We start from the raw sequence: 72,089 nt of genomic DNA on the forward strand, positions 1-72,089 counted from the left end.
GGAAGGGGAGTGGAAATGGAACGGGAGTGGAAATGGAACGGGAGTGGAAATGGAACGGGAGTGGAAATGGAAGGGGAGTGGAAATGGAACGGGAGTGGAAATGGAACGGGAGTGGAAATGGAACGGGAGTGGAAATGGAACGGGAATGGAAATGGAAGGGGAGTGGAAATGGAACGGGAGTGGAAATGGAACGGGATTGGAAATGGAACGGGAGTGGAAATGGAACGGGAGTGGAAATGGAACGGGAGTGGAAATGGAACGGGAGTGGAAATGGAACGGGAGTGGAAATGGAACGGGAGAGGAAATGGAACGGGAGTGGAAATGGAACGGGAGTGGAAATGGAACGGGAGAGGAAATGGAACGGGAGTGGAAATGGAACGGGAGTGGAAATGGAACGGGAGTGGAAATGGAACGGGAGTGGAAATGGAAGGGGAGTGGAAATGGAACGGGAGTGGAAATGGAACGGGAGTGGAAATGGAACGGGAGTGGAAATGGAAGGGGAGTGGAAATGGAACGGGAGTGGAAATGGAACGGGAGTGGAAATGGAACGGGAGTGGAAATGGAACGGGAGAGGAAATGGAACGGGAGTGGAAATGGAACGGGAGTGGAAATGGAACGGGAGAGGAAATGGAACGGGAGTGGAAATGGAACGGGAGTGGAAATGGAACGGGAGTGGAAATGGAACGGGAGTGGAAATGGAACGGGAGAGGAAATGGAACGGGAGTGGAAATGGAACGGGAGTGGAAATGGAATGGGAGGGGAAATGGAACGGGAGTGGAAATGGAACGGGAGTGGAAATGGAACGGGAGTGGAAATGGAACGGGAGAGGAAATGGAACGGGAGTGGAAATGGAACGGGAGTGGAAATGGAACGGGAGTGGAAATGGAATGGCAGTGGAATGGGAATGGGAGTGGAAATGGAACGGGAGTGGAAATGGAACGGGAGTGGAAATGGAACGGGAGAGGAAATGGAACGGGAGTGGAAATGGAACGGGAGTGGAAATGGAACGGGAGTGGAAATGGAACGGGAGTGGAAATGGAACGGGAGAGGAAATGGAACGGGAGTGGAAATGGAACGGGAGTGGAAATGGAACGGGAGTGGAAATGGAACGGGAGTGGAAATGGAAGGGGAGTGGAAATGGAACGGGAGTGGAAATGGAACGGGAGTGGAAATGGAACGGGAGTGGAAATGGAATGGGAGGGGAAATGGAACGGGAGTGGAAATGGAAGGGGAGTGGAAATGGAACGGGAGTGGAAATGGAACGGGAGTGGAAATGGAACGGGAGGGGAAATGGAACGGGAGTGGAAATGGAACGGGAGAGGAAATGGAACGGGAGTGCAAATGGAACGGGAGTGGAAATGGAACGGGAGTGGAAATGGAACGGGAGAGGAAATGGAATGGCAGTGGAATGGGAATGGGAGTGGAAATGGAATGGGAGTGGAAATGGAACGGGAGTGGAAATGGAACGGGAGTGTAAATGGAACGGGAGTGGAAATGGAACGGGAGTGGAATGGGAATGGGAGTGGAAATGGAACGGGAGTGGAAATGGAACGGGAGTGGAAATGGAACGGGAGTGGAAATGGAATGGCAGTGGAATGGGAATGGGAGTGGAAATGGAACGGGAGTGGAAATGGAACGGGAGAGGAAATGGAACGGGAGTGGAAATGGAACGGGAGTGGAAATGGAACGGGAGTGGAAATGGAACGGGAGTGGAAATGGAACGGGAGTGCAAATGGAACGGGAGTGCAAATGGAACGGGAGTGCAAATGGAACGGGAGTGGAAATGGAACGGGAGTGGAAATGGAAGGGGAGTGGAAATGGAACGGGAGTGGAAATGGAACGGGAGTGGAAATGGAACGGGAGTGGAAATGGAACGGGAGTGGAAATGGAACGGGAGAGGAAATGGAACGGGAGTGGAAATGGAACGGGAGTGGAAATGGAACGGGAGAGGAAATGGAACGGGAGTGGAAATGGAACGGGAGTGGAAATGGAACGGGAGAGGAAATGGAACGGGAGAGGAAATGGAACGGGAGTGGAAATGGAACGGGAGTGGAAATGGAACGGGAGTGGAAATGGAACGGGAGTGGAAATGGAACGGGAGTGGAAATGGAACGGGAGTGGAAATGGAACGGGAGTGGAAATGGAACGGGAGAGGAAATGGAACGGGAGTGGAAATGGAACGGGAGGGGAAATGGAACGGGAGTGGAAATGGAACGGGAGTGGAAATGGAACGGGAGTGGAAATGGAACGGGAGGGGAAATGGAACGGGAGTGGAAATGGAACGGGAGAGGAAATGGAACGGGAGAGGAAATGGAACGGGAGTGGAAATGGAACGGGAGTGGAAATGGAACGGGAGTGGAAATGGAACGGGAGTGGAAATGGAACGGGAGTGGAAATGGAACGGGAGTGCAAATGGAACGGGAGTGGAAATGGAACGGGAGTGGAAATGGAACGGGAGTGGAAATGGAACGGGAGTGGAAATGGAACGGGAGTGGAAATGGAACGGGAGAGGAAATGGAACGGGAGTGCAAATGGAACGGGAGTGCAAATGGAACGGGAGTGGAAATGGAACGGGAGTGGAAATGGAACGGGAGTGGAAATGGAATGGCAGTGGAATGGGAATGGGAGTGGAAATGGAACGGGAGTGGAAATGGAACGGGAGAGGAAATGGAACGGGAGTGGAAATGGAACGGGAGTGGAAATGGAACGGGAGTGGAAATGGAACGGGAGTGGAAATGGAACGGGAGTGCAAATGGAACGGGAGTGCAAATGGAACGGGAGTGGAAATGGAACGGGAGTGGAAATGGAAGGGGAGTGGAAATGGAACGGGAGTGGAAATGGAACGGGAGTGGAAATGGAACGGGAGTGGAAATGGAACGGGAGTGGAAATGGAACGGGAGAGGAAATGGAACGGGAGTGGAAATGGAACGGGAGTGGAAATGGAACGGGAGAGGAAATGGAACGGGAGTGGAAATGGAACGGGAGTGGAAATGGAACGGGAGAGGAAATGGAACGGGAGAGGAAATGGAACGGGAGTGGAAATGGAACGGGAGTGGAAATGGAACGGGAGTGGAAATGGAACGGGAGTGGAAATGGAACGGGAGTGGAAATGGAACGGGAGTGGAAATGGAACGGGAGTGGAAATGGAACGGGAGAGGAAATGGAACGGGAGTGGAAATGGAACGGGAGGGGAAATGGAACGGGAGTGGAAATGGAACGGGAGTGGAAATGGAACGGGAGTGGAAATGGAACGGGAGGGGAAATGGAACGGGAGTGGAAATGGAACGGGAGAGGAAATGGAACGGGAGAGGAAATGGAACGGGAGTGGAAATGGAACGGGAGTGGAAATGGAACGGGAGTGGAAATGGAACGGGAGTGGAAATGGAACGGGAGTGCAAATGGAACGGGAGTGCAAATGGAACGGGAGTGGAAATGGAACGGGAGTGGAAATGGAACGGGAGTGGAAATGGAACGGGAGTGGAAATGGAACGGGAGTGGAAATGGAACGGGAGAGGAAATGGAACGGGAGTGCAAATGGAACGGGAGTGCAAATGGAACGGGAGTGGAAATGGAACGGGAGTGGAAATGGAACGGGAGTGGAAATGGAACGGGAGTGGAAATGGAACGGGAGTGGAAATGGAACGGGAGTGGAAATGGAACGGGAGAGGAAATGGAACGGGAGTGGAAATGGAACGGGAGAGGAAATGGAACGGGAGAGGAAATGGAACGGGAGTGGAAATGGAACGGGAGTGGAAATGGAACGGGAGTGGAAATGGAACGGGAGTGGAAATGGAACGGGAGTGGAAATGGAACGGGAGTGGAAATGGAACGGGAGTGGAAATGGAACGGGAGTGGAAATGGAACGGGAGAGGAAATGGAACGGGATTGGAAATGGAACGGGAGTGGAAATGGAACGGGAGTGGAAATGGAACGGGAGAGGAAATGGAACGGGAGTGGAAATGGAACGGGAGAGGAAATGGAACGGGAGAGGAAATGGAACGGGAGTGGAAATGGAACGGGAGTGGAAATGGAATGGGAGTGGAAATGGAACGGGAGTGGAAATGGAACGGGAGTGGAAATGGAACGGGAGTGGAAATGGAACGGGAGTGGAAATGGAACGGGAGTGGAAATGGAACGGGAGTGGAAATGGAACGGGAGTGGAAATGGAACGGGAGTGGAATGGGAACGGGAGTGGAAATGGAACGGGAGTGGAAATGGAACGGGAGTGGAAATGGAACGGGAGTGGAAATGGAACGGGAGTGGAAATGGAACGGGAGTGGAAATGGAACGGGAGTGGAAATGGAACGGGAGTGGAAATGGAACGGGAGTGGAAATGGAACGGGAGTGGAAATGGAACGGGAGTGGAAATGGAACGGGAGTGGAAATGGAACGGGAGTGGAAATGGAACGGGAGTGGAAATGGAACGGGAGTGGAAATGGAAGGGGAGTGGAAATGGAACGGGAGTGGAAATGGAACGGGAGTGGAAATGGAACGGGAGTGGAAATGGAACGGGAGTGGAAATGGAACGGGAGTGGAAATGGAACGGGAGTGGAAATGGAACGGGAGTGGAAATGGAACGGGAGTGGAAATGGAACGGGAGTGGAAATGGAACGGGAGTGGAAATGGAACGGGAGTGGAAATGGAACGGGAGTGGAAATGGAACGGGAGTGGAAATGGAACGGGAGTGGAAATGGAACGGGAGTGGAAATGGAACGGGAGTGGAAATGGAACGGGAGTGGAAATGGAACGGGAGTGGAAATGGAACGGGAGTGGAAATGGAACGGGAGTGGAAATGGAACGGGAGTGGAAATGGAACGGGAGTGGAAATGGAACGGGAGTGGAAATGGAACGGGAGTGGAAATGGAACGGGAGTGGAAATGGAACGGGAGTGGAAATGGAACGGGAGTGGAAATGGAACGGGAGTGGAAATGGAACGGGAGTGGAAATGGAACGGGAGTGGAAATGGAACGGGAGTGGAAAGGGAACGGGAGTGGAAATGGAACGGGAGTGGAAATGGAACGGGAGTGGAAATGGAACGGGAGTGGAAATGGAACGGGAGTGGAAATGGAACGGGAGTGGAAATGGAACGGGAGTGGAAATGGAACGGGAGTGGAAATGGAACGGGAGTGGAAATGGAATGGGAGTGGAAATGGAACGGGAGTGGAAATGGAACGGGAGTGGAAATGGAACGGGAGTGGAAATGGAACGGGAGTGGAAATGGAACGGGAGTGGAAAGGGAACGGGAGTGGAAATGGAACGGGAGTGGAAATGGAACGGGAGTGGAAATGGAACGGGAGTGGAAATGGAATGGGAGTGGAATGGGAATGGGAGTGGAAATGGAACGGGAGTGGAAATGGAACGGGAGTGGAAATGGAACGGGAGTGGAAATGGAACGGGAGTGGAAATGGAACGGGAGTGGAAATGGAACGGGAGTGGAAATGGAACGGGAGTGGAAATGGAACGGGAGTGGAAATGGAACGGGAGTGGAAATGGAACGGGAGTGGAAATGGAACGGGAGTGGAAATGGAACGGGAGTGGAAATGGAACGGGAGTGGAAATGGAACGGGAGTGGAAATGGAACGGGAGTGGAAATGGAACGGGAGTGGAAATGGAACGGGAGTGGAAATGGAACGGGAGTGGAAATGGAACGGGAGTGGAAATGGAACGGGAGTGGAAATGGAACGGGAGTGGAAATGGAACGGGAGTGGAAATGGAACGGGAGTGGAAATGGAACGGGAGTGGAAATGGAACGGGAGTGGAAATGGAACGGGAGTGGAAATGGAACGGGAGTGGAAATGGAACGGGAGTGGAAATGGAACGGGAGTGGAAATGGAACGGGAGTGGAAATGGAACGGGAGTGGAAATGGAACGGGAGTGGAAATGGAACGGGAGTGGAAATGGAACGGGAGTGGAAATGGAACGGGAGTGGAAATGGAACGGGAGTGGAAATGGAACGGGAGTGGAAATGGAACGGGAGTGGAAATGGAACGGGAGTGGAAATGGAACGGGAGTGGAAATGGAACGGGAGTGGAAATGGAACGGGAGTGGAAATGGAACGGGAGTGGAAATGGAACGGGAGTGGAAATGGAACGGGAGTGGAAATGGAACGGGAGTGGAAATGGAACGGGAGTGGAAATGGAACGGGAGTGGAAATGGAACGGGAGTGGAAATGGAACGGGAGTGGAAATGGAACGGGAGTGGAAATGGAACGGGAGTGGAAATGGAACGGGAGTGGAAATGGAACGGGAGTGGAAATGGAACGGGAGTGGAATTGGAACGGGAGTGGAAATGGAACGGGAGTGGAAATGGAACGGGAGTGGAAATGGAACGGGAGTGGAAATGGAACGGGAGTGGAAATGGAACGGGAGTGGAAATGGAACGGGAGTGGAAATGGAACGGGAGTGGAAATGGAACGGGAGTGGAAATGGAACGGGAGTGGAAATGGAACGGGAGTGGAAATGGAACGGGAGTGGAAATGGAACGGGAGTGGAAATGGAACGGGAGTGGAAATGGAACGGGAGTGGAAATGGAACGGGAGTGGAAATGGAACGGGAGTGGAAATGGAACGGGAGTGGAAATGGAACGGGAGTGGAAATGGAACGGGAGTGGAAATGGAACGGGAGTGGAAATGGAACGGGAGTGGAAATGGAACGGGAGTGGAAATGGAACGGGAGTGGAAATGGAACGGGAGTGGAAATGGAACGGGAGTGGAAATGGAACGGGAGTGGAAATGGAACGGGAGTGGAAATGGAACGGGAGTGGAAATGGAACGGGAGTGGAAATGGAACGGGAGTGGAAATGGAACGGGAGTGGAAATGGAACGGGAGTGGAAATGGAACGGGAGTGGAAATGGAACGGGAGTGGAAATGGAACGGGAGTGGAAATGGAACGGGAGTGGAAATGGAACGGGAGTGGAAATGGAACGGGAGTGGAAATGGAACGGGAGTGGAAATGGAACGGGAGTGGAAATGGAACGGGAGTGGAAATGGAACGGGAGTGGAAATGGAACGGGAGTGGAAATGGAACGGGAGTGGAAATGGAACGGGAGTGGAAATGGAACGGGAGTGGAAATGGAACGGGAGTGGAAATGGAACGGGAGTGGAAATGGAACGGGAGTGGAAATGGAACGGGAGTGGAAATGGAACGGGAGTGGAAATGGAACGGGAGTGGAAATGGAACGGGAGTGGAAATGGAACGGGAGTGGAAATGGAACGGGAGTGGAAATGGAACGGGAGTGGAAATGGAACGGGAGTGGAAATGGAACGGGAGTGGAAATGGAACGGGAGTGGAAATGGAACGGGAGTGGAAATGGAACGGGAGTGGAAATGGAACGGGAGTGGAAATGGAACGGGAGTGGAAATGGAACGGGAGTGGAAATGGAACGGGAGTGGAAATGGAACGGGAGTGGAAATGGAACGGGAGTGGAAATGGAACGGGAGTGGAAATGGAACGGGAGTGGAAATGGAACGGGAGTGGAAATGGAACGGGAGTGGAAATGGAACGGGAGTGGAAATGGAACGGGAGTGGAAATGGAACGGGAGTGGAAATGGAACGGGAGTGGAAATGGAACGGGAGTGGAAATGGAACGGGAGTGGAAATGGAACGGGAGTGGAAATGGAACGGGAGTGGAAATGGAACGGGAGTGGAAATGGAACGGGAGTGGAAATGGAACGGGAGTGGAAATGGAACGGGAGTGGAAATGGAACGGGAGTGGAAATGGAACGGGAGTGGAAATGGAACGGGAGTGGAAATGGAACGGGAGTGGAAATGGAACGGGAGTGGAAATGGAACGGGAGTGGAAATGGAACGGGAGTGGAAATGGAACGGGAGTGGAAATGGAACGGGAGTGGAAATGGAACGGGAGTGGAAATGGAACGGGAGTGGAAATGGAACGGGAGTGGAAATGGAACGGGAGTGGAAATGGAACGGGAGTGGAAATGGAACGGGAGTGGAAATGGAACGGGAGTGGAAATGGAACGGGAGGAAATGGAACGGGAGTGGAAATGGAACGGGAGTGGAAATGGAACGGGAGTGGAAATGGAACGGGAGTGGAAATGGAACGGGAGTGGAAATGGAACGGGAGTGGAAATGGAACGGGAGTGGAAATGGAACGGGAGTGGAAATGGAACGGGAGTGGAAATGGAAGGGGAGTGGAAATGGAACGGGAGTGGAAATGGAACGGGAGTGGAAATGGAACGGGAGTGGAAATGGAACGGGAGTGGAAATGGAACGGGAGTGGAAATGGAACGGGAGTGGAAATGGAACGGGAGTGGAAATGGAACGGGAGTGGAAATGGAACGGGAGTGGAAATGGAACGGGAGTGGAAATGGAACGGGAGTGGAAATGGAATGGGAGTGGAAATGGAACGGGAGTGGAAATGGAACGGGAGTGGAAATGGAACGGGAGTGGAAATGGAACGGGAGTGGAAATGGAAGGGGAGTGGAAATGGAACGGGAGTGGAAATGGAACGGGAGTGGAAATGGAACGGGAGTGGAAATGGAACGGGAGTGGAAATGGAACGGGAGTGGAAATGGAATGGCAGTGGAATGGGAATGGGAGTGGAAATGGAATGGGAGTGGAAATGGAACGGGAGTGGAAATGGAACGGGAGTGGAAATGGAACGGGAGTGGAAATGGAACGGGAGTGGAATTGGAACGGGAGTGGAAATGGAACGGGAGTGGAAATGGAACGGGAGTGGAAATGGAACGGGAGTGGAAATGGAACGGGAGTGGAAATGGAACGGGAGTGGAAATGGAACGGGAGTGGAAATGGAACGGGAGTGGAAATGGAACGGGAGTGGAAATGGAATGGGAGTGGAATGGGAACGGGAGTGGAAATGGAACGGGAGTGGAAATGGAACGGGAGTGGAAATGGAACGGGAGTGGAAATGGAACGGGAGTGGAAATGGAATGGGAGTGGAATTGGAACGGGAGTGGAAATGGAACGGGAGTGGAAATGGAACGGGAGTGGAAATGGAACGGGAGTGGAAATGGAACGGGAGTGGAAATGGAACGGGAGTGGAAATGGAACGGGAGTGGAAATGGAACGGGAGTGGAAATGGAACGGGAGTGGAAATGGAACGGGAGTGGAAATGGAACGGGAGTGGAAATGGAACGGGAGTGGAAATGGAACGGGAGTGGAAATGGAACGGGAGTGGAAATGGAACGGGAGTGGAAATGGAACGGGAGTGGAAATGGAACGGGAGTGGAAATGGAACGGGAGTGGAAATGGAACGGGAGTGGAAATGGAACGGGAGTGGAAATGGAACGGGAGTGGAAATGGAACGGGAGTGGAAATGGAACGGGAGTGGAAATGGAACGGGAGTGGAAATGGAACGGGAGTGGAAATGGAACGGGAGTGGAAATGGAACGGGAGTGGAAATGGAACGGGAGTGGAAATGGAACGGGAGTGGAAATGGAACGGGAGTGGAAATGGAACGGGAGTGGAAATGGAACGGGAGTGGAAATGGAACGGGAGTGGAATGGGAATGGGAGTGGAAATGGAACGGGAGTGGAAATGGAACGGGAGTGGAAATGGAACGGGAGTGGAAATGGAACGGGAGTGGAAATGGAACGGGAGTGGAATTGGAACGGGAGTGGAAATGGAACGGGAGTGGAAATGGAACGGGAGTGGAAATGGAACGGGAGTGGAAATGGAACGGGAGTGGAATTGGAACGGGAGTGGAAATGGAACGGGAGTGGAAATGGAACGGGAGTGGAAATGGAACGGGAGTGGAAATGGAACGGGAGTGGAAATGGAACGGGAGTGGAAATGGAACGGGAGTGGAAATGGAACGGGAGTGGAAATGGAACGGGAGTGGAAATGGAACGGGAGTGGAAATGGAACGGGAGTGGAAATGGAACGGGAGTGGAAATGGAACGGGAGTGGAAATGGAACGGGAGTGGAAATGGAACGGGAGTGGAAATGGAACGGGAGTGGAAATGGAACGGGAGTGGAAATGGAACGGGAGTGGAAATGGAACGGGAGTGGAAATGGAACGGGAGTGGAAATGGAACGGGAGTGGAAATGGAACGGGAGTGGAAATGGAACGGGAGTGGAAATGGAACGGGAGTGGAAATGGAACGGGAGTGGAAATGGAACGGGAGTGGAAATGGAACGGGAGTGGAAATGGAACGGGAGTGGAATGGGAACGGGAGTGGAAATGGAAGGGGAGTGGAAATGGAACGGGAGTGGAAATGGAACGGGAGTGGAAATGGAACGGGAGTGGAAATGGAACGGGAGTGGAAATGGAACGGGAGTGGAAATGGAACGGGAGTGGAAATGGAACGGGAGTGGAAATGGAACGGGAGTGGAAATGGAACGGGAGTGGAAATGGAACGGGAGTGGAAATGGAACGGGAGTGGAAATGGAACGGGAGTGGAAATGGAACGGGAGTGGAAATGGAACGGGAGTGGAAATGGAACGGGAGTGGAAATGGAACGGGAGTGGAAATGGAACGGGAGTGGAAATGGAACGGGAGTGGAAATGGAACGGGAGTGGAAATGGAACGGGAGTGGAAATGGAACGGGAGTGGAAATGGAACGGGAGTGGAAATGGAACGGGAGTGGAAATGGAACGGGAGTGGAAATGGAACGGGAGTGGAAATGGAACGGGAGTGGAAATGGAACGGGAGTGGAAATGGAACGGGAGTGGAAATGGAACGGGAGTGGAAATGGAACGGGAGTGGAAATGGAACGGGAGTGGAAATGGAACGGGAGTGGAAATGGAACGGGAGTGGAAATGGAACGGGAGTGGAAATGGAACGGGAGTGGAATGGGAACGGGAGTGGAAATGGAACGGGAGTGGAAATGGAACGGGAGTGGAAATGGAACGGGAGTGGAAATGGAACGGGAGTGGAAATGGAACGGGAGTGGAAATGGAACGGGAGTGGAAATGGAACGGGAGTGGAAATGGAACGGGAGTGGAAATGGAACGGGAGTGGAAATGGAACGGGAGTGGAAAGGGAACGGGAGTGGAAATGGAACGGGAGTGGAAATGGAACGGGAGTGGAAATGGAACGGGAGTGGAAATGGAACGGGAGTGGAAATGGAACGGGAGTGGAAATGGAACGGGAGTGGAAATGGAACGGGAGTGGAAATGGAACGGGAGTGGAAATGGAACGGGAGTGGAAATGGAACGGGAGTGGAAATGGAACGGGAGTGGAAATGGAACGGGAGTGGAAATGGAACGGGAGTGGAAATGGAACGGGAGTGGAAATGGAACGGGAGTGGAAATGGAACGGGAGTGGAAATGGAACGGGAGTGGAAATGGAACGGGAGTGGAAATGGAACGGGAGTGGAAATGGAACGGGAGTGGAAATGGAACGGGAGTGGAAATGGAACGGGAGTGGAAATGGAACGGGAGTGGAAATGGAACGGGAGTGGAAATGGAACGGGAGTGGAAATGGAACGGGAGTGGAAATGGAACGGGAGTGGAAATGGAACGGGAGTGGAAATGGAACGGGAGTGGAAATGGAACGGGAGTGGAAATGGAACGGGAGTGGAAATGGAACGGGAGTGGAAATGGAACGGGAGTGGAAATGGAACGGGAGTGGAAATGGAACGGGAGTGGAAATGGAACGGGAGTGGAAATGGAACGGGAGTGGAAATGGAACGGGAGTGGAAATGGAACGGGAGTGGAAATGGAACGGGAGTGGAAATGGAACGGGAGTGGAAATGGAACGGGAGTGGAAATGGAACGGGAGTGGAAATGGAACGGGAGTGGAAATGGAACGGGAGTGGAAATGGAACGGGAGTGGAAATGGAACGGGAGTGGAAATGGAACGGGAGTGGAAATGGAACGGGAGTGGAAATGGAACGGGAGTGGAAATGGAACGGGAGTGGAAATGGAACGGGAGTGGAAATGGAACGGGAGTGGAAATGGAACGGGAGTGGAAATGGAACGGGAGTGGAAATGGAACGGGAGTGGAAATGGAACGGGAGTGGAAATGGAACGGGAGTGGAAATGGAACGGGAGTGGAAATGGAACGGGAGTGGAAATGGAACGGGAGTGGAAATGGAACGGGAGTGGAAATGGAACGGGAGTGGAAATGGAACGGGAGTGGAAATGGAACGGGAGTGGAAATGGAACGGGAGTGGAAATGGAACGGGAGTGGAAATGGAACGGGAGTGGAAATGGAACGGGAGTGGAAATGGAACGGGAGTGGAAATGGAACGGGAGTGGAAATGGAACGGGAGTGGAAATGGAACGGGAGTGGAAATGGAACGGGAGTGGAAATGGAACGGGAGTGGAAATGGAACGGGAGTGGAAATGGAACGGGAGTGGAAATGGAACGGGAGTGGAAATGGAACGGGAGTGGAAATGGAACGGGAGTGGAAATGGAACGGGAGTGGAAATGGAACGGGAGTGGAAATGGAACGGGAGTGGAAATGGAACGGGAGTGGAAATGGAACGGGAGTGGAAATGGAACGGGAGTGGAAATGGAACGGGAGTGGAAATGGAACGGGAGTGGAAATGGAACGGGAGTGGAAATGGAACGGGAGTGGAAATGGAACGGGAGTGGAAATGGAACGGGAGTGGAAATGGAACGGGAGTGGAAATGGAACGGGAGTGGAAATGGAACGGGAGTGGAAATGGAACGGGAGTGGAAATGGAACGGGAGTGGAAATGGAACGGGAGTGGAAATGGAACGGGAGTGGAAATGGAACGGGAGTGGAAATGGAACGGGAGTGGAAATGGAACGGGAGTGGAAATGGAACGGGAGTGGAAATGGAACGGGAGTGGAAATGGAACGGGAGTGGAAATGGAACGGGAGTGGAAATGGAACGGGAGTGGAAATGGAACGGGAGTGGAAATGGAACGGGAGTGGAAATGGAACGGGAGTGGAAATGGAACGGGAGTGGAAATGGAACGGGAGTGGAAATGGAACGGGAGTGGAAATGGAACGGGAGTGGAAATGGAACGGGAGTGGAAATGGAACGGGAGTGGAAATGGAACGGGAGTGGAAATGGAACGGGAGTGGAAATGGAACGGGAGTGGAAATGGAACGGGAGTGGAAATGGAACGGGAGTGGAAATGGAACGGGAGTGGAAATGGAACGGGAGTGGAAATGGAACGGGAGTGGAAATGGAACGGGAGTGGAAATGGAACGGGAGTGGAAATGGAACGGGAGTGGAAATGGAACGGGAGTGGAAATGGAACGGGAGTGGAAATGGAACGGGAGTGGAAATGGAACGGGAGTGGAAATGGAACGGGAGTGGAAATGGAACGGGAGTGGAAATGGAACGGGAGTGGAAATGGAACGGGAGTGGAAATGGAACGGGAGTGGAAATGGAACGGGAGTGGAAATGGAACGGGAGTGGAAATGGAACGGGAGTGGAATTGGAACGGGAGTGGAAATGGAACGGGAGTGGAAATGGAACGGGAGTGGAAATGGAACGGGAGTGGAAATGGAACGGGAGTGGAAATGGAACGGGAGTGGAATGGAATGGAGTGGAATGGAACGGGAGTGGAAATGGAACGGGAGTGGAAATGGAACGGGAGTGGAAATGGAACGGGAGTGGAATGGGAATGGGAGTGGAAATGGAACGGGAGTGGAAATGGAACGGGAGTGGAAATGGAACGGGAGTGGAAATGGAACGGGAGTGGAAATGGAACGGGAGTGGAAATGGAACGGGAGTGGAAATGGAACGGGAGTGGAAATGGAACGGGAGTGGAAATGGAACGGGAGTGGAAATGGAACGGGAGTGGAAATGGAACGGGAGTGGAAATGGAACGGGAGTGGAAATGGAACGGGAGTGGAAATGGAACGGGAGTGGAAATGGAACGGGAGTGGAAATGGAACGGGAGTGGAAATGGAACGGGAGTGGAAATGGAACGGGAGTGGAAATGGAACGGGAGTGGAAATGGAACGGGAGTGGAAATGGAACGGGAGTGGAAATGGAACGGGAGTGGAAATGGAACGGGAGTGGAAATGGAACGGGAGTGGAAATGGAACGGGAGTGGAAATGGAACGGGAGTGGAAATGGAACGGGAGTGGAAATGGAACGGGAGTGGAAATGGAACGGGAGTGGAAATGGAACGGGAGTGGAAATGGAACGGGAGTGGAAATGGAACGGGAGTGGAAATGGAACGGGAGTGGAAATGGAACGGGAGTGGAAATGGAACGGGAGTGGAAATGGAACGGGAGTGGAAATGGAACGGGAGTGGAAATGGAACGGGAGTGGAAATGGAACGGGAGTGGAAATGGAACGGGAGTGGAAATGGAACGGGAGTGGAAATGGAACGGGAGTGGAAATGGAACGGGAGTGGAAATGGAACGGGAGTGGAAATGGAACGGGAGTGGAAATGGAACGGGAGTGGAAATGGAACGGGAGTGGAAATGGAACGGGAGTGGAAATGGAACGGGAGTGGAAATGGAACGGGAGTGGAAATGGAACGGGAGTGGAAATGGAACGGGAGTGGAAATGGAACGGGAGTGGAAATGGAACGGGAGTGGAAATGGAACGGGAGTGGAAATGGAACGGGAGTGGAAATGGAACGGGAGTGGAAATGGAACGGGAGTGGAAATGGAACGGGAGTGGAAATGGAACGGGAGTGGAAATGGAACGGGAGTGGAAATGGAACGGGAGTGGAAATGGAACGGGAGTGGAAATGGAACGGGAGTGGAAATGGAACGGGAGTGGAAATGGAACGGGAGTGGAAATGGAACGGGAGTGGAAATGGAACGGGAGTGGAAATGGAACGGGAGTGGAAATGGAACGGGAGTGGAAATGGAACGGGAGTGGAAATGGAACGGGAGTGGAAATGGAACGGGAGTGGAAATGGAACGGGAGTGGAAATGGAACGGGAGTGGAAATGGAACGGGAGTGGAAATGGAACGGGAGTGGAAATGGAACGGGAGTGGAAATGGAACGGGAGTGGAAATGGAACGGGAGTGGAAATGGAACGGGAGTGGAAATGGAACGGGAGTGGAAATGGAACGGGAGTGGAAATGGAACGGGAGTGGAAATGGAACGGGAGTGGAAATGGAACGGGAGTGGAAATGGAACGGGAGTGGAAATGGAACGGGAGTGGAAATGGAACGGGAGTGGAAATGGAACGGGAGTGGAAATGGAACGGGAGTGGAAATGGAACGGGAGTGGAAATGGAACGGGAGTGGAAATGGAACGGGAGTGGAAATGGAACGGGAGTGGAAATGGAACGGGAGTGGAAATGGAACGGGAGTGGAATGGAACGGAGTGGAAATGGAACGGGAGTGGAAATGGAACGGGAGTGGAAATGGAACGGGAGTGGAAATGGAACGGGAGTGGAAATGGAACGGGAGTGGAAATGGAACGGGAGTGGAAATGGAACGGGAGTGGAAATGGAACGGGAGTGGAAATGGAACGGGAGTGGAAATGGAACGGGAGTGGAAATGGAACGGGAGTGGAAATGGAACGGGAGTGGAAATGGAACGGGAGTGGAAATGGAACGGGAGTGGAAATGGAACGGGAGTGGAAATGGAACGGGAGTGGAAATGGAACGGGAGTGGAAATGGAACGGGAGTGGAAATGGAACGGGAGTGGAAATGGAACGGGAGTGGAAATGGAACGGGAGTGGAAATGGAACGGGAGTGGAAATGGAACGGGAGTGGAAATGGAACGGGAGTGGAAATGGAACGGGAGTGGAAATGGAACGGGAGTGGAAATGGAACGGGAGTGGAAATGGAACGGGAGTGGAAATGGAACGGGAGTGGAAATGGAACGGGAGTGGAAATGGAACGGGAGTGGAAATGGAACGGGAGTGGAAATGGAACGGGAGTGGAAATGGAACGGGAGTGGAAATGGAACGGGAGTGGAAATGGAACGGGAGTGGAAATGGAACGGGAGTGGAAATGGAAGGGAGTGGAAATGGAACGGGAGTGGAAATGGAACGGGAGTGGAAATGGAACGGGAGTGGAAATGGAACGGGAGTGGAAATGGAACGGGAGTGGAAATGGAACGGGAGTGGAAATGGAACGGGAGTGGAAATGGAACGGGAGTGGAAATGGAACGGGAGTGGAAATGGAACGGGAGTGGAAATGGAACGGGAGTGGAAATGGAACGGGAGTGGAAATGGAACGGGAGTGGAAATGGAACGGGAGTGGAAATGGAACGGGAGTGGAAATGGAACGGGAGTGGAAATGGAACGGGAGTGGAAATGGAACGGGAGTGGAAATGGAACGGGAGTGGAAATGGAACGGGAGTGGAAATGGAACGGGAGTGGAAATGGAACGGGAGTGGAAATGGAACGGGAGTGGAAATGGAATGGGAGTGGAAATGGAACGGGAGTGGAAATGGAACGGGAGTGGAAATGGAACGGGAGTGGAAATGGAACGGGAGTGGAAATGGAACGGGAGTGGAAATGGAACGGGAGTGGAAATGGAACGGGAGTGGAAATGGAACGGGAGTGGAAATGGAACGGGAGTGGAAATGGAACGGGAGTGGAAATGGAACGGGAGTGGAAATGGAACGGGAGTGGAAATGGAACGGGAGTGGAAATGGAACGGGAGTGGAAATGGAACGGGAGTGGAAATGGAACGGGAGTGGAAATGGAACGGGAGTGGAAATGGAACGGGAGTGGAAATGGAACGGGAGTGGAAATGGAACGGGAGTGGAAATGGAACGGGAGTGGAAATGGAACGGGAGTGGAAATGGAACGGGAGTGGAAATGGAACGGGAGTGGAAATGGAACGGGAGTGGAAATGGAACGGGAGTGGAAATGGAACGGGAGTGGAAATGGAACGGGAGTGGAAATGGAACGGGAGTGGAAAGGGAACGGGAGTGGAAATGGAACGGGAGTGGAAATGGAACGGGAGTGGAAATGGAACGGGAGTGGAAATGGAACGGGAGTGGAAATGGAACGGGAGTGGAAATGGAATGGGAGTGGAAATGGAACGGGAGTGGAAATGGAACGGGAGTGGAAATGGAACGGGAGTGGAAATGGAATGGGAGTGGAATGGGAATGGGAGTGGAAATGGAACGGGAGTGGAAATGGAACGGGAGTGGAAATGGAACGGGAGTGGAAATGGAACGGGAGTGGAAATGGAACGGGAGTGGAAATGGAACGGGAGTGGAAATGGAACGGGAGTGGAAATGGAACGGGAGTGGAAATGGAACGGGAGTGGAAATGGAACGGGAGTGGAAATGGAACGGGAGTGGAAATGGAACGGGAGTGGAAATGGAACGGGAGTGGAAATGGAACGGGAGTGGAAATGGAACGGGAGTGGAAATGGAACGGGAGTGGAAATGGAACGGGAGTGGAAATGGAACGGGAGTGGAAATGGAACGGGAGTGGAAATGGAACGGGAGTGGAAATGGAACGGGAGTGGAAATGGAACGGGAGTGGAAATGGAACGGGAGTGGAAATGGAACGGGAGTGGAAATGGAACGGGAGTGGAAATGGAACGGGAGTGGAAATGGAACGGGAGTGGAAATGGAACGGGAGTGGAAATGGAACGGGAGTGGAAATGGAACGGGAGTGGAAATGGAACGGGAGTGGAAATGGAACGGGAGTGGAAATGGAACGGGAGTGGAAATGGAACGGGAGTGGAAATGGAACGGGAGTGGAAATGGAACGGGAGTGGAAATGGAACGGGAGTGGAAATGGAACGGGAGTGGAAATGGAACGGGAGTGGAAATGGAACGGGAGTGGAAATGGAACGGGAGTGGAAATGGAACGGGAGTGGAAATGGAACGGGAGTGGAAATGGAACGGGAGTGGAAATGGAACGGGAGTGGAAATGGAACGGGAGTGGAAATGGAACGGGAGTGGAAATGGAACGGGAGTGGAAATGGAACGGGAGTGGAAATGGAACGGGAGTGGAAATGGAACGGGAGTGGAAATGGAACGGGAGTGGAAATGGAACGGGAGTGGAAATGGAACGGGAGTGGAAATGGAACGGGAGTGGAAATGGAACGGGAGTGGAAATGGAACGGGAGTGGAAATGGAACGGGAGTGGAAATGGAACGGGAGTGGAAATGGAACGGGAGTGGAAATGGAACGGGAGTGGAAATGGAACGGGAGTGGAAATGGAACGGGAGTGGAAATGGAACGGGAGTGGAAATGGAACGGGAGTGGAAATGGAACGGGAGTGGAAATGGAACGGGAGTGGAAATGGAACGGGAGTGGAAATGGAACGGGAGTGGAAATGGAACGGGAGTGGAAATGGAACGGGAGTGGAAATGGAACGGGAGTGGAAATGGAACGGGAGTGGAAATGGAACGGGAGTGGAAATGGAACGGGAGTGGAAATGGAACGGGAGTGGAAATGGAACGGGAGTGGAAATGGAACGGGAGTGGAAATGGAACGGGAGTGGAAATGGAACGGGAGTGGAAATGGAACGGGAGTGGAAATGGAACGGGAGTGGAAATGGAACGGGAGTGGAAATGGAACGGGAGTGGAAATGGAACGGGAGTGGAAATGGAACGGGAGTGGAAATGGAACGGGAGTGGAAATGGAACGGGAGTGGAAATGGAACGGGAGTGGAAATGGAACGGGAGTGGAAATGGAACGGGAGTGGAAATGGAACGGGAGTGGAAATGGAACGGGAGTGGAAATGGAACGGGAGTGGAAATGGAACGGGAGTGGAAATGGAACGGGAGTGGAAATGGAACGGGAGTGGAAATGGAACGGGAGTGGAAATGGAACGGGAGTGGAAATGGAACGGGAGTGGAAATGGAAGGGGAGTGGAAATGGAACGGGAGTGGAAATGGAACGGGAGTGGAAATGGAACGGGAGTGGAAATGGAACGGGAGTGGAAATGGAACGGGAGTGGAAATGGAACGGGAGTGGAAATGGAACGGGAGTGGAAATGGAACGGGAGTGGAAATGGAACGGGAGTGGAAATGGAACGGGAGTGGAAATGGAACGGGAGTGGAAATGGAACGGGAGTGGAAATGGAACGGGAGTGGAAATGGAACGGGAGTGGAAATGGAACGGGAGTGGAAATGGAAGGGAGTGGAAATGGAACGGGAGTGGAAATGGAACGGGAGTGGAAATGGAACGGGAGTGGAAATGGAACGGGAGTGGAAATGGAACGGGAGTGGAAATGGAACGGGAGTGGAAATGGAACGGGAGTGGAAATGGAACGGGAGTGGAAATGGAACGGGAGTGGAAATGGAACGGGAGTGGAAATGGAACGGGAGTGGAAATGGAACGGGAGTGGAAATGGAACGGGAGTGGAAATGGAACGGGAGTGGAAATGGAACGGGAGTGGAAATGGAACGGGAGTGGAAATGGAACGGGAGTGGAAATGGAACGGGAGTGGAAATGGAACGGGAGTGGAAATGGAACGGGAGTGGAAATGGAAGGGGAGTGGAAATGGAACGGGAGTGGAAATGGAACGGGAGTGGAAATGGAACGGGAGTGGAAATGGAACGGGAGTGGAAATGGAACGGGAGTGGAAATGGAACGGCAGTGGAATGGGAATGGGAGTGGAAATGGAATGGGAGTGGAAATGGAACGGGAGTGGAAATGGAACGGGAGTGGAAATGGAACGGGAGTGGAAATGGAATGGGAGTGGAATGGAACGGGAGTGGAAATGGAACGGGAGTGGAAATGGAACGGGAGTGGAAATGGAACGGGAGTGGAAATGGAACGGGAGTGGAAATGGAACGGGAGTGGAAATGGAACGGGAGTGGAAATGGAACGGGAGTGGAAATGGAACGGGAGTGGAAATGGAAGGGGAGTGGAAATGGAACGGGAGTGGAAATGGAACGGGAGTGGAAATGGAACGGGAGTGGAAATGGAACGGGAGTGGAAATGGAACGGGAGTGGAAATGGAACGGGAGTGGAAATGGAACGGGAGTGGAAATGGAACGGGAGTGGAAATGGAACGGGAGAGGAAATGGAACGGGAGTGGAAATGGAACGGGAGAGGAAATGGAACGGGAGAGGAAATGGAACGGGAGTGGAAATGGAACGGAGTGGAAATGGAACGGGAGTGCAAATGGAACGGGAGTGGAAATGGAACGGGAGTGGAAATGGAACGGGAGTGGAAATGGAACGGGAGTGGAAATGGAACGGGAGTGGAAATGGAACGGGAGTGGAAATGGAACGGGAGTGGAAATGGAACGGGAGTGGAAATGGAACGGGAGTGGAAATGGAACGGGAGTGGAAATGGAACGGGAGTGGAAATGGAACGGGAGTGGAAATGGAACGGGAGTGGAAATGGAACGGGAGGGGAAATGGAACGGGAGTGGAAATGGAACGGGAGAGGAAATGGAACGGGAGAGGAAATGGAACGGGAGTGGAAATGGAACGGGAGTGGAAATGGAACGGGAGTGGAAATGGAACGGGAGTGGAAATGGAACGGGAGTGGAAATGGAACGGGAGTGCAAATGGAACGGGAGTGGAAATGGAACGAGAGTGGAAATGGAACGGGAGTGGAAATGGAACGGGAGTGGAAATGGAACGGGAGTGGAAATGGAACGGGAGTGGAAATGGAACGGGAGAGGAAATGGAACGGGAGTGGAAATGGAACGGGAGTGGAAATGGAACGGGAGTGGAAATGGAACGGGAGTGGAAATGGAACGGGAGTGGAAATGGAACGGGATTGGAAATGGAACGGGAGTGGAAATGGAACGGGAGTGGAAATGGAACGGGAGTGGAAATGGAACGGGAGTGGAAATGGAACGGGAGTGGAAATGGAACGGGAGTGGAAATGGAACGGGAGTGGAAATGGAACGGGAGTGGAAATGGAACGGGAGTGGAAATGGAACGGGAGTGGAAATGGAAGGGGAGTGGAAATGGAACGGGAGTGGAAATGGAACGGGAGTGGAAATGGAACGGGAGTGGAAATGGAACGGGAGTGGAAATGGAACGGGAGTGGAAATGGAACGGGAGTGGAAATGGAACGGGAGTGGAAATGGAACGGGAGTGGAAATGGAACGGGAGTGGAAATGGAACGGGAGTGGAAATGGAACGGGAGTGGAAATGGAACGGGAGTGGAAATGGAACGGGAGTGGAAATGGAACGGGAGTGGAAATGGAACGGGAGTGGAAATGGAACGGGAGTGGAAATGGAACGGGAGTGGAAATGGAACGGGAGTGGAAATGGAATGGCAGTGGAATGGGAATGGGAGTGGAAATGGAACGGGAGTGGAAATGGAACGGGAGTGGAAATGGAACGGGAGTGGAAATGGAACGGGAGTGGAAATGGAACGGGAGTGGAATGGGAACGGGAGTGGAAATGGAACGGGAGTGGAAATGGAACGGGAGTGGAAATGGAACGGGAGTGGAAATGGAACGGGAGTGGAATGGGAATGGGAGTGGAAATGGAACGGGAGTGGAAATGGAACGGGAGTGGAAATGGAACGGGAGTGGAAATGGAACGGGAGTGGAAATGGAACGGGAGTGGAAATGGAACGGGAGTGGAAATGGAACGGGAGTGGAAATGGAACGGGAGTGGAAATGGAACGGGAGTGGAAATGGAACGGGAGTGGAAATGGAACGGGAGTGGAAATGGAACGGGAGTGGAAATGGAACGGGAGTGGAAATGGAACGGGAGTGGAAATGGAACGGGAGTGGAAATGGAACGGGAGTGGAAATGGAACGGGAGTGGAAATGGAACGGGAGTGGAAATGGAACGGGAGTGGAAATGGAACGGGAGTGGAAATGGAACGGGAGTGGAAATGGAACGGGAGTGGAAATGGAACGGGAGTGGAAATGGAACGGGAGTGGAAATGGAACGGGAGTGGAAATGGAACGGGAGTGGAAATGGAAGGGGAGTGGAAATGGAACGGGAGTGGAAATGGAACGGGAGTGGAAATGGAACGGGAGTGGAAATGGAACGGGAGTGGAAATGGAACGGGAGTGGAAATGGAACGGGAGTGGAAATGGAACGGGAGTGGAAATGGAACGGGAGTGGAAATGGAACGGGAGAGGAAATGGAACGGGAGTGGAAATGGAACGGGAGTGGAAATGGAACGGGAGTGGAAATGGAACGGGAGTGGAAATGGAACGGGAGTGGAAATGGAACGGGAGTGGAAATGGAACGGGAGTGGAAATGGAACGGGAGTGGAAATGGAACGGGAGTGGAAATGGAACGGGAGTGGAAATGGAACGGGAGTGGAAATGGAACGGGAGTGGAAATGGAACGGGAGTGGAAATGGAACGGGAGTGGAAATGGAACGGGAGTGGAAATGGAACGGGAGTGGAAATGGAACGGGAGTGGAAATGGAACGGGAGTGGAAATGGAACGGGAGTGGAAATGGAACGGGAGTGGAAATGGAACGGGAGTGGAAATGGAACGGGAGTGGAAATGGAACGGGAGTGGAAATGGAACGGGAGTGGAAATGGAACGGGAGTGGAAATGGAACGGGAGTGGAAATGGAACGGGAGTGGAAATGGAACGGGAGTGGAAATGGAACGGGAGTGGAAATGGAACGGGAGTGGAAATGGAACGGGAGTGGAAATGGAACGGGAGTGGAAATGGAACGGGAGTGGAAATGGAACGGGAGTGGAAATGGAACGGGAGTGGAAATGGAACGGGAGAGGAAATGGAACGGGAGTGGAAATGGAACGGGAGTGGAAATGGAACGGGAGTGGAAATGGAACGGGAGTGGAAATGGAACGGGAGAGGAAATGGAACGGGATTGGAAATGGAACGGGAGTGGAAATGGAACGGGAGTGGAAATGGAACGGGAGTGGAAATGGAACGGGAGTGGAAATGGAACGGGAGAGGAAAAGGAACGGGAGAGGAAATGGAACGGGAGTGGAAATGGAACGGGAGTGGAAATGGAACGGGAGTGGAAATGGAACGGGAGTGGAAATGGAAGGGAGTGGAAATGGAACGGGAGTGGAAATGGAACGGGAGTGGAAATGGAACGGGAGTGGAAATGGAAGGGGAGTGGAAATGGAACGGGAGTGGAAATGGAACGGGAGTGGAAATGGAACGGGAGTGGAAATGGAACGGGAGAGGAAATGGAACGGGAGTGGAAATGGAACGGGAGAGGAAATGGAACGGGAGAGGAAATGGAACGGGAGTGGAAATGGAACGGGAGTGGAAATGGAACGGGAGTGGAAATGGAACGGGAGTGGAAATGGAACGGGAGTGGAAATGGAACGGGAGTGGAAATGGAACGGGAGTGGAAATGGAATGGCAGTGGAATGGAATGGGAGTGGAAATGGAATGGGAGTGGAAATGGAACGGGAGTGGAAATGGAACGGGAGTGGAAATGGAACGGGAGTGGAAATGGAATGGGAGTGGAATGGGAATGGGAGTGGAAATGGAACGGGAGTGGAAATGGAACGGGAGTGGAAATGGAACGGGAGTGGAAATGGAATGGCAGTGGAATGGAATGGGAGTGGAAATGGAACGGGAGTGGAAATGGAACGGGAGAGGAAATGGAACGGGAGTGGAAATGGAACGGGAGTGGAAATGGAACGGGAGTGGAAATGGAACGGGAGTGGAAATGGAACGGGAGTGCAAATGGAACGGGAGTGGAAATGGAACGGGAGTGGAAATGGAACGGGAGTGGAAATGGAAGGGAGTGGAAATGGAACGGGAGTGGAAATGGAACGGGAGTGGAAATGGAACGGGAGTGGAAATGGAACGGGAGTGGATATGGAACGGGAGAGGAAATGGAACGGGAGTGGAAATGGAACGGGAGTGGAAATGGAACGGGAGTGGAAATGGAACGGGAGTGGAAATGGAACGGGAGTGGAAATGGAACGGGAGAGGAAATGGAACGGGAGAGGAAATGGAACGGGAGTGGAAATGGAACGGGAGTGGAAATGGAACGGGAGTGGAAATGGAACGGGAGTGGAAATGGAACGGGAGTGGAAATGGAACGGGAGTGGAAATGGAACGGGAGTGGAAATGGAACGGGAGAGGAAATGGAACGGGAGTGGAAATGGAACGGGAGTGGAAATGGAACGGGAGTGGAAATGGAACGGGAGTGGAAATGGAACGGGAGTGGAAATGGAACGGGAGTGGAAATGGAACGGGAGGGGAAATGGAACGGGAGTGGAAATGGAACGGGAGAGGAAATGGAACGGGAGAGGAAATGGAACGGGAGTGGAAATGGAACGGGAGTGGAAATGGAACGGGAGTGGAAATGGAACGGGAGTGGAAATGGAACGGGAGTGGAAATGGAACGGGAGTGCAAATGGAACGGGAGTGGAAATGGAACGGAGTGGAAATGGAACGGGAGTGGAAATGGAACGGGAGTGGAAATGGAACGGGAGTGGAAATGGAACGGGAGTGGAAATGGAACGGGAGAGGAAATGGAACGGGAGTGGAAATGGAACGGGAGTGCAAATGGAACGGGAGTGGAAATGGAACGGGAGTGGAAATGGAACGGGAGAGGAAATGGAACGGGAGTGGAAATGGAACGGGAGTGGAAATGGAACGGGAGTGGAAATGGAACGGGAGAGGAAATGGAACGGGAGTGGAAATGGAACGGGAGAGGAAATGGAACGGGAGAGGAAATGGAACGGGAGTGGAAATGGAACGGGAGTGGAAATGGAACGGGAGTGGAAATGGAACGGGAGTGGAAATGGAACGGGAGTGGAAATGGAACGGGAGTGGAAATGGAACGGGAGTGGAAATGGAACGGGAGTGGAAATGGAACGGGAGTGGAAATGGAACGGGAGTGGAAATGGAACGGGAGTGGAATGGAACGGGAGTGGAAATGGAAGGGGAGTGGAAATGGAACGGGAGAGGAAATGGAACGGGAGTGGAAATGGAACGGGAGTGGAAATGGAACGGGAGTGGAAATGGAACGGGAGTGGAAATGGAACGGGAGTGCAAATGGAACGGGAGTGGAAATGGAACGGGAGTGGAAATGGAACGGGAGTGGAAATGGAACGGGAGAGGAAATGGAACGGGAGTGGAAATGGAACGGGAGTGGAAATGGAACGGGAGTGGAAATGGAAGGGGAGTGGAAATGGAACGGGAGTGGAAATGGAACGGGAGTGGAAATGGAACGGGAGTGGAAATGGAAGGGGAGTGGAAATGGAACGGGAGTGGAAATGGAACGGGAGTGGAAATGGAACGGGAGTGGAAATGGAACGGGAGAGGAAATGGAACGGGAGTGGAAATGGAACGGGAGAGGAAATGGAACGGGAGAGGAAATGGAACGGGAGTGGAAATGGAACGGGAGTGGAAATGGAACGGGAGTGGAAATGGAACGGGAGTGGAAATGGAACGGGAGTGGAAATGGAACGGGAGTGGAAATGGAACGGGAGTGGAAATGGAACGGGAGTGGAAATGGAACGGGAGTGGAAATGGAATGGCAGTGGAATGGGAATGGGAGTGGAAATGGAATGGGAGTGGAAATGGAACGGGAGTGGAAATGGAACGGGAGTGGAAATGGAACGGGAGTGGAAATGGAATGGGAGTGGAATGGGAATGGGAGTGGAAATGGAACGGGAGTGGAAATGGAACGGGAGTGGAAATGGAACGGGAGTGGAAATGGAATGGCAGTGGAATGGGAATGGGAGTGGAAATGGAACGGGAGTGGAAATGGAACGGGAGAGGAAATGGAACGGGAGTGGAAATGGAACGGGAGTGGAAATGGAACGGGAGTGGAAATGGAACGGGAGTGGAAATGGAACGGGAGTGGAAATGGAACGGGAGTGGAAATGGAACGGGAGTGCAAATGGAACGGGAGTGCAAATGGAACGGGAGTGGAAATGGAACGGGAGTGGAAATGGAAGGGGAGTGGAAATGGAACGGGAGTGGAAATGGAACGGGAGTGGAAATGGAACGGGAGTGGAAATGGAACGGGAGTGGAAATGGAACGGGAGTGGAAATGGAACGGGAGTGCAAATGGAACGGGAGTGCAAATGGAACGGGAGTGGAAATGGAACGGGAGTGGAAATGGAACGGGAGTGGAAATGGAATGGCAGTGGAATGGGAATGGGAGTGGAAATGGAATGGGAGTGGAAATGGAACGGGAGTGGAAATGGAACGGGAGTGGAAATGGAACGGGAGTGGAAATGGAATGGGAGTGGAATGGAATGGGAGTGGAAATGGAACGGGAGTGGAAATGGAACGGGAGTGGAAATGGAACGGGAGTGGAAATGGAATGGCAGTGGAATGGAATGGGAGTGGAAATGGAACGGGAGTGGAAATGGAACGGGAGAGGAAATGGAACGGGAGTGGAAATGGAACGGGAGTGGAAATGGAACGGGAGTGGAAATGGAACGGGAGTGGAAATGGAACGGGAGTGCAAATGGAACGGGAGTGCAAATGGAACGGGAGTGGAAATGGAACGGGAGTGGAAATGGAAGGGAGTGGAAATGGAACGGGAGTGGAAATGGAACGGGAGTGGAAATGGAACGGGAGTGGAAATGGAACGGGAGAGGAAATGGAACGGGAGTGGAAATGGAACGGGAGTGGAAATGGAACGGGAGAGGAAATGGAACGGGAGTGGAAATGGAACGGGAGTGGAAATGGAACGGGAGAGGAAATGGAACGGGAGAGGAAATGGAACGGGAGTGGAAATGGAACGGGAGTGGAAATGGAACAGGAGTGGAAATGGAACGGGAGTGGAAATGGAACGGGAGTGGAAATGGAACGGGAGTGGAAATGGAACGGGAGTGGAAATGGAACGGGAGAGGAAATGGAACGGGAGTGGAAATGGAACGGGAGTGGAAATGGAACGGGAGTGGAAATGGAACGGGAGTGGAAATGGAACGGGAGTGGAAATGGAACGGGAGGGGAAATGGAACGGGAGTGGAAATGGAACGGGAGAGGAAATGGAACGGGAGAGGAAATGGAACGGGAGTGGAAATGGAACGGGAGTGGAAATGGAACGGGAGTGGAAATGGAACGGGAGTGCAAATGGAACGGGAGTGGAAATGGAACGGGAGTGGAAATGGAACGGGAGTGGAAATGGAACGGGAGTGGAAATGGAACGGGAGTGGAAATGGAACGGGAGTGGAAATGGAACGGGAGTGGAAATGGAACGGGAGTGGAAATGGAACGGGAGTGGAAATGGAACGGGAGTGGAAATGGAACGGGAGTGGAAATGGAAGGGGAGTGGAAATGGAACGGGAGTGGAAATGGAACGGGAGTGGAAATGGAACGGGAGTGGAAATGGAACGGGAGAGGAAATGGAACGGGAGTGGAAATGGAACGGGAGAGGAAATGGAACGGGAGAGGAAATGGAACGGGAGTGGAAATGGAACGGGAGTGGAAATGGAACGGGAGTGGAAATGGAACGGGAGTGGAAATGGAACGGGAGTGCAAATGGAACGGGAGTGCAAATGGAACGGGAGTGGAAATGGAACGGGAGTGGAAATGGAACGGGAGTGGAAATGGAATGGCAGTGGAATGGAATGGGAGTGGAAATGGAATGGGAGTGGAAATGGAACGGGAGTGGAAATGGAACGGGAGTGGAAATGGAACGGGAGTGGAAATGGAATGGGAGTGGAATGGGAATGGGAGTGGAAATGGAACGGGAGTGGAAATGGAACGGGAGTGGAAATGGAACGGGAGTGGAAATGGAATGGCAGTGGAATGGGAATGGGAGTGGAAATGGAACGGGAGTGGAAATGGAACGGGAGAGGAAATGGAACGGGAGTGGAAATGGAACGGGAGTGGAAATGGAACGGGAGTGGAAATGGAACGGGAGTGGAAATGGAACGGGAGTGCAAATGGAACGGGAGTGCAAATGGAACGGGAGTGGAAATGGAACGGGAGTGGAAATGGAAGGGGAGTGGAAATGGAACGGGAGTGGAAATGGAACGGGAGTGGAAATGGAACGGGAGTGGAAATGGAACGGGAGTGGAAATGGAACGGGAGAGGAAATGGAACGGGAGTGGAAATGGAACGGGAGTGGAAATGGAACGGGAGAGGAAATGGAACGGGAGTGGAAATGGAACGGGAGTGGAAATGGAACGGGAGAGGAAATGGAACGGGAGAGGAAATGGAACGGGAGTGGAAATGGAACGGGAGTGGAAATGGAACGGGAGTGGAAATGGAACGGGAGTGGAAATGGAACGGGAGTGGAAATGGAACGGGAGTGGAAATGGAACGGGAGTGGAAATGGAACGGGAGAGGAAATGGAACGGGAGTGGAAATGGAACGGGAGGGGAAATGGAACGGGAGTGGAAATGGAACGGGAGTGGAAATGGAACGGGAGTGGAAATGGAACGGGAGGGGAAATGGAACGGGAGTGGAAATGGAACGGGAGAGGAAATGGAACGGGAGAGGAAATGGAACGGGAGTGGAAATGGAACGGGAGTGGAAATGGAACGGGAGTGGAAATGGAACGGGAGTGGAAATGGAACGGGAGTGGAAATGGAACGGGAGTGCAAATGGAACGGGAGTGGAAATGGAACGGGAGTGGAAATGGAACGGGAGTGGAAATGGAACGGGAGTGGAAATGGAACGGGAGTGGAAATGGAACGGGAGTGGAAATGGAACGGGAGAGGAAATGGAACGGGAGTGCAAATGGAACGGGAGTGCAAATGGAACGGGAGTGGAAATGGAACGGGAGTGGAAATGGAACGGGAGAGGAAATGGAACGGGAGTGGAAATGGAACGGGAGTGGAAATGGAACGGGAGTGGAAATGGAACGGGAGAGGAAATGGAACGGGAGTGGAAATGGAACGGGAGAGGAAATGGAACGGGAGAGGAAATGGAACGGGAGTGGAAATGGAACGGGAGTGGAAATGGAACGGGAGTGGAAATGGAACGGGAGTGGAAATGGAACGGGAGTGGAAATGGAACGGGAGTGGAAATGGAACGGGAGTGGAAATGGAACGGGAGTGGAAATGGAACGGGAGAGGAAATGGAACGGGATTGGAAATGGAACGGGAGTGGAAATGGAACGGGAGTGGAAATGGAACGGGAGAGGAAATGGAACGGGAGTGGAAATGGAACGGGAGAGGAAATGGAACGGGAGAGGAAATGGAACGGGAGTGGAAATGGAACGGGAGTGGAAATGGAACGGGAGTGGAAATGGAACGGGAGTGGAAATGGAACGGGAGTGGAAATGGAACGGGAGTGGAAATGGAACGGGAGTGGAAATGGAACGGGAGTGGAAATGGAACGGGAGTGGAAATGGAACGGGAGTGGAAATGGAACGGGAGTGGAATGGGAACGGGAGTGGAAATGGAAGGGGAGTGGAAATGGAACGGGAGAGGAAATGGAACGGGAGTGGAAATGGAACGGGAGTGGAAATGGAACGGGAGTGGAAATGGAACGGGAGTGGAAATGGAACGGGAGTGCAAATGGAACGGGAGTGGAAATGGAACGGGAGTGGAAATGGAACGGGAGTGGAAATGGAACGGGAGTGGAAATGGAACGGGAGTGGAAATGGAACGGGAGTGGAAATGGAACGGGAGTGGAAATGGAAGGGGAGTGGAAATGGAACGGGAGTGGAAATGGAACGGGAGTGGAAATGGAACGGGAGTGGAAATGGAAGGGGAGTGGAAATGGAACGGGAGTGGAAATGGAACGGGAGTGGAAATGGAACGGGAGTGGAAATGGAACGGGAGAGGAAATGGAACGGGAGTGGAAATGGAACGGGAGTGGAAATGGAACGGGAGAGGAAATGGAACGGGAGTGGAAATGGAACGGGAGTGGAAATGGAACGGGAGTGGAAATGGAACGGGAGTGGAAATGGAACGGGAGAGGAAATGGAACGGGAGTGGAAATGGAACGGGAGTGGAAATGGAATGGGAGGGGAAATGGAACGGGAGTGGAAATGGAACGGGAGTGGAAATGGAACGGGAGTGGAAATGGAACGGGAGAGGAAATGGAACGGGAGTGGAAATGGAACGGGAGTGGAAATGGAACGGGAGTGGAAATGGAATGGCAGTGGAATGGGAATGGGAGTGGAAATGGAACGGGAGTGGAAATGGAACGGGAGTGGAAATGGAACGGGAGAGGAAATGGAACGGGAGTGGAAATGGAACGGGAGTGGAAATGGAACGGGAGTGGAAATGGAACGGGAGTGGAAATGGAACGGGAGAGGAAATGGAACGGGAGTGGAAATGGAACGGGAGTGGAAATGGAACGGGAGTGGAAATGGAACGGGAGTGGAAATGGAAGGGGAGTGGAAATGGAACGGGAGTGGAAATGGAACGGGAGTGGAAATGGAACGGGAGTGGAAATGGAATGGGAGGGGAAATGGAACGGGAGTGGAAATGGAAGGGGAGTGGAAATGGAACGGGAGTGGAAATGGAACGGGAGTGGAAATGGAACGGGAGGGGAAATGGAACGGGAGTGGAAATGGAACGGGAGAGGAAATGGAACGGGAGTGCAAATGGAACGGGAGTGGAAATGGAACGGGAGTGGAAATGGAACGGGAGAGGAAATGGAATGGCAGTGGAATGGGAATGGGAGTGGAAATGGAATGGGAGTGGAAATGGAACGGGAGTGGAAATGGAACGGGAGTGGAAATGGAACGGGAGTGGAAATGGAATGGGAGTGGAATGGGAATGGGAGTGGAAATGGAACGGGAGTGGAAATGGAACGGGAGTGGAAATGGAACGGGAGTGGAAATGGAATGGCAGTGGAATGGGAATGGGAGTGGAAATGGAACGGGAGTGGAAATGGAACGGGAGAGGAAATGGAACGGGAGTGGAAATGGAACGGGAGTGGAAATGGAACGGGAGTGGAAATGGAACGGGAGTGCAAATGGAACGGGAGTGCAAATGGAACGGGAGTGGAAATGGAACGGGAGTGGAAATGGAAGGGGAGTGGAAATGGAACGGGAGTGGAAATGGAACGGGAGTGGAAATGGAACGGGAGTGGAAATGGAACGGGAGTGGAAATGGAACGGGAGAGGAAATGGAACGGGAGTGGAAATGGAACGGGAGTGGAAATGGAACGGGAGAGGAAATGGAACGGGAGTGGAAATGGAACGGGAGTGGAAATGGAACGGGAGAGGAAATGGAACGGGAGAGGAAATGGAACGGGAGTGGAAATGGAACGGGAGTGGAAATGGAACGGGAGTGGAAATGGAACGGGAGTGGAAATGGAACGGGAGTGGAAATGGAACGGGAGTGGAAATGGAACGGGAGAGGAAATGGAACGGGAGTGGAAATGGAACGGGAGGGGAAATGGAACGGGAGTGGAAATGGAACGGGAGTGGAAATGGAACGGGAGTGGAAATGGAACGGGAGGGGAAATGGAACGGGAGTGGAAATGGAACGGGAGAGGAAATGGAACGGGAGAGGAAATGGAACGGGAGTGGAAATGGAACGGGAGTGGAAATGGAACGGGAGTGGAAATGGAACGGGAGTGGAAATGGAACGGGAGTGGAAATGGAACGGGAGTGCAAATGGAACGGGAGTGGAAATGGAACGGGAGTGGAAATGGAACGGGAGTGGAAATGGAACGGGAGTGGAAATGGAACGGGAGTGGAAATGGAACGGGAGAGGAAATGGAACGGGAGTGCAAATGGAACGGGAGTGCAAATGGAACGGGAGTGGAAATGGAACGGGAGTGGAAATGGAACGGGAGAGGAAATGGAACGGGAGTGGAAATGGAACGGGAGTGGAAATGGAACGGGAGTGGAAATGGAACGGGAGAGGAAATGGAACGGGAGTGGAAATGGAACGGGAGAGGAAATGGAACGGGAGAGGAAATGGAACGGGAGTGGAAATGGAACGGGAGTGGAAATGGAACGGGAGTGGAAATGGAACGGGAGTGGAAATGGAACGGGAGTGGAAATGGAACGGGAGTGGAAATGGAACGGGAGTGGAAATGGAACGGGAGTGGAAATGGAACGGGAGTGGAAATGGAACGGGAGTGGAAATGGAACGGGAGTGGAATGGGAACGGGAGTGGAAATGGAAGGGGAGTGGAAATGGAACGGGAGAGGAAATGGAACGGGAGTGGAAATGGAACGGGAGTGGAAATGGAACGGGAGTGGAAATGGAACGGGAGTGGAAATGGAACGGGAGTGCAAATGGAACGGGAGTGGAAATGGAACGGGAGTGGAAATGGAACGGGAGTGGAAATGGAACGGGAGTGGAAATGGAACGGGAGTGGAAATGGAACGGGAGTGGAAATGGAAGGGGAGTGGAAATGGAACGGGAGTGGAAATGGAACGGGAGTGGAAATGGAACGGGAGTGGAAATGGAAGGGGAGTGGAAATGGAACGGGAGTGGAAATGGAACGGGAGTGGAAATGGAACGGGAGTGGAAATGGAACGGGAGTGGAAATGGAACGGGAGTGGAAATGGAACGGGAGTGGAAATGGAACGGGAGTGGAAATGGAACGGGAGAGGAAATGGAACGGGAGTGGAAATGGAACGGGAGGGGAAATGGAACGGGAGTGGAAATGGAACGGGAGTGGAAATGGAAGGGGAGTGGAAATGGAACGGGAGTGGAAATGGAACGGGAGTGGAAATGGAACGGGAGTGGAAATGGAAGGGGAGTGGAAATGGAACGGGAGTGGAAATGGAACGGGAGTGGAAATGGAACGGGAGTGGAAATGGAACGGGAGTGGAAATGGAACGGGAGTGGAAATGGAACGGGAGTGGAAATGGAACGGGAGTGGAAATGGAACGGGAGAGGAAATGGAACGGGAGTGGAAATGGAACGGGAGGGGAAATGGAACGGGAGTGGAAATGGAACGGGAGTGGAAATGGAACGGGAGTGGAAATGGAACGGGAGTGGAAATGGAACGGGAGTGGAAATGGAACGGGAGGGGAAATGGAACGGGAGTGGAAATGGAACGGGAGAGGAAATGGAACGGGAGAGGAAATGGAACGGGAGTGGAAATGGAACGGGAGTGGAAATGGAACGGGAGTGGAAATGGAACGGGAGTGGAAATGGAACGGGAGTGGAAATGGAACGGGAGTGCAAATGGAACGGGAGTGGAAATGGAACGAGAGTGGAAATGGAACGGGAGTGGAAATGGAACGGGAGTGGAAGTGGAACGGGAGTGGAAATGGAACGGGAGTGGAAATGGAACGGGAGAGGAAATGGAACGGGAGTGCAAATGGAACGGGAGTGCAAATGGAACGGGAGTGGAAATGGAACGGGAGTGGAAATGGAACGGGAGAGGAAATGGAACGGGAGTGGAAATGGAACGGGAGTGGAAATGGAACGGGAGTGGAAATGGAACGGGAGAGGAAATGGAACGGGAGTGGAAATGGAACGGGAGAGGAAATGGAACGGGAGAGGAAATGGAACGGGAGTGGAAATGGAACGGGAGTGGAAATGGAACGGGAGTGGAAATGGAACGGGAGTGGAAATGGAACGGGAGTGGAAATGGAACGGGAGTGGAAATGGAACGGGAGTGGAAATGGAACGGGAGTGGAAATGGAACGGGAGTGGAAATGGATCGGGAGTGGAAATGGAACGGGAGTGGAATGGGAACGGGAGTGGAAATGGAAGGGGAGTGGAAATGGAACGGGAGAGGAAATGGAACGGGAGTGGAAATGGAACGGGAGTGGAAATGGAACGGGAGTGGAAATGGAACGGGAGAGGAAATGGAACGGGAGTGGAAATGGAACGGGAGTGGAAATGGAACGGGAGAGGAAATGGAACGGGAGTGGAAATGGAACGGGAGTGGAAATGGAACGGGAGTGGAAATGGAACGGGAGTGGAAATGGAAGGGGAGTGGAAATGGAACGGGAGTGGAAATGGAACGGGAGTGGAAATGGAACGGGAGTGGAAATGGAAGGGGAGTGGAAATGGAACGGGAGTGGAAATGGAACGGGAGTGGAAATGGAACGGGAGTGGAAATGGAACGGGAGAGGAAATGGAACGGGAGTGGAAATGGAACGGGAGTGGAAATGGAACGGGAGAGGAAATGGAACGGGAGTGGAAATGGAACGGGAGTGGAAATGGAACGGGAGTGGAAATGGAACGGGAGTGGAATGGGAATGGGAGTGGAAATGGAACGGGAGTGGAAATGGAACGGGAGTGGAAATGGAACGGGAGTGGAAATGGAACGGGAGTGGAAATGGAAGGGGAGTGGAAATGGAACGGGAGTGGAAATGGAACGGGAGTGCAAATGGAACGGGAGTGGAAATGGAACGGGAGTGGAAATGGAACGGGAGTGGAAATGGAATGGCAGTGGAATGGGAATGGGAGTGGAAATGGAATGGGAGTGGAAATGGAACGGGAGTGGAAATGGAACGGGAGTGGAAATGGAACGGGAGTGGAAATGGAATGGGAGTGGAATGGGAACGGGAGTGGAAATGGAACGGGAGTGGAAATGGAACGGGAGTGCAAATGGAACGGGAGTGCAAATGGAACGGGAGTGGAAATGGAACGGGAGTGCAAATGGAACGGGAGTGGAAATGGAACGGGAGTGGAAATGGAACGGGAGTGGAAATGGAATGGCAGTGGAATGGGAATGGGAGTGGAAATGGAATGGGAGTGGAAATGGAACGGGAGTGGAAATGGAACGGGAGTGGAAATGGAACGGGAGTGGAAATGGAATGGGAGTGGAATGGGAACGGGAGTGGAAATGGAACGGGAGTGGAAATGGAACGGGAGTGCAAATGGAACGGGAGTGCAAATGGAACGGGAGTGGAAATGGAACGGGAGTGGAAATGGAACGGGAGTGGAAATGGAACGGGAGTGGAAATGGAAGGGGAGTGGAAATGGAACGGGAGTGGAAATGGAACGGGAGTGGAAATGGAACGGGAGTGGAAATGGAACGGGAGGGGAAATGGAACGGGAGTGGAAATGGAACGGGAGTGGAAATGGAACGGGAGAGGAAATGGAACGGGAGTGGAAATGGAACGGGAGTGGAAATGGAACGGGAGTGGAAATGGAACGGGAGAGGAAATGGAACGGGAGTGGAAATGGAACGGGAGAGGAAATGGAACGGGAGAGGAAATGGAACGGGAGTGGAAATGGAACGGGAGTGGAAATGGAACGGGAGTGGAAATGGAACGGGAGTGGAAATGGAACGGGAGTGCAAATGGAACGGGAGTGCAAATGGAACGGGAGTGGAAATGGAACGGGAGTGGAAATGGAACGGGAGTGGAAATGGAATGGCAGTGGAATGGGAATGGGAGTGGAAATGGAATGGGAGTGGAAATGGAACGGGAGTGGAAATGGAACGGGAGTGGAAATGGAACGGGAGTGGAAATGGAATGGGAGTGGAATGGGAATGGGAGTGGAAATGGAACGGGAGTGGAAATGGAACGGGAGTGGAAATGGAACGGGAGTGGAAATGGAATGGCAGTGGAATGGGAATGGGAGTGGAAATGGAACGGGAGTGGAAATGGAACGGGAGAGGAAATGGAACGGGAGTGGAAATGGAACGGGAGTGGAAATGGAACGGGAGTGGAAATGGAACGGGAGTGGAAATGGAACGGGAGTGCAAATGGAACGGGAGTGCAAATGGAACGGGAGTGGAAATGGAACGGGAGTGGAAATGGAAGGGGAGTGGAAATGGAACGGGAGTGGAAATGGAACGGGAGTGGAAATGGAACGGGAGTGGAAATGGAACGGGAGTGGAAATGGAACGGGAGAGGAAATGGAACGGGAGTGGAAATGGAACGGGAGTGGAAATGGAACGGGAGAGGAAATGGAACGGGAGTGGAAATGGAACGGGAGTGGAAATGGAACGGGAGAGGAAATGGAACGGGAGAGGAAATGGAACGGGAGTGGAAATGGAACGGGAGTGGAAATGGAACGGGAGTGGAAATGGAACGGGAGTGGAAATGGAACGGGAGTGGAAATGGAACGGGAGTGGAAATGGAACGGGAGTGGAAATGGAACGGGAGAGGAAATGGAACGGGAGTGGAAATGGAACGGGAGTGGAAATGGAACGGGAGTGGAAATGGAACGGGAGTGGAAATGGAACGGGAGTGGAAATGGAACGGGAGGGGAAATGGAACGGGAGTGGAAATGGAACGGGAGAGGAAATGGAACGGGAGGGGAAATGGAACGGGAGTGGAAATGGAACGGGAGTGGAAATGGAACGGGAGTGGAAATGGAACGGGAGTGGAAATGGAACGGGAGTGGAAATGGAACGGGAGTGCAAATGGAACGGGAGTGGAAATGGAACGAGAGTGGAAATGGAACGGGAGTGGAAATGGAACGGGAGTGGAAATGGAACGGGAGTGGAAATGGAACGGGAGTGGAAATGGAACGGGAGAGGAAATGGAACGGGAGTGCAAATGGAACGGGAGTGCAAATGGAACGGGAGTGGAAATGGAACGGGAGTGGAAATGGAACGGGAGAGGAAATGGAACGGGAGTGGAAATGGAACGGGAGTGGAAATGGAACGGGAGTGGAAATGGAACGGGAGAGGAAATGGAACGGGAGTGGAAATGGAACGGGAGAGGAAATGGAACGGGAGAGGAAATGGAACGGGAGTGGAAATGGAACGGGAGTGGAAATGGAACGGGAGTGGAAATGGAACGGGAGTGGAAATGGAACGGGAGTGGAAATGGAACGGGAGTGGAAATGGAACGGGAGTGGAAATGGAACGGGAGTGGAAATGGAACGGGAGTGGAAATGGAACGGGAGTGGAAATGGAACGGGAGTGGAATGGGAACGGGAGTGGAAATGGAAGGGGAGTGGAAATGGAACGGGAGAGGAAATGGAACGGGAGTGGAAATGGAACGGGAGTGGAAATGGAACGGGAGTGGAAATGGAACGGGAGTGGAAATGGAACGGGAGTGCAAATGGAACGGGAGTGGAAATGGAACGGGAGTGGAAATGGAACGGGAGTGGAAATGGAACGGGAGTGGAAATGGAACGGGAGTGGAAATGGAACGGGAGTGGAAATGGAACGGGAGTGGAAATGGAAGGGGAGTGGAAATGGAACGGGAGTGGAAATGGAACGGGAGTGGAAATGGAACGGGAGTGGAAATGGAAGGGGAGTGGAAATGGAACGGGAGTGGAAATGGAACGGGAGTGGAAATGGAACGGGAGTGGAAATGGAACGGGAGAGGAAATGGAACGGGAGTGGAAATGGAACGGGAGAGGAAATGGAACGGGAGAGGAAATGGAACGGGAGTGGAAATGGAACGGGAGTGGAAATGGAACGGGAGTGGAAATGGAACGGGAGTGGAAATGGAACGGGAGTGCAAATGGAACGGGAGTGCAAATGGAACGGGAGTGGAAATGGAACGGGAGTGGAAATGGAACGGGAGTGGAAATGGAATGGCAGTGGAATGGGAATGGGAGTGGAAATGGAATGGGAGTGGAAATGGAACGGGAGTGGAAATGGAACGGGAGTGGAAATGGAACGGGAGTGGAAATGGAATGGGAGTGGAATGGGAATGGGAGTGGAAATGGAACGGGAGTGGAAATGGAACGGGAGTGGAAATGGAACGGGAGTGGAAATGGAATGGCAGTGGAATGGGAATGGGAGTGGAAATGGAACGGGAGTGGAAATGGAACGGGAGAGGAAATGGAACGGGAGTGGAAATGGAACGGGAGTGGAAATGGAACGGGAGTGGAAATGGAACGGGAGTGGAAATGGAACGGGAGTGCAAATGGAACGGGAGTGCAAATGGAACGGGAGTGGAAATGGAACGGGAGTGGAAATGGAAGGGGAGTGGAAATGGAACGGGAGTGGAAATGGAACGGGAGTGGAAATGGAACGGGAGTGGAAATGGAACGGGAGTGGAAATGGAACGGGAGAGGAAATGGAACGGGAGTGGAAATGGAACGGGAGTGGAAATGGAACGGGAGAGGAAATGGAACGGGAGTGGAAATGGAACGGGAGTGGAAATGGAACGGGAGAGGAAATGGAACGGGAGAGGAAATGGAACGGGAGTGGAAATGGAACGGGAGTGGAAATGGAACGGGAGTGGAAATGGAACGGGAGTGGAAATGGAACGGGAGTGGAAATGGAACGGGAGTGGAAATGGAACGGGAGAGGAAATGGAACGGGAGTGGAAATGGAACGGGAGGGGAAATGGAACGGGAGTGGAAATGGAACGGGAGTGGAAATGGAACGGGAGTGGAAATGGAACGGGAGGGGAAATGGAACGGGAGTGGAAATGGAACGGGAGAGGAAATGGAACGGGAGAGGAAATGGAACGGGAGTGGAAATGGAACGGGAGTGGAAATGGAACGGGAGTGGAAATGGAACGGGAGTGGAAATGGAACGGGAGTGGAAATGGAACGGGAGTGCAAATGGAACGGGAGTGGAAATGGAACGGGAGTGGAAATGGAACGGGAGTGGAAATGGAAGGGGAGTGGAAATGGAACGGGAGTGGAAATGGAACGGGAGTGGAAATGGAACGGGAGAGGAAATGGAACGGGAGTGCAAATGGAACGGGAGTGCAAATGGAACGGGAGTGGAAATGGAACGGGAGTGGAAATGGAACGGGAGAGGAAATGGAACGGGAGTGGAAATGGAACGGGAGTGGAAATGGAACGGGAGTGGAAATGGAACGGGAGAGGAAATGGAACGGGAGTGGAAATGGAACGGGAGAGGAAATGGAACGGGAGAGGAAATGGAACGGGAGTGGAAATGGAACGGGAGTGGAAATGGAACGGGAGTGGAAATGGAACGGGAGTGGAAATGGAACGGGAGTGGAAATGGAACGGGAGTGGAAATGGAACGGGAGTGGAAATGGAACGGGAGTGGAAATGGAACGGGAGAGGAAATGGAACGGGAGTGGAAATGGAAGGGGAGTGGAAATGGAACGGGAGAGGAAATGGAACGGGAGTGGAAATGGAACGGGAGTGGAAATGGAACGGGAGTGGAAATGGAACGGGAGTGGAAATGGAACGGGAGTGCAAATGGAACGGGAGTGGAAATGGAACGGGAGTGGAAATGGAACGGGAGTGGAAATGGAACGGGAGTGGAAATGGAACGGGAGTGGAAATGGAACGGGAGTGGAAATGGAACGGGAGTGGAAATGGAAGGGGAGTGGAAATGGAACGGGAGTGGAAATGGAACGGGAGTGGAAATGGAACGGGAGTGGAAATGGAAGGGGAGTGGAAATGGAACGGGAGTGGAAATGGAACGGGAGTGGAAATGGAACGGGAGTGGAAATGGAACGGGAGTGGAAATGGAAGGGGAGTGGAAATGGAACGGGAGTGGAAATGGAACGGGATTGGAAATGGAACGGGAGTGGAAATGGAACGGGAGTGGAAATGGAACGGGAGTGGAAATGGAACGGGAGTGGAAATGGAACGGGAGTGGAAATGGAACGGGAGAGGAAATGGAACGGGAGTGGAAATGGAACGGGAGTGGAAATGGAACGGGAGAGGAAATGGAACGGGAGTGGAAATGGAACGGGAGTGGAAATGGAACGGGAGTGGAAATGGAACGGGAGTGGAAATGGAAGGGGAGTGGAAATGGAACGGGAGTGGAAATGGAACGGGAGTGGAAATGGAACGGGAGTGGAAATGGAAGGGGAGTGGAAATGGAACGGGAGTGGAAATGGAACGGGAGTGGAAATGGAACGGGAGTGGAAATGGAACGGGAGAGGAAATGGAACGGGAGTGGAAATGGAACGGGAGTGGAAATGGAACGGGAGAGGAAATGGAACGGGAGTGGAAATGGAACGGGAGTGGAAATGGAACGGGAGTGGAAATGGAACGGGAGTGGAAATGGAACGGGAGAGGAAATGGAACGGGAGTGGAAATGGAACGGGAGTGGAAATGGAATGGGAGGGGAAATGGAACGGGAGTGGAAATGGAACGGGAGTGGAAATGGAACGGGAGTGGAAATGGAACGGGAGAGGAAATGGAACGGGAGTGGAAATGGAACGGGAGTGGAAATGGAACGGGAGTGGAAATGGAATGGCAGTGGAATGGGAATGGGAGTGGAAATGGAACGGGAGTGGAAATGGAACGGGAGTGGAAATGGAACGGGAGAGGAAATGGAACGGGAGTGGAAATGGAACGGGAGTGGAAATGGAACGGGAGTGGAAATGGAACGGGAGTGGAAATGGAACGGGAGAGGAAATGGAACGGGAGTGGAAATGGAACGGGAGTGGAAATGGAACGGGAGTGGAAATGGAACGGGAGTGGAAATGGAAGGGGAGTGGAAATGGAACGGGAGTGGAAATGGAACGGGAGTGGAAATGGAACGGGAGTGGAAATGGAATGGGAGGGGAAATGGAACGGGAGTGGAAATGGAAGGGGAGTGGAAATGGAACGGGAGTGGAAATGGAACGGGAGTGGAAATGGAACGGGAGGGGAAATGGAACGGGAGTGGAAATGGAACGGGAGAGGAAATGGAACGGGAGTGCAAATGGAACGGGAGTGGAAATGGAACGGGAGTGGAAATGGAACGGGAGAGGAAATGGAATGGCAGTGGAATGGGAATGGGAGTGGAAATGGAATGGGAGTGGAAATGGAACGGGAGTGGAAATGGAACGGGAGTGTAAATGGAACGGGAGTGGAAATGGAACGGGAGTGGAATGGGAATGGGAGTGGAAATGGAACGGGAGTGGAAATGGAACGGGAGTGGAAATGGAACGGGAGTGGAAATGGAATGGCAGTGGAATGGGAATGGGAGTGGAAATGGAACGGGAGTGGAAATGGAACGGGAGAGGAAATGGAACGGGAGTGGAAATGGAACGGGAGTGGAAATGGAACGGGAGTGGAAATGGAACGGGAGTGGAAATGGAACGGGAGTGCAAATGGAACGGGAGTGCAAATGGAACGGGAGTGCAAATGGAACGGGAGTGGAAATGGAACGGGAGTGGAAATGGAAGGGGAGTGGAAATGGAACGGGAGTGGAAATGGAACGGGAGTGGAAATGGAACGGGAGTGGAAATGGAACGGGAGTGGAAATGGAACGGGAGAGGAAATGGAACGGGAGTGGAAATGGAACGGGAGTGGAAATGGAACGGGAGAGGAAATGGAACGGGAGTGGAAATGGAACGGGAGTGGAAATGGAACGGGAGAGGAAATGGAACGGGAGAGGAAATGGAACGGGAGTGGAAATGGAACGGGAGTGGAAATGGAACGGGAGTGGAAATGGAACGGGAGTGGAAATGGAACGGGAGTGGAAATGGAACGGGAGTGGAAATGGAACGGGAGTGGAAATGGAACGGGAGAGGAAATGGAACGGGAGTGGAAATGGAACGGGAGGGGAAATGGAACGGGAGTGGAAATGGAACGGGAGTGGAAATGGAACGGGAGTGGAAATGGAACGGGAGGGGAAATGGAACGGGAGTGGAAATGGAACGGGAGAGGAAATGGAACGGGAGAGGAAATGGAACGGGAGTGGAAATGGAACGGGAGTGGAAATGGAACGGGAGTGGAAATGGAACGGGAGTGGAAATGGAACGGGAGTGGAAATGGAACGGGAGTGCAAATGGAACGGGAGTGGAAATGGAACGGGAGTGGAAATGGAACGGGAGTGGAAATGGAACGGGAGTGGAAATGGAACGGGAGTGGAAATGGAACGGGAGTGGAAATGGAACGGGAGAGGAAATGGAACGGGAGTGCAAATGGAACGGGAGTGCAAATGGAACGGGAGTGGAAATGGAACGGGAGTGGAAATGGAACGGGAGAGGAAATGGAACGGGAGTGGAAATGGAACGGGAGTGGAAATGGAACGGGAGTGGAAATGGAACGGGAGAGGAAATGGAACGGGAGTGGAAATGGAACGGGAGAGGAAATGGAACGGGAGAGGAAATGGAACGGGAGTGGAAATGGAACGGGAGTGGAAATGGAACGGGAGTGGAAATGGAACGGGAGTGGAAATGGAACGGGAGTGGAAATGGAACGGGAGTGGAAATGGAACGGGAGTGGAAATGGAACGGGAGTGGAAATGGAACGGGAGTGGAAATGGAACGGGAGTGGAAATGGAACGGGAGTGGAATGGGAACGGGAGTGGAAATGGAAGGGGAGTGGAAATGGAACGGGAGAGGAAATGGAACGGGAGTGGAAATGGAACGGGAGTGGAAATGGAACGGGAGTGGAAATGGAACGGGAGTGGAAATGGAACGGGAGTGCAAATGGAACGGGAGTGGAAATGGAACGGGAGTGGAAATGGAACGGGAGTGGAAATGGAACGGGAGTGGAAATGGAACGGGAGTGGAAATGGAACGGGAGTGGAAATGGAACGGGAGTGGAAATGGAAGGGGAGTGGAAATGGAACGGGAGTGGAAATGGAACGGGAGTGGAAATGGAACGGGAGTGGAAATGGAAGGGGAGTGGAAATGGAACGGGAGTGGAAATGGAACGGGAGTGGAAATGGAACGGGAGTGGAAATGGAACGGGAGTGGAAATGGAAGGGGAGTGGAAATGGAACGGGAGTGGAAATGGAACGGGATTGGAAATGGAACGGGAGTGGAAATGGAAGGGGAGTGGAAATGGAACGGGAGTGGAAATGGAACGGGAGTGGAAATGGAACGGGAGTGGAAATGGAACGGGAGAGGAAATGGAACGGGAGTGGAAATGGAACGGGAGTGGAAATGGAACGGGAGAGGAAATGGAACGGGAGTGGAAATGGAACGGGAGTGGAAATGGAACGGGAGTGGAAATGGAACGGGAGTGGAAATGGAAGGGGAGTGGAAATGGAACGGGAGTGGAAATGGAACGGGAGTGGAAATGGAACGGGAGTGGAAATGGAAGGGGAGTGGAAATGGAACGGGAGTGGAAATGGAACGGGAGTGGAAATGGAACGGGAGTGGAAATGGAACGGGAGAGGAAATGGAACGGGAGTGGAAATGGAACGGGAGTGGAAATGGAACGGGAGAGGAAATGGAACGGGAGTGGAAATGGAACGGGAGTGGAAATGGAACGGGAGTGGAAATGGAACGGGAGTGGAATGGGAATGGGAGTGGAAATGGAACGGGAGTGGAAATGGAACGGGAGTGGAAATGGAACGGGAGTGGAAATGGAACGGGAGTGGAAATGGAAGGGGAGTGGAAATGGAACGGGAGTGGAAATGGAACGGGAGTGGAAATGGAAGGGGAGTGGAAATGGAACGGGAGTGGAAATGGAACGGGAGTGGAAATGGAACGGGAGTGGAAATGGAAGGGGAGTGGAAATGGAACGGGAGTGGAAATGGAACGGGAGTGGAAATGGAACGGGAGTGGAAATGGAACGGGAGAGGAAATGGAACGGGAGTGGAAATGGAACGGGAGTGGAAATGGAACGGGAGAGGAAATGGAACGGGAGTGGAAATGGAACGGGAGTGGAAATGGAACGGGAGTGGAAATGGAACGGGAGTGGAATGGGAATGGGAGTGGAAATGGAACGGGAGTGGAAATGGAACGGGAGTGGAAATGGAACGGGAGTGGAAATGGAACGGGAGTGGAAATGGAAGGGGAGTGGAAATGGAACGGGAGTGGAAATGGAACGGGAGTGCAAATGGAACGGGAGTGGAAATGGAACGGGAGTGGAAATGGAACGGGAGTGGAAATGGAATGGCAGTGGAATGGGAATGGGAGTGGAAATGGAATGGGAGTGGAAATGGAACGGGAGTGGAAATGGAACGGGAGTGGAAATGGAACGGGAGTGGAAATGGAACGGGAGAGGAAATGGAACGGGAGTGGAAATGGAACGGGAGTGGAAATGGAACGGGAGTGGAAATGGAACGGGAGTGGAAATGGAACGGGAGTGGAAATGGAACGGGAGGGGAAATGGAACGGGAGTGCAAATGGAACGGGAGTGGAAATGGAACGGGAGTGGAAATGGAACGGGAGAGGAAATGGAACGGGAGTGGAAATGGAACGGGAGTGGAAATGGAACGGGAGTGGAAATGGAACGGGAGAGGAAATGGAACGGGAGTGGAAATGGAACGGGAGAGGAAATGGAACGGGAGAGGAAATGGAACCGGAGTGGAAATGGAACGGGAGTGGAAATTGAACGGGAGTGGAAATGGAACGGGAGTGGAAATGGAACGGGAGTGGAAATGGAACGGGAGTGGAAATGGAACGGGAGTGGAAATGGAACGGGAGTGGAAATGGAACGGGAGTGGAAATGGAACGGGAGTGGAAATGGAACGGGAGGGGAAATGGAACGGGAGTGGAAATGGAACGGGAGTGGAAATGGAACGGGAGTGGAAATGGAACGGGAGTGGAAATGGAACGGGAGTGGAAATGGAACGGGAAAGGAAATGGAACGGGAGTGGAAATGGAACGGGAGTGGAAATGGAACGGGAGTGGAAATGGAACGGGAGGGGAAATGGAACGGGAGTGGAAATGGAACGGGAGAGGAAATGGAACGGGAGAGGAAATGGAACGGGAGTGGAAATGGAACGGGAGTGGAAATGGAACGGGAGTGGAAATGGAATGGCAGTGGAATGGGAATGGGAGTGGAAATGGAATGGGAGTGGAAATGGAACGGGAGTGGAAATGGAACGGGAGTGGAAATGGAACGGGAGTGGAAATGGAATGGGAGTGGAATGGGAACGGGAGTGGAAATGGAACGGGAGTGGAAATGGAACGGGAGTGGAAATGGAACGGGAGTGGAAATGGAACGGGAGTGGAAATGGAAGGGGAGTGGAAATGGAACGGGAGTGGAAATGGAACGGGAGTGGAAATGGAACGGGAGTGGAAATGGAACGGGAGGGGAAATGGAACGGGAGTGGAAATGGAACGGGAGTGGAAATGGAAAGGGAGTGGAAATGGAACGGGAGTGGAAATGGAACGGGAGAGGAAATGGAACGGGAGTGGAAATGGAACGGGAGAGGAAATGGAACGGGAGAGGAAATGGAACGGGAGTGGAAATGGAACGGGAGTGGAAATGGAACGGGAGTGCAAATGGAACGGGAGTGGAAATGGAACGGGAGTGGAAATGGAACGGGAGTGGAAATGGAACGGGAGTGGAAATGGAACGGGAGTGGAAATGGAACGGGAGTGGAAATGGAACGGGAGTGGAAATGGAACGGGAGAGGAAATGGAACGGGAGTGGAAATGGAACGGGAGTGGAAATGGAACGGGAGTGGAAATGGAACGGGAGTGGAAATGGAACGGGAGTGGAAATGGAACGGGAGGGGAAATGGAACGGGAGTGGAAATGGAACGGGAGAGGAAATGGAACGGGAGAGGAAATGGAACGGGAGTGGAAATGGAACGGGAGTGGAAATGGAACGGGAGTGGAAATGGAACGGGAGTGGAAATGGAACGGGAGTGGAAATGGAACGGGAGTGCAAATGGAACGGGAGTGGAAATGGAACGAGAGTGGAAATGGAACGGGAGTGGAAATGGAACGGGAGTGGAAATGGAACGGGAGTGGAAATGGAACGGGAGTGGAAATGGAACGGGAGAGGAAATGGAACGGGAGTGCAAATGGAACGGGAGTGCAAATGGAACGGGAGTGGAAATGGAACGGGAGTGGAAATGGAACGGGAGAGGAAATGGAACGGGATTGGAAATGGAACGGGAGTGGAAATGGAACGGGAGTGGAAATGGAACGGGAGAGGAAATGGAACGGGAGTGGAAATGGAACGGGAGAGGAAATGGAACGGGAGAGGAAATGGAACGGGAGTGGAAATGGAACGGGAGTGGAAATGGAACGGGAGTGGAAATGGAACGGGAGTGGAAATGGAACGGGAGTGGAAATGGAACGGGAGTGGAAATGGAACGGGAGTGGAAATGGAACGGGAGTGGAAATGGAACGGGAGTGGAAATGGAACGGGAGTGGAAATGGAACGGGAGTGGAATGGGAACGGGAGTGGAAATGGAAGGGGAGTGGAAATGGAACGGGAGAGGAAATGGAACGGGAGTGGAAATGGAACGGGAGTGGAAATGGAACGGGAGTGGAAATGGAACGGGAGTGGAAATGGAACGGGAGTGCAAATGGAACGGGAGTGGAAATGGAACGGGAGTGGAAATGGAACGGGAGTGGAAATGGAACGGGAGTGGAAATGGAACGGGAGTGGAAATGGAACGGGAGTGGAAATGGAACGGGAGTGGAAATGGAAGGGGAGTGGAAATGGAACGGGAGTGGAAATGGAACGGGAGTGGAAATGGAACGGGAGTGGAAAAGGAAGGGGAGTGGAAATGGAACGGGAGTGGAAATGGAACGGGAGTGGAAATGGAACGGGAGTGGAAATGGAACGGGAGTGGAAATGGAAGGGGAGTGGAAATGGAACGGGAGTGGAAATGGAACGGGATTGGAAATGGAACGGGAGTGGAAATGGAAGGGGAGTGGAAATGGAACGGGAGTGGAAATGGAACGGGAGTGGAAATGGAACGGGAGTGGAAATGGAACGGGAGAGGAAATGGAACGGGAGTGGAAATGGAACGGGAGTGGAAATGGAACGGGAGAGGAAATGGAACGGGAGTGGAAATGGAACGGGAGTGGAAATGGAACGGGAGTGGAAATGGAACGGGAGTGGAAATGGAAGGGGAGTGGAAATGGAACGGGAGTGGAAATGGAACGGGAGTGGAAATGGAACGGGAGTGGAAATGGAAGGGGAGTGGAAATGGAACGGGAGTGGAAATGGAACGGGAGTGGAAATGGAACGGGAGTGGAAATGGAACGGGAGAGGAAATGGAACGGGAGTGGAAATGGAACGGGAGTGGAAATGGAACGGGAGAGGAAATGGAACGGGAGTGGAAATGGAACGGGAGTGGAAATGGAACGGGAGTGGAAATGGAACGGGAGTGGAAATGGAACGGGAGAGGAAATGGAACGGGAGTGGAAATGGAACGGGAGTGGAAATGGAATGGGAGGGGAAATGGAACGGGAGTGGAAATGGAATGGGAGTGGAAATGGAACGGGAGTGGAAATGGAACGGGAGAGGAAATGGAACGGGAGTGGAAATGGAACGGGAGTGGAAATGGAACGGGAGTGGAAATGGAATGGCAGTGGAATGGGAATGGGAGTGGAAATGGAATGGGAGTGGAAATGGAACGGGAGTGGAAATGGAACGGGAGTGGAAATGGAACGGGAGTGGAAATGCAACGGGAGTGGAAATGGAACGGGAGTGGAAATGGAACGGGAGTGGAAATGGAACGGGAGTGGAAATGGAACGGGAGAGGAAATGGAACGGGAGTGGAAATGGAACGGGAGTGGAAATGGAACGGGAGTGGAAATGGAACGGGAGTGGAAATGGAACGGGAGAGGAAATGGAACGGGAGTGGAAATGGAACGGGAGTGGAAATGGAACGGGAGTGGAAATGGAACGGGAGTGGAAATGGAAGGGGAGTGGAAATGGAACGGGAGTGGAAATGGAACGGGAGTGGAAATGGAACGGGAGTGGAAATGGAATGGGAGGGGAAATGGAACGGGAGTGGAAATGGAATGGGAGTGGAAATGGAACGGGAGTGGAAATGGAACGGGAGTGGAAATGGAACGGGAGGGGAAATGGAACGGGAGTGGAAATGGAACGGGAGAGGAAATGGAACGGGAGAGGAAATGGAACGGGAGTGGAAATGGAACGGGAGTGGAAATGGAACGGGAGTGGAAATGGAACGGGAGTGGAAATGGAACGGGAGTGGAAATGGAACGGGAGTGCAAATGGAACGGGAGTGGAAATGGAACGGGAGTGGAAATGGAACGGGAGTGGAAATGGAACGGGAGTGGAAATGGAACGGGAGTGGAAATGGAACGGGAGAGGAAATGGAACGGGAGTGCAAATGGAACGGGAGTGCAAATGGAACGGGAGTGGAAATGGAACGGGAGTGGAAATGGAACGGGAGAGGAAATGGAACGGGAGTGGAAATGGAACGGGAGTGGAAATGGAACGGGAGTGGAAATGGAACGGGAGAGGAAATGGAACGGGAGTGGAAATGGAACGGGAGAGGAAATGGAACGGGAGAGGAAATGGAACCGGAGTGGAAATGGAACCGGAGTGGAAATTGAACGGGAGTGGAAATGGAACGGGAGTGGAAATGGAACGGGAGTGGAAATGGAACGGGAGTGGAAATGGAACGGGAGTGGAAATGGAACGGGAGTGGAAATGGAACGGGAGTGGAAATGGAACGGGAGTGGAAATGGAACGGGAGGGGAAATGGAACGGGAGTGGAAATGGAACGGGAGTGGAAATGGAACGGGAGTGGAAATGGAACGGGAGTGGAAATGGAACGGGAGTGGAAATGGAACGGGAGTGGAAATGGAACGGGAGTGGAAATGGAACGGGAGTGGAAATGGAACGGGAGTGGAAATGGAACGGGAGGGGAAATGGAACGGGAGTGGAAATGGAACGGGAGAGGAAATGGAACGGGAGAGGAAATGGAACGGGAGTGGAAATGGAACGGGAGTGGAAATGGAACGGGAGTGGAAATGGAACGGGAGTGGAAATGGAACGGGAGTGGAAATGGAACGGGAGTGCAAATGGAACGGGAGTGGAAATGGAACGAGAGTGGAAATGGAACGGGAGTGGAAATGGAACGGGAGTGGAAATGGAACGGGAGTGGAAATGGAACGGGAGTGGAAATGGAACGGGAGAGGAAATGGAACGGGAGTGCAAATGGAACGGGAGTGCAAATGGAACGGGAGTGGAAATGGAACGGGAGTGGAAATGGAACGGGAGAGGAAATGGAACGGGAGTGGAAATGGAACGGGAGTGGAAATGGAACGGGAGTGGAAATGGAACGGGAGAGGAAATGGAACGGGAGTGGAAATGGAACGGGAGAGGAAATGGAACGGGAGAGGAAATGGAACGGGAGTGGAAATGGAACGGGAGTGGAAATGGAACGGGAGTGGAAATGGAAGGGGAGTGGAAATGGAACGGGAGTGGAAATGGAACGGGAGTGGAAATGGAACGGGAGTGGAAATGGAACGGGAGAGGAAATGGAACGGGAGTGGAAATGGAACGGGAGTGGAAATGGAACGGGAGAGGAAATGGAACGGGAGTGGAAATGGAACGGGAGTGGAAATGGAACGGGAGTGGAAATGGAACGGGAGTGGAATGGGAATGGGAGTGGAAATGGAACGGGAGTGGAAATGGAACGGGAGTGGAAATGGAACGGGAGTGGAAATGGAACGGGAGTGGAAATGGAACGGGAGTGGAAATGGAACGGGAGTGGAAATGGAACGGGAGTGGAAATGGAACGGGAGTGGAATGGGAACGGGAGTGGAAATGGAAGGGGAGTGGAAATGGAACGGGAGAGGAAATGGAACGGGAGTGGAAATGGAACGGGAGTGGAAATGGAACGGGAGTGGAAATGGAACGGGAGTGGAAATGGAACGGGAGTGCAAATGGAACGGGAGTGGAAATGGAACGGGAGTGGAAATGGAACGGGAGTGGAAATGGAACGGGAGTGGAAATGGAACGGGAGTGGAAATGGAACGGGAGTGGAAATGGAACGGGAGTGGAAATGGAAGGGGAGTGGAAATGGAACGGGAGTGGAAATGGAACGGGAGTGGAAATGGAACGGGAGTGGAAAAGGAAGGGGAGTGGAAATGGAACGGGAGTGGAAATGGAACGGGAGTGGAAATGGAACGGGAGTGGAAATGGAACGGGAGTGGAAATGGAAGGGGAGTGGAAATGGAACGGGAGTGGAAATGGAACGGGATTGGAAATGGAACGGGAGTGGAAATGGAAGGGGAGTGGAAATGGAACGGGAGTGGAAATGGAACGGGAGTGGAAATGGAACGGGAGTGGAAATGGAACGGGAGAGGAAATGGAACGGGAGTGGAAATGGAACGGGAGTGGAAATGGAACGGGAGAGGAAATGGAACGGGAGTGGAAATGGAACGGGAGTGGAAATGGAACGGGAGTGGAAATGGAACGGGAGTGGAAATGGAAGGGGAGTGGAAATGGAACGGGAGTGGAAATGGAACGGGAGTGGAAATGGAACGGGAGTGGAAATGGAAGGGGAGTGGAAATGGAACGGGAGTGGAAATGGAACGGGAGTGGAAATGGAACGGGAGTGGAAATGGAACGGGAGAGGAAATGGAACGGGAGTGGAAATGGAACGGGAGTGGAAATGGAACGGGAGAGGAAATGGAACGGGAGTGGAAATGGAACGGGAGTGGAAATGGAACGGGAGTGGAAATGGAACGGGAGTGGAAATGGAACGGGAGAGGAAATGGAACGGGAGTGGAAATGGAACGGGAGTGGAAATGGAATGGGAGGGGAAATGGAACGGGAGTGGAAATGGAATGGGAGTGGAAATGGAACGGGAGTGGAAATGGAACGGGAGAGGAAATGGAACGGGAGTGGAAATGGAACGGGAGTGGAAATGGAACGGGAGTGGAAATGGAATGGCAGTGGAATGGGAATGGGAGTGGAAATGGAATGGGAGTGGAAATGGAACGGGAGTGGAAATGGAACGGGAGTGGAAATGGAACGGGAGTGGAAATGCAACGGGAGTGGAAATGGAACGGGAGTGGAAATGGAACGGGAGTGGAAATGGAACGGGAGTGGAAATGGAACGGGAGAGGAAATGGAACGGGAGTGGAAATGGAACGGGAGTGGAAATGGAACGGGAGTGGAAATGGAACGGGAGTGGAAATGGAACGGGAGAGGAAATGGAACGGGAGTGGAAATGGAACGGGAGTGGAAATGGAACGGGAGTGGAAATGGAACGGGAGTGGAAATGGAAGGGGAGTGGAAATGGAACGGGAGTGGAAATGGAACGGGAGTGGAAATGGAACGGGAGTGGAAATGGAATGGGAGGGGAAATGGAACGGGAGTGGAAATGGAATGGGAGTGGAAATGGAACGGGAGTGGAAATGGAACGGGAGTGGAAATGGAACGGGAGGGGAAATGGAACGGGAGTGGAAATGGAACGGGAGAGGAAATGGAACGGGAGAGGAAATGGAACGGGAGTGGAAATGGAACGGGAGTGGAAATGGAACGGGAGTGGAAATGGAACGGGAGTGGAAATGGAACGGGAGTGGAAATGGAACGGGAGTGCAAATGGAACGGGAGTGGAAATGGAACGGGAGTGGAAATGGAACGGGAGTGGAAATGGAACGGGAGTGGAAATGGAACGGGAGTGGAAATGGAACGGGAGAGGAAATGGAACGGGAGTGCAAATGGAACGGGAGTGCAAATGGAACGGGAGTGGAAATGGAACGGGAGTGGAAATGGAACGGGAGAGGAAATGGAACAGGAGTGGAAATGGAACGGGAGTGGAAATGGAACGGGAGTGGAAATGGAACGGGAGAGGAAATGGAACGGGAGTGGAAATGGAACGGGAGAGGAAATGGAACGGGAGAGGAAATGGAACCGGAGTGGAAATGGAACCGGAGTGGAAATTGAACGGGAGTGGAAATGGAACGGGAGTGGAAATGGAACGGGAGTGGAAATGGAACGGGAGTGGAAATGGAACGGGAGTGGAAATGGAACGGGAGTGGAAATGGAACGGGAGTGGAAATGGAACGGGAGTGGAAATGGAACGGGAGGGGAAATGGAACGGGAGTGGAAATGGAACGGGAGTGGAAATGGAACGGGAGTGGAAATGGAACGGGAGTGGAAATGGAACGGGAGTGGAAATGGAACGGGAGTGGAAATGGAACGGGAGTGGAAATGGAACGGGAGTGGAAATGGAACGGGAGGGGAAATGGAACGGGAGTGGAAATGGAACGGGAGAGGAAATGGAACGGGAGAGGAAATGGAACGGGAGTGGAAATGGAACGGGAGTGGAAATGGAACGGGAGTGGAAATGGAACGGGAGTGGAAATGGAACGGGAGTGGAAATGGAACGGGAGTGCAAATGGAACGGGAGTGGAAATGGAACGAGAGTGGAAATGGAACGGGAGTGGAAATGGAACGGGAGTGGAAATGGAACGGGAGTGGAAATGGAACGGGAGTGGAAATGGAACGGGAGAGGAAATGGAACGGGAGTGCAAATGGAACGGGAGTGCAAATGGAACGGGAGTGGAAATGGAACGGGAGTGGAAATGGAACGGGAGAGGAAATGGAACGGGAGTGGAAATGGAACGGGAGTGGAAATGGAACGGGAGTGGAAATGGAACGGGAGAGGAAATGGAACGGGAGTGGAAATGGAACGGGAGAGGAAATGGAACGGGAGAGGAAATGGAACGGGAGTGGAAATGGAACGGGAGTGGAAATGGAACGGGAGTGGAAATGGAACGGGAGTGGAAATGGAACGGGAGTGGAAATGGAACGGGAGTGGAAATGGAACGGGAGTGGAAATGGAACGGGAGTGGAAATGGAACGGGAGTGGAAATGGATCGGGAGTGGAAATGGAACGGGAGTGGAATGGGAACGGGAGTGGAAATGGAAGGGGAGTGGAAATGGAACGGGAGAGGAAATGGAACGGGAGTGGAAATGGAACGGGAGTGGAAATGGAACGGGAGTGGAAATGGAACGGGAGAGGAAATGGAACGGGAGTGGAAATGGAACGGGAGTGGAAATGGAACGGGAGAGGAAATGGAACGGGAGTGGAAATGGAACGGGAGTGGAAATGGAACGGGAGTGGAAATGGAACGGGAGTGGAAATGGAAGGGGAGTGGAAATGGAACGGGAGTGGAAATGGAACGGGAGTGGAAATGGAACGGGAGTGGAAATGGAAGGGGAGTGGAAATGGAACGGGAGTGGAAATGGAACGGGAGTGGAAATGGAACGGGAGTGGAAATGGAACGGGAGAGGAAATGGAACGGGAGTGGAAATGGAACGGGAGTGGAAATGGAACGGGAGAGGAAATGGAACGGGAGTGGAAATGGAACGGGAGTGGAAATGGAACGGGAGTGGAAATGGAACGGGAGTGGAATGGGAATGGGAGTGGAAATGGAACGGGAGTGGAAATGGAACGGGAGTGGAAATGGAACGGGAGTGGAAATGGAACGGGAGTGGAAATGGAAGGGGAGTGGAAATGGAACGGGAGTGGAAATGGAACGGGAGTGCAAATGGAACGGGAGTGGAAATGGAACGGGAGTGGAAATGGAACGGGAGTGGAAATGGAATGGCAGTGGAATGGGAACGGGAGTGGAAATGGAACGGGAGTGGAAATGGAACGGGAGTGGAAATGGAACGGGAGTGGAAATGGAACGGGAGTGGAAATGGAACGGGAGTGGAATGGGAACGGGAGTGGAAATGGAACGGGAGTGGAAATGGAACGGGAGTGCAAATGGAACGGGAGTGCAAATGGAACGGGAGTGGAAATGGAACGGGAGTGGAAATGGAACGGGAGTGGAAATGGAACGGGAGTGGAAATGGAAGGGGAGTGGAAATGGAACGGGAGTGGAAATGGAACGGGAGTGGAAATGGAACGGGAGTGGAAATGGAACGGGAGGGGAAATGGAACGGGAGTGGAAATGGAACGGGAGTGGAAATGGAACGGGAGTGGAAATGGAACGGGAGTGGAAATGGAACGGGAGAGGAAATGGAACGGGAGTGGAAATGGAACGGGAGAGGAAATGGAACGGGAGAGGAAATGGAACGGGAGTGGAAATGGAACGGGAGTGGAAATGGAACGGGAGTGGAAATGGAACGGGAGTGGAAATGGAACGGGAGTGCAAATGGAACGGGAGTGCAAATGGAACGGGAGTGGAAATGGAACGGGAGTGGAAATGGAACGGGAGTGGAAATGGAATGGCAGTGGAATGGGAATGGGAGTGGAAATGGAATGGGAGTGGAAATGGAACGGGAGTGGAAATGGAACGGGAGTGGAAATGGAACGGGAGTGGAAATGGAATGGGAGTGGAATGGGAATGGGAGTGGAAATGGAACGGGAGTGGAAATGGAACGGGAGTGGAAATGGAACGGGAGTGGAAATGGAATGGCAGTGGAATGGGAATGGGAGTGGAAATGGAACGGGAGTGGAAATGGAACGGGAGAGGAAATGGAACGGGAGTGGAAATGGAACGGGAGTGGAAATGGAACGGGAGTGGAAATGGAACGGGAGTGGAAATGGAACGGGAGTGCAAATGGAACGGGAGTGCAAATGGAACGGGAGTGGAAATGGAACGGGAGTGGAAATGGAAGGGGAGTGGAAATGGAACGGGAGTGGAAATGGAACGGGAGTGGAAATGGAACGGGAGTGGAAATGGAACGGGAGTGGAAATGGAACGGGAGTGGAAATGGAACGGGAGTGGAAATGGAACGGGAGTGGAAATGGAACGGGAGAGGAAATGGAACGGGAGTGGAAATGGAACGGGAGTGGAAATGGAACGGGAGAGGAAATGGAACGGGAGAGGAAATGGAACGGGAGTGGAAATGGAACGGGAGTGGAAATGGAACGGGAGTGGAAATGGAACGGGAGTGGAAATGGAACGGGAGTGGAAATGGAACGGGAGTGGAAATGGAACGGGAGTGGAAATGGAACGGGAGAGGAAATGGAACGGGAGTGGAAATGGAACGGGAGTGGAAATGGAACGGGAGTGGAAATGGAACGGGAGTGGAAATGGAACGGGAGTGGAAATGGAACGGGAGGGGAAATGGAACGGGAGTGGAAATGGAACGGGAGAGGAAATGGAACGGGAGAGGAAATGGAACGGGAGTGGAAATGGAAGGGGAGTGGAAATGGAACGGGAGTGGAAATGGAACGGGAGTGGAAATGGAACGGGAGTGGAAATGGAACGGGAGTGCAAATGGAACGGGAGTGGAAATGGAACGAGAGTGGAAATGGAACGGGAGTGGAAATGGAACGGGAGTGGAAATGGAACGGGAGTGGAAATGGAACGGGAGTGGAAATGGAACGGGAGAGGAAATGGAACGGGAGTGCAAATGGAACGGGAGTGCAAATGGAACGGGAGTGGAAATGGAACGGGAGTGGAAATGGAACGGGAGAGGAAATGGAACGGGAGTGGAAATGGAACGGGAGTGGAAATGGAACGGGAGTGGAAATGGAACGGGAGAGGAAATGGAACGGGAGTGGAAATGGAACGGGAGAGGAAATGGAACGGGAGAGGAAATGGAACGGGAGTGGAAATGGAACGGGAGTGGAAATGGAACGGGAGTGGAAATGGAACGGGAGTGGAAATGGAACGGGAGTGGAAATGGAACGGGAGTGGAAATGGAACGGGAGTGGAAATGGAACGGGAGTGGAAATGGAACGGGAGTGGAAATGGAACGGGAGAGGAAATGGAACGGGAGTGCAAATGGAACGGGAGTGCAAATGGAACGGGAGTGGAAATGGAACGGGAGTGGAAATGGAACGGGAGAGGAAATGGAACGGGAGTGGAAATGGAACGGGAGTGGAAATGGAACGGGAGTGGAAATGGAACGGGAGAGGAAATGGAACGGGAGTGGAAATGGAACGGGAGAGGAAATGGAACGGGAGAGGAAATGGAACGGGAGTGGAAATGGAACGGGAGTGGAAATGGAACGGGAGTGGAAATGGAACGGGAGTGGAAATGGAACGGGAGTGGAAATGGAACGGGAGTGGAAATGGAACGGGAGTGGAAATGGAACGGGAGTGGAAATGGAACGGGAGTGGAAATGGAACGGGAGTGGAAATGGAACGGGAGTGGAATGGGAACGGGAGTGGAAATGGAAGGGGAGTGGAAATGGAACGGGAGAGGAAATGGAACGGGAGTGGAAATGGAACGGGAGTGGAAATGGAACGGGAGTGGAAATGGAACGGGAGTGGAAATGGAACGGGAGTGCAAATGGAACGGGAGTGGAAATGGAACGGGAGTGGAAATGGAACGGGAGTGGAAATGGAACGGGAGTGGAAATGGAACGGGAGTGGAAATGGAACGGGAGTGGAAATGGAACGGGAGTGGAAATGGAAGGGGAGTGGAAATGGAACGGGAGTGGAAATGGAACGGGAGTGGAAATGGAACGGGAGTGGAAATGGAAGGGGAGTGGTAATGGAACGGGAGTGGAAATGGAACGGGAGTGGAAATGGAACGGGAGTGGAAATGGAACGGGAGAGGAAATGGAACGGGAGTGGAAATGGAACGGGAGAGGAAATGGAACGGGAGAGGAAATGGAACGGGAGTGGAAATGGAACGGGAGTGGAAATGGAACGGGAGTGGAAATGGAACGGGAGTGGAAATGGAACGGGAGTGCAAATGGAACGGGAGTGCAAATGGAACGGGAGTGGAAATGGAACGGGAGTGGAAATGGAACGGGAGTGGAAATGGAATGGCAGTGGAATGGGAATGGGAGTGGAAATGGAATGGGAGTGGAAATGGAACGGGAGTGGAAATGGAACGGGAGTGGAAATGGAACGGGAGTGGAAATGGAACGGGAGAGGAAATGGAACGGGAGTGCAAATGGAACGGGAGTGCAAATGGAACGGGAGTGGAAATGGAACGGGAGTGGAAATGGAACGGGAGAGGAAATGGAACGGGAGTGGAAATGGAACGGGAGTGGAAATGGAACGGGAGTGGAAATGGAACGGGAGAGGAAATGGAACGGGAGTGGAAATGGAACGGGAGAGGAAATGGAACGGGAGAGGAAATGGAACGGGAGTGGAAATGGAACGGGAGTGGAAATGGAACGGGAGTGGAAATGGAACGGGAGTGGAAATGGAACGGGAGTGGAAATGGAACGGGAGTGGAAATGGAACGGGAGTGGAAATGGAACGGGAGTGGAAATGGAACGGGAGTGGAAATGGAACGGGAGAGGAAATGGAACGGGAGTGCAAATGGAACGGGAGTGCAAATGGAACGGGAGTGGAAATGGAACGGGAGTGGAAATGGAACGGGAGAGGAAATGGAACGGGAGTGGAAATGGAACGGGAGTGGAAATGGAACGGGAGTGGAAATGGAACGGGAGAGGAAATGGAACGGGAGTGGAAATGGAACGGGAGAGGAAATGGAACGGGAGAGGAAATGGAACGGGAGTGGAAATGGAACGGGAGTGGAAATGGAACGGGAGTGGAAATGGAACGGGAGTGGAAATGGAACGGGAGTGGAAATGGAACGGGAGTGGAAATGGAACGGGAGTGGAAATGGAACGGGAGTGGAAATGGAACGGGAGTGGAAATGGAACGGGAGTGGAAATGGAACGGGAGTGGAATGGGAACGGGAGTGGAAATGGAAGGGGAGTGGAAATGGAACGGGAGAGGAAATGGAACGGGAGTGGAAATGGAACGGGAGTGGAAATGGAACGGGAGTGGAAATGGAACGGGAGTGGAAATGGAACGGGAGTGCAAATGGAACGGGAGTGGAAATGGAACGGGAGTGGAAATGGAACGGGAGTGGAAATGGAACGGGAGTGGAAATGGAACGGGAGTGGAAATGGAACGGGAGTGGAAATGGAACGGGAGTGGAAATGGAAGGGGAGTGGAAATGGAACGGGAGTGGAAATGGAACGGGAGTGGAAATGGAACGGGAGTGGAAATGGAAGGGGAGTGGTAATGGAACGGGAGTGGAAATGGAACGGGAGTGGAAATGGAACGGGAGTGGAAATGGAACGGGAGAGGAAATGGAACGGGAGTGGAAATGGAACGGGAGAGGAAATGGAACGGGAGAGGAAATGGAACGGGAGTGGAAATGGAACGGGAGTGGAAATGGAACGGGAGTGGAAATGGAACGGGAGTGGAAATGGAACGGGAGTGCAAATGGAACGGGAGTGCAAATGGAACGGGAGTGGAAATGGAACGGGAGTGGAAATGGAACGGGAGTGGAAATGGAATGGCAGTGGAATGGGAATGGGAGTGGAAATGGAATGGGAGTGGAAATGGAACGGGAGTGGAAATGGAACGGGAGTGGAAATGGAACGGGAGTGGAAATGGAACGGGAGAGGAAATGGAACGGGAGTGGAAATGGAACGGGAGTGGAAATGGAACGGGAGTGGAAATGGAACGGGAGTGGAAATGGAACGGGAGTGGAAATGGAACGGGAGGGGAAATGGAACGGGAGTGCAAATGGAACGGGAGTGGAAATGGAACGGGAGTGGAAATGGAACGGGAGAGGAAATGGAACAGGAGTGGAAATGGAACGGGAGTGGAAATGGAACGGGAGTGGAAATGGAACGGGAGAGGAAATGGAACGGGAGTGGAAATGGAACGGGAGAGGAAATGGAACGGGAGAGGAAATGGAACCGGAGTGGAAATGGAACGGGAGTGGAAATTGAACGGGAGTGGAAATGGAACGGGAGTGGAAATGGAACGGGAGTGGAAATGGAACGGGAGTGGAAATGGAACGGGAGTGGAAATGGAACGGGAGTGGAAATGGAACGGGAGTGGAAATGGAACGGGAGTGGAAATGGAACGGGAGGGGAAATGGAACGGGAGTGGAAATGGAACGGGAGTGGAAATGGAACGGGAGTGGAAATGGAACGGGAGTGGAAATGGAACGGGAGTGGAAATGGAACGGGAGTGGAAATGGAACGGGAGTGGAAATGGAACGGGAGTGGAAATGGAACGGGAGTGGAAATGGAACGGGAGGGGAAATGGAACGGGAGTGGAAATGGAACGGGAGAGGAAATGGAACGGGAGAGGAAATGGAACGGGAGTGGAAATGGAACGGGAGTGGAAATGGAACGGGAGTGGAAATGGAATGGCAGTGGAATGGGAATGGGAGTGGAAATGGAACGGGAGTGGAAATGGAACGGGAGTGGAAATGGAACGGGAGTGGAAATGGAACGGGAGTGGAAATGGAATGGGAGTGGAATGGGAACGGGAGTGGAAATGGAACGGGAGTGGAAATGGAACGGGAGTGGAAATGGAACGGGAGTGGAAATGGAACGGGAGTGGAAATGGAAGGGGAGTGGAAATGGAACGGGAGTGGAAATGGAACGGGAGTGGAAATGGAACGGGAGTGGAAATGGAACGGGAGGGGAAATGGAACGGGAGTGGAAATGGAACGGGAGTGGAAATGGAACGGGAGTGGAAATGGAACGGGAGTGGAAATGGAACGGGAGTGGAAATGGAACGGGAGTGGAAATGGAACGGGAGTGGAAATGGAACGGGAGTGGAAATGGAACGGGAGTGGAAATGGAACGGGAGGGGAAATGGAACGGGAGTGGAAATGGAACGGGAGAGGAAATGGAACGGGAGAGGAAATGGAACGGGAGTGGAAATGGAACGGGAGTGGAAATGGAACGGGAGTGGAAATGGAATGGCAGTGGAATGGGAATGGGAGTGGAAATGGAATGGGAGTGGAAATGGAACGGGAGTGGAAATGGAACGGGAGTGGAAATGGAACGGGAGTGGAAATGGAATGGGAGTGGAATGGGAACGGGAGTGGAAATGGAACGGGAGTGGAAATGGAACGGGAGTGGAAATGGAACGGGAGTGGAAATGGAACGGGAGTGGAAATGGAAGGGGAGTGGAAATGGAACGGGAGTGGAAATGGAACGGGAGTGGAAATGGAACGGGAGTGGAAATGGAACGGGAGGGGAAATGGAACGGGAGTGGAAATGGAACGGGAGTGGAAATGGAACGGGAGTGGAAATGGAACGGGAGTGGAAATGGAACGGGAGAGGAAATGGAACGGGAGTGGAAATGGAACGGGAGAGGAAATGGAACGGGAGAGGAAATGGAACGGGAGTGGAAATGGAACGGGAGTGGAAATGGAACGGGAGTGCAAATGGAACGGGAGTGGAAATGGAACGGGAGTGGAAATGGAACGGGAGTGGAAATGGAACGGGAGTGGAAATGGAACGGGAGTGGAAATGGAACGGGAGTGGAAATGGAACGGGAGTGGAAATGGAACGGGAGAGGAAATGGAACGGGAGTGGAAATGGAACGGGAGTGGAAATGGAACGGGAGAGGAAATGGAACGGGAGAGGAAATGGAACGGGAGTGGAAATGGAACGGGAGTGGAAATGGAACGGGAGTGCAAATGGAACGGGAGTGGAAATGGAACGGGAGTGGAAATGGAACGGGAGTGGAAATGGAACGGGAGTGGAAATGGAACGGGAGTGGAAATGGAACGGGAGTGGAAATGGAACGGGAGTGGAAATGGAACGGGAGAGGAAATGGAACGGGAGTGGAAATGGAACGGGAGTGGAAATGGAACGGGAGTGGAAATGGAACGGGAGTGGAAATGGAACGGGAGTGGAAATGGAACGGGAGGGGAAATGGAACGGGAGTGGAAATGGAACGGGAGAGGAAATGGAACGGGAGAGGAAATGGAACGGGAGTGGAAATGGAACGGGAGTGGAAATGGAACGGGAGTGGAAATGGAACGGGAGTGGAAATGGAACGGGAGTGGAAATGGAACGGGAGTGCAAATGGAACGGGAGTGGAAATGGAACGAGAGTGGAAATGGAACGGGAGTGGAAATGGAACGGGAGTGGAAATGGAACGGGAGTGGAAATGGAACGGGAGTGGAAATGGAACGGGAGAGGAAATGGAACGGGAGTGCAAATGGAACGGGAGTGCAAATGGAACGGGAGTGGAAATGGAACGGGAGTGGAAATGGAACGGGAGAGGAAATGGAACGGGATTGGAAATGGAACGGGAGTGGAAATGGAACGGGAGTGGAAATGGAACGGGAGAGGAAATGGAACGGGAGTGGAAATGGAACGGGAGAGGAAATGGAACGGGAGAGGAAATGGAACGGGAGTGGAAATGGAACGGGAGTGGAAATGGAACGGGAGTGGAAATGGAACGGGAGTGGAAATGGAACGGGAGTGGAAATGGAACGGGAGTGGAAATGGAACGGGAGTGGAAATGGAACGGGAGTGGAAATGGAACGGGAGTGGAAATGGAACGGGAGTGGAAATGGAACGGGAGTGGAATGGGAACGGGAGTGGAAATGGAAGGGGAGTGGAAATGGAACGGGAGAGGAAATGGAACGGGAGTGGAAATGGAACGGGAGTGGAAATGGAACGGGAGTGGAAATGGAACGGGAGTGGAAATGGAACGGGAGTGCAAATGGAACGGGAGTGGAAATGGAACGGGAGTGGAAATGGAACGGGAGTGGAAATGGAAGGGGAGTGGAAATGGAACGGGAGTGGAAATGGAACGGGAGTGGAAATGGAACGGGAGTGGAAATGGAAGGGGAGTGGAAATGGAACGGGAGTGGAAATGGAACGGGAGTGGAAATGGAACGGGAGTGGAAATGGAACGGGAGTGCAAATGGAACGGGAGTGGAAATGGAACGAGAGTGGAAATGGAACGGGAGTGGAAATGGAATGGGAGGGGAAATGGAACGGGAGTGGAAATGGAATGGGAGTGGAAATGGAACGGGAGTGGAAATGGAACGGGAGTGGAAATGGAACGGGAGGGGAAATGGAACGGGAGTGGAAATGGAACGGGAGAGGAAATGGAACGGGAGAGGAAATGGAACGGGAGTGGAAATGGAACGGGAGTGGAAATGGAACGGGAGTGGAAATGGAATGGGAGGGGAAATGGAACGGGAGTGGAAATGGAATGGGAGTGGAAATGGAACGGGAGTGGAAATGGAACGGGAGTGGAAATGGAACGGGAGGGGAAATGGAACGGGAGTGGAAATGGAACGGGAGAGGAAATGGAACGGGAGAGGAAATGGAACGGGAGTGGAAATGGAACGGGAGTGGAAATGGAACGGGAGTGGAAATGGAACGGGAGTGGAAATGGAACGGGAGTGGAAATGGAACGGGAGTGCAAATGGAACGGGAGTGGAAATGGAACGGGAGTGGAAATGGAACGGGAGTGGAAATGGAACGGGAGTGGAAATGGAACGGGAGTGGAAATGGAACGGGAGAGGAAATGGAACGGGAGTGCAAATGGAACGGGAGTGCAAATGGAACGGGAGTGGAAATGGAACGGGAGTGGAAATGGAACGGGAGAGGAAATGGAACAGGAGTGGAAATGGAACGGGAGTGGAAATGGAACGGGAGTGGAAATGGAACGGGAGAGGAAATGGAACGGGAGTGGAAATGGAACGGGAGAGGAAATGGAACGGGAGAGGAAATGGAACCGGAGTGGAAATGGAACCGGAGTGGAAATTGAACGGGAGTGGAAATGGAACGGGAGTGGAAATGGAACGGGAGTGGAAATGGAACGGGAGTGGAAATGGAACGGGAGTGGAAATGGAACGGGAGTGGAAATGGAACGGGAGTGGAAATGGAACGGGAGTGGAAATGGAACGGGAGGGGAAATGGAACGGGAGTGGAAATGGAACGGGAGTGGAAATGGAACGGGAGTGGAAATGGAACGGGAGTGGAAATGGAACGGGAGTGGAAATGGAACGGGAGTGGAAATGGAACGGGAGTGGAAATGGAACGGGAGTGGAAATGGAACGGGAGTGGAAATGGAACGGGAGGGGAAATGGAACGGGAGTGGAAATGGAACGGGAGAGGAAATGGAACGGGAGAGGAAATGGAACGGGAGTGGAAATGGAACGGGAGTGGAAATGGAACGGGAGTGGAAATGGAACGGGAGTGGAAATGGAACGGGAGTGGAAATGGAACGGGAGTGCAAATGGAACGGGAGTGGAAATGGAACGAGAGTGGAAATGGAACGGGAGTGGAAATGGAACGGGAGTGGAAATGGAACGGGAGTGGAAATGGAACGGGAGTGGAAATGGAACGGGAGAGGAAATGGAACGGGAGTGCAAATGGAACGGGAGTGCAAATGGAACGGGAGTGGAAATGGAACGGGAGTGGAAATGGAACGGGAGAGGAAATGGAACGGGAGTGGAAATGGAACGGGAGTGGAAATGGAACGGGAGTGGAAATGGAACGGGAGAGGAAATGGAACGGGAGTGGAAATGGAACGGGAGAGGAAATGGAACGGGAGAGGAAATGGAACGGGAGTGGAAATGGAACGGGAGTGGAAATGGAACGGGAGTGGAAATGGAACGGGAGTGGAAATGGAACGGGAGTGGAAATGGAACGGGAGTGGAAATGGAACGGGAGTGGAAATGGAACGGGAGTGGAAATGGAACGGGAGTGGAAATGGATCGGGAGTGGAAATGGAACGGGAGTGGAATGGGAACGGGAGTGGAAATGGAAGGGGAGTGGAAATGGAACGGGAGAGGAAATGGAACGGGAGTGGAAATGGAACGGGAGTGGAAATGGAACGGGAGTGGAAATGGAACGGGAGAGGAAATGGAACGGGAGTGGAAATGGAACGGGAGTGGAAATGGAACGGGAGAGGAAATGGAACGGGAGTGGAAATGGAACGGGAGTGGAAATGGAACGGGAGTGGAAATGGAACGGGAGTGGAAATGGAAGGGGAGTGGAAATGGAACGGGAGTGGAAATGGAACGGGAGTGGAAATGGAACGGGAGTGGAAATGGAAGGGGAGTGGAAATGGAACGGGAGTGGAAATGGAACGGGAGTGGAAATGGAACGGGAGTGGAAATGGAACGGGAGAGGAAATGGAACGGGAGTGGAAATGGAACGGGAGTGGAAATGGAACGGGAGAGGAAATGGAACGGGAGTGGAAATGGAACGGGAGTGGAAATGGAACGGGAGTGGAAATGGAACGGGAGTGGAATGGGAATGGGAGTGGAAATGGAACGGGAGTGGAAATGGAACGGGAGTGGAAATGGAACGGGAGTGGAAATGGAACGGGAGTGGAAATGGAAGGGGAGTGGAAATGGAACGGGAGTGGAAATGGAACGGGAGTGCAAATGGAACGGGAGTGGAAATGGAACGGGAGTGGAAATGGAACGGGAGTGGAAATGGAATGGCAGTGGAATGGGAATGGGAGTGGAAATGGAATGGGAGTGGAAATGGAACGGGAGTGGAAATGGAACGGGAGTGGAAATGGAACGGGAGTGGAAATGGAATGGGAGTGGAATGGGAACGGGAGTGGAAATGGAACGGGAGTGGAAATGGAACGGGAGTGCAAATGGAACGGGAGTGCAAATGGAACGGGAGTGGAAATGGAACGGGAGTGGAAATGGAACGGGAGTGGAAATGGAACGGGAGTGGAAATGGAAGGGGAGTGGAAATGGAACGGGAGTGGAAATGGAACGGGAGTGGAAATGGAACGGGAGTGGAAATGGAACGGGAGGGGAAATGGAACGGGAGTGGAAATGGAACGGGAGTGGAAATGGAACGGGAGTGGAAATGGAACGGGAGTGGAAATGGAACGGGAGAGGAAATGGAACGGGAGTGGAAATGGAACGGGAGAGGAAATGGAACGGGAGAGGAAATGGAACGGGAGTGGAAATGGAACGGGAGTGGAAATGGAACGGGAGTGGAAATGGAACGGGAGTGGAAATGGAACGGGAGTGCAAATGGAACGGGAGTGCAAATGGAACGGGAGTGGAAATGGAACGGGAGTGGAAATGGAACGGGAGTGGAAATGGAATGGCAGTGGAATGGGAATGGGAGTGGAAATGGAATGGGAGTGGAAATGGAACGGGAGTGGAAATGGAACGGGAGTGGAAATGGAACGGGAGTGGAAATGGAATGGGAGTGGAATGGGAATGGGAGTGGAAATGGAACGGGAGTGGAAATGGAACGGGAGTGGAAATGGAACGGGAGTGGAAATGGAATGGCAGTGGAATGGGAATGGGAGTGGAAATGGAACGGGAGTGGAAATGGAACGGGAGAGGAAATGGAACGGGAGTGGAAATGGAACGGGAGTGGAAATGGAACGGGAGTGGAAATGGAACGGGAGTGGAAATGGAACGGGAGTGCAAATGGAACGGGAGTGCAAATGGAACGGGAGTGGAAATGGAACGGGAGTGGAAATGGAAGGGGAGTGGAAATGGAACGGGAGTGGAAATGGAACGGGAGTGGAAATGGAACGGGAGTGGAAATGGAACGGGAGTGGAAATGGAACGGGAGTGGAAATGGAACGGGAGTGGAAATGGAACGGGAGTGGAAATGGAACGGGAGAGGAAATGGAACGGGAGTGGAAATGGAACGGGAGTGGAAATGGAACGGGAGAGGAAATGGAACGGGAGAGGAAATGGAACGGGAGTGGAAATGGAACGGGAGTGGAAATGGAACGGGAGTGGAAATGGAACGGGAGTGGAAATGGAACGGGAGTGGAAATGGAACGGGAGTGGAAATGGAACGGGAGTGGAAATGGAACGGGAGAGGAAATGGAACGGGAGTGGAAATGGAACGGGAGTGGAAATGGAACGGGAGTGGAAATGGAACGGGAGTGGAAATGGAACGGGAGTGGAAATGGAACGGGAGGGGAAATGGAACGGGAGTGGAAATGGAACGGGAGAGGAAATGGAACGGGAGAGGAAATGGAACGGGAGTGGAAATGGAAGGGGAGTGGAAATGGAACGGGAGTGGAAATGGAACGGGAGTGGAAATGGAACGGGAGTGGAAATGGAACGGGAGTGCAAATGGAACGGGAGTGGAAATGGAACGAGAGTGGAAATGGAACGGGAGTGGAAATGGAACGGGAGTGGAAATGGAACGGGAGTGGAAATGGAACGGGAGTGGAAATGGAACGGGAGAGGAAATGGAACGGGAGTGCAAATGGAACGGGAGTGCAAATGGAACGGGAGTGGAAATGGAACGGGAGTGGAAATGGAACGGGAGAGGAAATGGAACGGGAGTGGAAATGGAACGGGAGTGGAAATGGAACGGGAGTGGAAATGGAACGGGAGAGGAAATGGAACGGGAGTGGAAATGGAACGGGAGAGGAAATGGAACGGGAGAGGAAATGGAACGGGAGTGGAAATGGAACGGGAGTGGAAATGGAACGGGAGTGGAAATGGAACGGGAGTGGAAATGGAACGGGAGTGGAAATGGAACGGGAGTGGAAATGGAACGGGAGTGGAAATGGAACGGGAGTGGAAATGGAACGGGAGTGGAAATGGAACGGGAGAGGAAATGGAACGGGAGTGCAAATGGAACGGGAGTGCAAATGGAACGGGAGTGGAAATGGAACGGGAGTGGAAATGGAACGGGAGAGGAAATGGAACGGGAGTGGAAATGGAACGGGAGTGGAAATGGAACGGGAGTGGAAATGGAACGGGAGAGGAAATGGAACGGGAGTGGAAATGGAACGGGAGAGGAAATGGAACGGGAGAGGAAATGGAACGGGAGTGGAAATGGAACGGGAGTGGAAATGGAACGGGAGTGGAAATGGAACGGGAGTGGAAATGGAACGGGAGTGGAAATGGAACGGGAGTGGAAATGGAACGGGAGTGGAAATGGAACGGGAGTGGAAATGGAACGGGAGTGGAAATGGAACGGGAGTGGAAATGGAACGGGAGTGGAATGGGAACGGGAGTGGAAATGGAAGGGGAGTGGAAATGGAACGGGAGAGGAAATGGAACGGGAGTGGAAATGGAACGGGAGTGGAAATGGAACGGGAGTGGAAATGGAACGGGAGTGGAAATGGAACGGGAGTGCAAATGGAACGGGAGTGGAAATGGAACGGGAGTGGAAATGGAACGGGAGTGGAAATGGAACGGGAGTGGAAATGGAACGGGAGTGGAAATGGAACGGGAGTGGAAATGGAACGGGAGTGGAAATGGAAGGGGAGTGGAAATGGAACGGGAGTGGAAATGGAACGGGAGTGGAAATGGAACGGGAGTGGAAATGGAAGGGGAGTGGTAATGGAACGGGAGTGGAAATGGAACGGGAGTGGAAATGGAACGGGAGTGGAAATGGAACGGGAGAGGAAATGGAACGGGAGTGGAAATGGAACGGGAGAGGAAATGGAACGGGAGAGGAAATGGAACGGGAGTGGAAATGGAACGGGAGTGGAAATGGAACGGGAGTGGAAATGGAACGGGAGTGGAAATGGAACGGGAGTGCAAATGGAACGGGAGTGCAAATGGAACGGGAGTGGAAATGGAACGGGAGTGGAAATGGAACGGGAGTGGAAATGGAATGGCAGTGGAATGGGAATGGGAGTGGAAATGGAATGGGAGTGGAAATGGAACGGGAGTGGAAATGGAACGGGAGTGGAAATGGAACGGGAGTGGAAATGGAACGGGAGAGGAAATGGAACGGGAGTGGAAATGGAACGGGAGTGGAAATGGAACGGGAGTGGAAATGGAACGGGAGTGGAAATGGAACGGGAGTGGAAATGGAACGGGAGGGGAAATGGAACGGGAGTGCAAATGGAACGGGAGTGGAAATGGAACGGGAGTGGAAATGGAACGGGAGAGGAAATGGAACAGGAGTGGAAATGGAACGGGAGTGGAAATGGAACGGGAGTGGAAATGGAACGGGAGAGGAAATGGAACGGGAGTGGAAATGGAACGGGAGAGGAAATGGAACGGGAGAGGAAATGGAACCGGAGTGGAAATGGAACGGGAGTGGAAATTGAACGGGAGTGGAAATGGAACGGGAGTGGAAATGGAACGGGAGTGGAAATGGAACGGGAGTGGAAATGGAACGGGAGTGGAAATGGAACGGGAGTGGAAATGGAACGGGAGTGGAAATGGAACGGGAGTGGAAATGGAACGGGAGGGGAAATGGAACGGGAGTGGAAATGGAACGGGAGTGGAAATGGAACGGGAGTGGAAATGGAACGGGAGTGGAAATGGAACGGGAGTGGAAATGGAACGGGAGTGGAAATGGAACGGGAGTGGAAATGGAACGGGAGTGGAAATGGAACGGGAGTGGAAATGGAACGGGAGGGGAAATGGAACGGGAGTGGAAATGGAACGGGAGAGGAAATGGAACGGGAGAGGAAATGGAACGGGAGTGGAAATGGAACGGGAGTGGAAATGGAACGGGAGTGGAAATGGAATGGCAGTGGAATGGGAATGGGAGTGGAAATGGAATGGGAGTGGAAATGGAACGGGAGTGGAAATGGAACGGGAGTGGAAATGGAACGGGAGTGGAAATGGAATGGGAGTGGAATGGGAACGGGAGTGGAAATGGAACGGGAGTGGAAATGGAACGGGAGTGGAAATGGAACGGGAGTGGAAATGGAACGGGAGTGGAAATGGAAGGGGAGTGGAAATGGAACGGGAGTGGAAATGGAACGGGAGTGGAAATGGAACGGGAGTGGAAATGGAACGGGAGGGGAAATGGAACGGGAGTGGAAATGGAACGGGAGTGGAAATGGAACGGGAGTGGAAATGGAACGGGAGTGGAAATGGAACGGGAGTGGAAATGGAACGGGAGTGGAAATGGAACGGGAGTGGAAATGGAACGGGAGTGGAAATGGAACGGGAGGGGAAATGGAACGGGAGTGGAAATGGAACGGGAGAGGAAATGGAACGGGAGAGGAAATGGAACGGGAGTGGAAATGGAACGGGAGTGGAAATGGAACGGGAGTGGAAATGGAATGGCAGTGGAATGGGAATGGGAGTGGAAATGGAATGGGAGTGGAAATGGAACGGGAGTGGAAATGGAACGGGAGTGGAAATGGAACGGGAGTGGAAATGGAATGGGAGTGGAATGGGAACGGGAGTGGAAATGGAACGGGAGTGGAAATGGAACGGGAGTGGAAATGGAACGGGAGTGGAAATGGAACGGGAGTGGAAATGGAAGGGGAGTGGAAATGGAACGGGAGTGGAAATGGAACGGGAGTGGAAATGGAACGGGAGTGGAAATGGAACGGGAGGGGAAATGGAACGGGAGTGGAAATGGAACGGGAGTGGAAATGGAACGGGAGTGGAAATGGAACGGGAGTGGAAATGGAACGGGAGAGGAAATGGAACGGGAGTGGAAATGGAACGGGAGAGGAAATGGAACGGGAGAGGAAATGGAACGGGAGTGGAAATGGAACGGGAGTGGAAATGGAACGGGAGTGCAAATGGAACGGGAGTGGAAATGGAACGGGAGTGGAAATGGAACGGGAGTGGAAATGGAACGGGAGTGGAAATGGAACGGGAGTGGAAATGGAACGGGAGTGGAAATGGAACGGGAGTGGAAATGGAACGGGAGAGGAAATGGAACGGGAGTGGAAATGGAACGGGAGTGGAAATGGAACGGGAGTGGAAATGGAACGGGAGTGGAAATGGAACGGGAGTGGAAATGGAACGGGAGGGGAAATGGAACGGGAGTGGAAATGGAACGGGAGAGGAAATGGAACGGGAGAGGAAATGGAACGGGAGTGGAAATGGAACGGGAGTGGAAATGGAACGGGAGTGGAAATGGAACGGGAGTGGAAATGGAACGGGAGTGGAAATGGAACGGGAGTGCAAATGGAACGGGAGTGGAAATGGAACGAGAGTGGAAATGGAACGGGAGTGGAAATGGAACGGGAGTGGAAATGGAACGGGAGTGGAAATGGAACGGGAGTGGAAATGGAACGGGAGAGGAAATGGAACGGGAGTGCAAATGGAACGGGAGTGCAAATGGAACGGGAGTGGAAATGGAACGGGAGTGGAAATGGAACGGGAGAGGAAATGGAACGGGATTGGAAATGGAACGGGAGTGGAAATGGAACGGGAGTGGAAATGGAACGGGAGAGGAAATGGAACGGGAGTGGAAATGGAACGGGAGAGGAAATGGAACGGGAGAGGAAATGGAACGGGAGTGGAAATGGAACGGGAGTGGAAATGGAACGGGAGTGGAAATGGAACGGGAGTGGAAATGGAACGGGAGTGGAAATGGAACGGGAGTGGAAATGGAACGGGAGTGGAAATGGAACGGGAGTGGAAATGGAACGGGAGTGGAAATGGAACGGGAGTGGAAATGGAACGGGAGTGGAATGGGAACGGGAGTGGAAATGGAAGGGGAGTGGAAATGGAACGGGAGAGGAAATGGAACGGGAGTGGAAATGGAACGGGAGTGGAAATGGAACGGGAGTGGAAATGGAACGGGAGTGGAAATGGAACGGGAGTGCAAATGGAACGGGAGTGGAAATGGAACGGGAGTGGAAATGGAACGGGAGTGGAAATGGAACGGGAGTGGAAATGGAACGGGAGTGGAAATGGAACGGGAGTGGAAATGGAACGGGAGTGGAAATGGAAGGGGAGTGGAAATGGAACGGGAGTGGAAATGGAACGGGAGTGGAAATGGAACGGGAGTGGAAAAGGAAGGGGAGTGGAAATGGAACGGGAGTGGAAATGGAACGGGAGTGGAAATGGAACGGGAGTGGAAATGGAACGGGAGTGGAAATGGAAGGGGAGTGGAAATGGAACGGGAGTGGAAATGGAACGGGATTGGAAATGGAACGGGAGTGGAAATGGAAGGGGAGTGGAAATGGAACGGGAGTGGAAATGGAACGGGAGTGGAAATGGAACGGGAGTGGAAATGGAACGGGAGAGGAAATGGAACGGGAGTGGAAATGGAACGGGAGTGGAAATGGAACGGGAGAGGAAATGGAACGGGAGTGGAAATGGAACGGGAGTGGAAATGGAACGGGAGTGGAAATGGAACGGGAGTGGAAATGGAACGGGAGTGGAAATGGAAGGGGAGTGGAAATGGAACGGGAGTGGAAATGGAACGGGAGAGGAAATGGAACGGGAGTGGAAATGGAACGGGAGTGGAAATGGAACGGGAGTGGAAATGGAACGGGAGTGGAAATGGAAGGGGAGTGGAAATGGAACGGGAGTGGAAATGGAACGGGAGTGGAAATGGAACGGGAGTGGAAATGGAAGGGGAGTGGAAATGGAACGGGAGTGGAAATGGAACGGGAGTGGAAATGGAACGGGAGTGGAAATGGAACGGGAGTGGAAATGGAACGGGAGTGGAAATGGAACGGGAGAGGAAATGGAACGGGAGTGCAAATGGAACGGGAGTGCAAATGGAACGGGAGTGGAAATGGAACGGGAGTGGAAATGGAACGGGAGAGGAAATGGAACGGGAGTGGAAATGGAACGGGAGTGGAAATGGAACGGGAGTGGAAATGGAACGGGAGAGGAAATGGAACGGGAGTGGAAATGGAACGGGAGAGGAAATGGAACGGGAGAGGAAATGGAACGGGAGTGGAAATGGAACGGGAGTGGAAATGGAACGGGAGTGGAAATGGAACGGGAGTGGAAATGGAACGGGAGTGGAAATGGAACGGGAGTGGAAATGGAACGGGAGTGGAAATGGAACGGGAGTGGAAATGGAACGGGAGTGGAAATGGATCGGGAGTGGAAATGGAACGGGAGTGGAATGGGAACGGGAGTGGAAATGGAAGGGGAGTGGAAATGGAACGGGAGAGGAAATGGAACGGGAGTGGAAATGGAACGGGAGTGGAAATGGAACGGGAGTGGAAATGGAACGGGAGAGGAAATGGAACGGGAGTGGAAATGGAACGGGAGTGGAAATGGAACGGGAGAGGAAATGGAACGGGAGTGGAAATGGAACGGGAGTGGAAATGGAACGGGAGTGGAAATGGAACGGGAGTGGAAATGGAAGGGGAGTGGAAATGGAACGGGAGTGGAAATGGAACGGGAGTGGAAATGGAACGGGAGTGGAAATGGAAGGGGAGTGGAAATGGAACGGGAGTGGAAATGGAACGGGAGTGGAAATGGAACGGGAGTGGAAATGGAACGGGAGAGGAAATGGAACGGGAGTGGAAATGGAACGGGAGTGGAAATGGAACGGGAGAGGAAATGGAACGGGAGTGGAAATGGAACGGGAGTGGAAATGGAACGGGAGTGGAAATGGAACGGGAGTGGAATGGGAATGGGAGTGGAAATGGAACGGGAGTGGAAATGGAACGGGAGTGGAAATGGAACGGGAGTGGAAATGGAACGGGAGTGGAAATGGAAGGGGAGTGGAAATGGAACGGGAGTGGAAATGGAACGGGAGTGCAAATGGAACGGGAGTGGAAATGGAACGGGAGTGGAAATGGAACGGGAGTGGAAATGGAATGGCAGTGGAATGGGAATGGGAGTGGAAATGGAATGGGAGTGGAAATGGAACGGGAGTGGAAATGGAACGGGAGTGGAAATGGAACGGGAGTGGAAATGGAATGGGAGTGGAATGGGAACGGGAGTGGAAATGGAACGGGAGTGGAAATGGAACGGGAGTGCAAATGGAACGGGAGTGCAAATGGAACGGGAGTGGAAATGGAACGGGAGTGGAAATGGAACGGGAGTGGAAATGGAACGGGAGTGGAAATGGAAGGGGAGTGGAAATGGAACGGGAGTGGAAATGGAACGGGAGTGGAAATGGAACGGGAGTGGAAATGGAACGGGAGGGGAAATGGAACGGGAGTGGAAATGGAACGGGAGTGGAAATGGAACGGGAGTGGAAATGGAACGGGAGTGGAAATGGAACGGGAGAGGAAATGGAACGGGAGTGGAAATGGAACGGGAGAGGAAATGGAACGGGAGAGGAAATGGAACGGGAGTGGAAATGGAACGGGAGTGGAAATGGAACGGGAGTGGAAATGGAACGGGAGTGGAAATGGAACGGGAGTGCAAATGGAACGGGAGTGCAAATGGAACGGGAGTGGAAATGGAACGGGAGTGGAAATGGAACGGGAGTGGAAATGGAATGGCAGTGGAATGGGAATGGGAGTGGAAATGGAATGGGAGTGGAAATGGAACGGGAGTGGAAATGGAACGGGAGTGGAAATGGAACGGGAGTGGAAATGGAATGGGAGTGGAATGGGAATGGGAGTGGAAATGGAACGGGAGTGGAAATGGAACGGGAGTGGAAATGGAACGGGAGTGGAAATGGAATGGCAGTGGAATGGGAATGGGAGTGGAAATGGAACGGGAGTGGAAATGGAACGGGAGAGGAAATGGAACGGGAGTGGAAATGGAACGGGAGTGG

Source organism: Gorilla gorilla, chromosome 12 (genome assembly GCF_029281585.2).
Source record: "Gorilla gorilla gorilla isolate KB3781 chromosome 12, NHGRI_mGorGor1-v2.1_pri, whole genome shotgun sequence".
Lineage (NCBI taxonomy): Eukaryota > Metazoa > Chordata > Mammalia > Primates > Hominidae > Gorilla > Gorilla gorilla.